This window comes from Arachis hypogaea, chromosome 8, assembly GCF_003086295.3.
Source record: "Arachis hypogaea cultivar Tifrunner chromosome 8, arahy.Tifrunner.gnm2.J5K5, whole genome shotgun sequence".
Classification (NCBI taxonomy): Eukaryota; Viridiplantae; Streptophyta; class Magnoliopsida; order Fabales; family Fabaceae; genus Arachis; species Arachis hypogaea.
This window is the reverse complement of record NC_092043.1, coordinates 47,165,981-47,230,545: the sequence shown is the minus strand read 5'-3', so window position 1 is coordinate 47,230,545 and position 64,565 is coordinate 47,165,981. Positions and strand designations below refer to the sequence as shown.

The 64,565-nt window shown below is 29.5% G+C and overlaps 5 protein-coding genes and 1 non-coding gene across 6 annotated transcripts; 2 read left to right on the top strand and 4 right to left on the bottom strand.

Annotated features, from left to right (window-relative positions):
• Positions 1 to 1,520: 1,520 nt before the first annotated feature.
• On the bottom strand, positions 1,521 to 1,593 carry TRNAR-CCG (transfer RNA arginine (anticodon CCG)). The gene has a single exon. It is a non-coding gene; the product is annotated as a tRNA-Arg (tRNA).
• Positions 1,594 to 10,463: 8,870 nt separating this feature from the next.
• On the top strand, positions 10,464 to 13,711 carry LOC112707904 (probable clathrin assembly protein At4g32285). The gene has a single exon (XM_072201538.1). It carries the CDS (start codon positions 11,326 to 11,328, stop codon positions 13,321 to 13,323), a length of 1,998 nt encoding a protein of 665 aa, XP_072057639.1. The 5' UTR covers positions 10,464 to 11,325; the 3' UTR covers positions 13,324 to 13,711.
• A 14,795-nt stretch (positions 13,712 to 28,506) lies between these two features.
• Positions 28,507 to 29,880, bottom strand: LOC112707903 (glycosyltransferase BC10-like). Its single transcript, XM_025759932.3, has one exon. It carries the CDS (start codon positions 29,858 to 29,860, stop codon positions 28,712 to 28,714), a length of 1,149 nt encoding a protein of 382 aa, XP_025615717.1. The 5' UTR covers positions 29,861 to 29,880; the 3' UTR covers positions 28,507 to 28,711.
• Positions 29,881 to 38,198: 8,318 nt separating this feature from the next.
• Positions 38,199 to 39,885, bottom strand: LOC112707902 (glycosyltransferase BC10). The gene has a single exon (XM_025759931.3). The coding sequence runs from the start codon at positions 39,580 to 39,582 to the stop codon at positions 38,377 to 38,379; it is 1,206 nt and encodes a 401-aa protein (XP_025615716.1). The 5' UTR covers positions 39,583 to 39,885; the 3' UTR covers positions 38,199 to 38,376.
• A 9,191-nt stretch (positions 39,886 to 49,076) lies between these two features.
• On the top strand, positions 49,077 to 50,736 carry LOC112707901 (uncharacterized). Its single transcript, XM_025759930.3, has 4 exons — positions 49,077 to 49,445; positions 49,527 to 49,641; positions 49,765 to 49,885; positions 50,041 to 50,736. The coding sequence occupies exons 1-4, from the start codon at positions 49,345 to 49,347 to the stop codon at positions 50,517 to 50,519; spliced, it is 816 nt and encodes a 271-aa protein (XP_025615715.1). The 5' UTR covers positions 49,077 to 49,344; the 3' UTR covers positions 50,520 to 50,736.
• Positions 50,728 to 59,152, bottom strand: LOC112707900 (uncharacterized). Its single transcript, XM_025759928.3, has 5 exons — positions 58,574 to 59,152; positions 58,259 to 58,444; positions 55,139 to 55,648; positions 51,941 to 52,199; positions 50,728 to 51,672 (listed from the first exon to the last, which is right to left on the bottom strand). The coding sequence occupies exons 1-5, from the start codon at positions 58,997 to 58,999 to the stop codon at positions 51,044 to 51,046; spliced, it is 2,010 nt and encodes a 669-aa protein (XP_025615713.1). The 5' UTR covers positions 59,000 to 59,152; the 3' UTR covers positions 50,728 to 51,043.
• Positions 59,153 to 64,565: the final 5,413 nt, after the last annotated feature.

Genomic DNA, 64,565 nt, shown 5'->3' with positions numbered 1-64,565 from the left:
GCCTTAGGCAGGATTCGAACTCCCGACAGGCCGACACTTGCTTAAACAAATTAATGAGCTAACCACTAGATCAATTCAATTTGGTTTTTTTTGTTTCCTTTTTGTTTCTTTTTGGTTTTTTATATGAATTAAAAAGTATAGTGGGCCAACCCATTACCTTATACAAGATCAAATACAATAATACAATGCCCAGTTGCCTACATGAATTCAAAAATCAACCCAAGTATGTTCAGATACATTCTTTTTTTTCTCATGCTAAAAAAACCACTCCTCTTCCCCTAATTTTCTTCCTTTTTTTTTCTTTTTATAATTTCTTAAAGTTTTTCTTTTGGACTTGAAAGATCGGTGAGTTTAAGCTGATCGTGGTCTAAAATAATAAGTGAGAGAGAATAATGGTATTTTAATGTCTGTTTGAGAAGTGACTTGTATAATTATTTATGAGTGAATATTGGAAAAAAATATCATTTTAAGTGGTAAAAATAACAACTCTACGAATTTAATTAAAATTTGACTGTGAGCATGAAATTGAGAGAGAGAAAATATTGTAGATAGCCATTATTATTAGTAGTAACAATATTCTCACCCTACCTATAAATTAGGGTATTTAAGATGGACATGAAGAAAGCATGAAACAAAAGACACTTCCTTTGACCTTTGCCCACCTTATATCAAGTTTCTGGATACATGGTTTTATTTACATCAATCAATGTGTGATATTTACTTTGTAACTACTAGCGGTTTCACTCCTCAAATCATGAAAGACACTAACATGTCATCTACCCTGTTGGTTTTGCCTCACAATTTCAAATTCTTTTTTTTTTGGGGGGGGGGGGGGAATGAAATTCAAAAGATAAGGTTGTTGATTAGTAATATTTTAAAATAATAAATTTATTTCTTTTTGTTTAAAAATGACAAATCAATCTTTTTTATATATATAAAATTTCATACATATATTAGACAGACTTTTTTTTGGGTAATAATAAAGAATGAACGTGTTCAATACAACATCATTAGAAAATGATAAACTTGTTACTTTTAAATATTGAGCAACTGTTTTATCCCATATATTTTATCATGTACATGAAACCCAGAATTTGCATGACTAAAAAATCCTACCTTAAGCATCATTTGCCTCCAAAAACATATTATATATGAAGCTGTTATTTGATCGTAGCTGTTTCTTGTTGTTCCCTTTTATTCTCAAAATTTAGTTGATTAATGATTATTGCAGAAGAGAGTTAACAAATGTGATAAAAACTTGAATTGTATCTCATAAAAATATATTTAAGTTCTTTCAGATACATCACATATAATATTTCTATAAATACTATTGAATTTAGAGACATGCACTATTGATGCTAAACTCACTCAATTATTTATTTATTTAAAAAGTTCTTGGTTGGTGGCAAGAGGGCCAATGCTTCTGATTTTACGACACTAGTTTTAAAAAGTTCTTTGATTTTTTAACCACAACGACCTTTTTAGGTTTTCTATTATGTATAGCAGCAAAATGAAAATAGCGATCACGGTGGGACTCGAACCCACAATCTCCCGCTCCGGAGGCGAGCGCCTTATCCATTAGGCCACGCGACCTTTGTTGTCTGTTTCCTCTAAGTTATTATTATACCCATATTTTCATCATAAAACATTTATTCATAGATGGATAGATGAGGTAAGAATCAACATGGTCTAACAATTTTAATTCGATGACAAAAATAATATCCAAGTTTTAAATTTGATCAAAGTGATCCCCTGATTTTGTGTTATCATAAATTCAGTCTTTCTTTCGTCAAATAGTCGGTTAACATTTAATATGGACTGTTAATGCTGACATGATAGAATATTTTTAATTGAATATGAAAATAATTTACTAAAATTTAATAATTAAAATAGGTAATAATTATTGTAAAACTGAGGCAATCGAATATCTTCCATTTTTCTTCTTGGACCAGATAACTAAAATTTTACTATAATAAATAGTTGTATTTAAAATTATTTAAAAAATATTTTGTCACCTTCAAAATAAGCCACGTTTAATGCTAAGAGATCATGTCCTTTAGTTGGCTAATAAATTAAAATTTAAATTAAAAAATATTTTTAATAAATTTATAAATATTAAGATGAATAAAAAGATATAAATGAAATAAATACATTTATTTATGACATATAAAGCATATAATATTTGAAAACAACCAAAAAAAAAAGAACACTTATATGCATACCATTATCTTTGAAAAATAAAGGCCTACATATTTAAGCATATGTTCCTAATAAAATTTAAAAAAATAAAATAAAATAAATTTTACAATTCAGTAACTTGACAATATATTTTATAATTCACATAAAACTATATAAATAATATTATTAAAATATATTTTATTTAAAAAATAATTTATACAAATAAATAAATTTATAAAAGAGTTTCTAAAATCAAATCAAATAATTTATATTTTGATGTCTTTATTTTTAAGAGTAATTTTTTTTTTGTATATCCATATAAAATAACAGATCAAATGTGTAACTTATACATTAAACTAGTAATATTATTATTAGCTAAAGTATGAAACAGATGTATTTAAATTAATATTATCACCACTGCTGTTAACTATGTTCTCATTAATTTTTTAAATTAATTTAAAACATATAATTAAAAATATAATTATTTAGTCTTTCAAATATAAAAAATCTCAAATCAAATCAAATAACATTTTTTTGTATAAATCATTTTCAATCATACTTTCTAAATTATAAAGGATTATTCTAACATATTTCACAATTTTATGATGGCAAATATTAATAATTAGTTTTAACAAATAGTCTCATATCATGTTTTAGAAAAATAATTAAATATTTGATTTTAATAAATTAATTATTATGTCAAATAAAAATTAAAATAATTATAGATATAAAGTCAAACAATTATAAAAAAATGGACAAATAACATTAATAAATCAAGTAGGATTCAATATTATATAAAAGTCCCAAATTAAAAAACTTTACGTGCATGTCTTCAGGCATAAATCTATATAAATCAAATTAAGCAAATTCGATTTAACTTTTCTAACACTAAATCGAATCAATATGATTCAAATTGATAGGAATAAAGACAAATCGAAATGGATAGCTTCAATTCACGAATGAATGAAATTCGATAGAATGTAAATCGAATTAGATTGTTTCGATTTAGCTTGGTCACGTAGTAGATCGAATTAATCTGATTCGATTTAGGACTATACAACATACACATAGTAAATTGAATCAGCTTGATAATGCAACATACATCTTCTATTGTCGTGTTCCGCCTCTCCTTCATTTTTCTCCTTTCTTTTTCTGTCTCTCTATCAAGTTTTCTTTCTCTTCCTTTCTAGTTCAACAATGGTGATAATGTATTTTTCTATCAACATCATGGTTATTATTGTCTTCTTTTTTCTTTTATTTTTTTTAGTTTTTTCTTCTATTTTTTTCTTGTTTTCTCTCGTTTTCTTTTTTTTTTTGTTTTATATCATATTATATTATTTAATTTAGATTTGATTGAATTAATTTAAAAAAAATAATTCTAAAAAGTAATTTAATCCAACTTATATTATTCATAAAAAATAAAATCTAATTCAATTTAAATTATTATAATTTTAATTGATTTTTTGTTTAAAATTAAGTTAAATAAATGATTTTATTTGAATCAATTATTAGATTTAAACACCGCCGCCCTGATTGCAGCTGCTTTTCTTATTATCGTCGTTATTGTTGTTTTTTTCTGTGGCAGTCTTCTTTGTCGTCGTTCTCTTACGGTTGAACACTAATTCAAACCAATCAGTACATTGGTTGAAGTGTTGAACTGTTAAAAGGTCAATAAAGCTTTTAAAGCTTGCGCTGTATTGGTGATCCAACACTTCATAATAAGTTAATAACTCATGGTCAACTATTCTAGAAGCATTTGCTGATTTGAGATTTCCCTTACCCATGAGCTGTTCATCATTGTTCATTGCTATTCCTGCTAGAGCATTAAATTAGGCTGCATATCATTTACCAAAAAAAAAATTAGGCTGCATATCAAACACATTTAGGTATGATATTCGTCTATATTCTTTTTACATGTATATTTTTTTATTTAATTATATTTTAATAAAAAAAATTTCAAAAATATTTAAACATTTTAAAATATTATCATGTATCAATGTGTTCAATTTTATTCGTAATATTTATTTTAAAAATAAATTTTAAAATAATATATATTAAAATAATGTCATTTTTTACCCCTAACCATTTAATTGATAAATATTATGCTCCTAATAATTATAAAAACATAAATCGATCTCTACCCATCTTTGTATTTATTCAATTCCATTCCTGCAAAATGATTGATAACAAATCACATGACACACGCTGACGTGTCAGGTAACCTGTTCTCATAGCTTTGTCTCCTTTCTAAGGACAATTCGCTCGCTAAGTAACCCCAAAAAAATGTTTTCTCCTTCACCTCTTATTTCTTCCTCTTCCTCTTCCCCTGCCTTCAAAATCCAACAAGAAAGAAAAATCGGACAACTCCATCTTTTGACTCTACTGCGCCACCAAGTCCTTCTCCACCACCCTCGGCCATACAGGCTTCAGCCCTGTCTTCTCTGCCTCCCTCGTCGTCAAGCTCATGGACTTTCTGCATCCCTCTACACATTGGCAAAATTCCTCAATTCCTCCTCCAATTTCTCAATCCTCCCAACAAATAAAGTTCACTTTTTCGTTCTGCCACAAACTCGATTCCATTACCGTTTTTGAATTCACGCTCTATTCGCTACCAAGAATTTCTGCTTCGCTGAACTTGCAATCACAGCAAAGCCAACTCAAGCAACCGTCGATGAGAGAAGTCATACAAACTTTTTCTTTAGCCATGAGAGAAGAACCGAATCAGCATTTGTTTTTTTTTTTCGGCTTAGAAATTTTTTAGATGTTTGGGGGTGACGGTGGTGTCCTTAAAGCTCTTGGAAAACAAGGAGGACTTAAAAGAATGATAGAGAAAGGACCAGAGCCGTGATTCATTTTCTTGAGTGAAAGTGTGGATAAGTCAGTCATCAGAGTCGAGGAGAGAGCGTGATCTTCTTTGTGTGGTGGTGGACTTACTGCACTTGAGAATGACAGCGTTAAAGGGTGCAGCAAAGGAGCTGGGAGAGGGCTTTTTCTTCTTTTTGAACAAGGAAGAAGTAGAATAGAGAGAGGTGAAAACAAAGAGGAGGGAGGAAGTACGGCAGAGGCATAAGTGGAGCTGGAGGGAGGAATGTTGTCAGAAGGGGATGAGGTAGAGGAAGAGAAAGAAAAGCAGATGACGTTTAGTTAAAAATTCAGGAGTTGATTTGTCCTATTAGGAAGAAGACAAAATCACATGGACATATTATCTAATACGTTAGCGCGTGTGACCTGTTGCCAGCTTGTTATAGGGACTAGATTAAATAAATACATAAGTGGATGAGGACCAATTTATATTTCTATAATTATTAGAGGGTGCAATGTCTATCGAATCAATGGTTAAGGATTGAAAAAGACATTTACTTTATATATAATTATTAATTAGAACAAAAATATTTTTAAATATTTTTATATAGTAAAAAAATATTTAAAATAATAAAAAAATTAATTTATATTTTTAATATTAATAAAAGATCAAAATATCATTATAATTTATCTAAAACTCAACTTCTTTTGTTGCGATAAAAATATCTAAATTATCTGTTTCACAAATAATCCGATCCATTGACATAGCAATGGGCCTGCCACTCAAAATCAATTATCTTAGTTTTTTTTTTTTGCTCATTCTTAAATGCTCCTATCCTTATTATGTCGAGAGTGTTATATTTCTTATCTATTAAATAAATCTTAACACTTTCTATTTGTTATATTTTATATGAATAACTCGTATTTAAAATTTAGAATTTATGATTGAGAATTTAAGATTCAAAGTTTATATAGAATTTAGAGTTTAGAATTTAAAATGTACAATTATGAATTTAAGATTTGAAGTTTAAAATTTAGTTTTAGAGATTAACGAGCGTTGTACTTCTTACTTCCTTTAAAATGTATTAGTATTCGCTATTTTTTATATATTCATTTTCTTTCTTTAGAGAACCAACATCCAATTTAAATTTCATCTTATTTTTAAAATTTCTCATTTATCAAATATCCTAAATGATATAAGTTTTAGAATTCAAATTTTAGTGTCAAAGATTTTGAATTCGGAGTTTAGAGTTATGATTTAGGATTTAAGATTAGAGGGTAAATATTAGAATTTTTTATTTAAGATTTATGATTTGGATTTTGAATAATTTAAAATTTAATATCTAGGATTTAGCTAGGTTCATTATTTTTGTTTTGGTTGTGTTTTATTTTAAATTTAAATGTATTGATTTTTAAGAAAATTAATTTTGTATTTTAAATATATAAGAGAGAGAAAATTTAAGACATTAAATATAACACATGTTATGTTTATTTTAAAATTAAGAGTAAAGTATTATTTTTGTCCTCAATATTTGGGGTAAATTCTAAAGTTGTCATTGACGTTTCAATCATCCTATTTAAGTCTTTAATATTTTAAAATTGACTCAATGTTGTCCTTCCGTTAGGGATCCGTTAACAGAATTGACGACGGGACAAAATTGAAACGATTTTGAAACGTTAGGGACTTAAATAGGACAAAAACATTGGGGACAAAAATGATACATAGAAATAAATTTTAATTTCATCCTTCAATAATATCATTTTTTTACTGTACATAGTATTCAATTATTTTTTAATCACATATAAGTAAATTACACTTAATCACATTTTTTTATTTTAAATAAATTAATTTTTTTATAATTTTACTCTTAAATATTTTTAGCTATCATAAAATATTTTTAGAATGACTAGTATATAAACTTGCGGAAAAAAATAATATATATACAATAAAATATAAATTATACCTTTTGTCTCTAATGTATCAAAATTCTTTAAAATTATAAGAAATAAATTTATTTAAAATGAAAGTAATGTGATTAAGTGTAATTTACTTATATGTGAGTAAAAAATAATTGAATACTATGTACAGTAAAAAATTATTATTAATTGAAAGATAAAATTAAAGTAAAATTTATTTTTATATATCATTTTTGTCCCAAACGTTTCCGTCCTATTTAAGTCCCTAACGTTTCTAAAATCGTCTCAATTTTGTCCCGCTATCAATTATGTTAACAGATCCCTAACGGCAGGACAATATTGAATCAATTTTGAAACACTAAGAACTTAAATAGGACGACTAAAATGTTAGGGATAACTTTAAGACTTACCCCAAATGTTGGGAATAAAAATAATACTTTACTCTAAAATTAATAACTAAAATTAATTATTAATATAAAATATATATTAAAAATAAATTAAATTACGTATATATTTATACATAAATATATATTGACTATTTTTTTATATACACATAACATTTTTATAACACATAATGATGTATTTCTTGTATTTATTTAAAGTCGTTTTAACGGTAATGACTGGATTTTATTCCTTATATTGCCTAGTCTTATTGCGGGGGCAAACACATTTGTCTAGGGGTGACAAAGCGGGCCGGCCCGCCTCAATCTGTCCCGTCTCGCTTAGATTCGCCTCATAAACGGAGGCGGATTGGCCCGACCTGTCAACTAAGATGGGTTCAAAAAGCTAACCTGCTCCGCTTTATGGCGGATTGGCGGGTCGGCGGACTAGTCCACTTGACTCTTTTCTTTTATTTTAAAAAATAAAATTCATTAAAATTAACTAAAAAATAATAATTAAAAAATTAAATACAAATAAAAAATAGTCAAATTATAATATATTTTTTCACTATTTTTTTTTAATTTTTAACTTCAATAAAATTATTTAAAATAATATTTGTTAATAGAACTATCTTTATTTTAAAAAATAAGTCACATAATTTGAGCAAATATACGAAATTGTAAAATAAAATAAATAAAGTTAATAACTAAAATAAGAATAAAAACAAAAAAACATGTTTGAAAATCCTATAATTAGTAATTTTATAATAATAATAACTCTTTTATTTAATAAAAAAATAAAAATCTTCGGTCCAGCAGACCGGCCCGTCCTGTCCCGCCAAAATCTGACAATTTGGCGGTGCGGATTTTGCGGATTTTTTTAATTTGACGGGCTCTAAATCTTAGTCCGATTCGTCTTTTTTAGCGGGTTTAGCGGGTCGGCCCGACGAATTTGTGGAAGAATTTTTAATAATGATGGTATTTTGAGATTTAAATATTTATTTATTTACTATATATAATAAGTTCATTTAAATAGATATTAGGAGGTTGAAATTTTGTGCATTTAATAATTCATTAACTAACGACAAATTCTTCAATGAAATTCAGATTATACTGCGAATTTTCTTAAAAAAGAATGGTGCCTTCGAGAACACAAACACACGTGATACATGACTGTGGTCAGCTCGTGCTCTAAAGTGTTGGGTTAAATTCTGTAACGAGTACAATTTTTGTGCTTAATTGTCACCATAAAATTTGAAATTTTGAGCGATTGGTGAAAAACCGAAGAAAGATGAGGATGATTTTGCGATAAATTAATTTTTGATTTGTCGAGATGAGAGAAATTATGGACAACAAATATATAATAAAAATTTTATTAAAAACAATAAAAAATAGTAAATTATCTGATAAGAATAATTATGATTCCTAGATTTATTAAAATTTATTTATTTAAAATTAAAATATATAATCTAAGCTCGTTAGAGGTCAATTTGAATATTTATTTATATAATATGATACTTAGATGGTTAAGTAAATTTAAATAAAAGAGTTATGTCTTCGCAAAGAAATAAAAAAAAAAACACATAGTTGAACATTATATTTATTATAATGAAATTAAAATGGTCGTTAATGTTCTCCAAATTTTGTATACAATGCTTAAATTTATTCAATTCAATGTATGAAAGGTCAAATTAAATATGACAAAAAATTTTATTCAATCTACACTATTAAAAATATTAAATTAGATTTTTATATTTTTAGATTCGAATCGGATATCAAATTTTACTGATAGAAAAATATATTTTTAAAAGAATTAAAAAATTTGAAAAAATCTCTTTTTCCTTTCTACTATTTTACACTTATTTATTTCCAAAATACTACTAAATAATATTTTATTAAGTAATAGAAATAAAACATCCACACATATGAATAATAATAATAATAATAAAAAACAAAAAAAAAATCTAATTATTTGACATTCTAACAACAACAAATAAATAATAATCCAAATTTTAATATCCTAAAATTCCAAAATTTTTTAGAATTAAAAAGAATATATATTTTTATTTTTATAAATTTACGAATACATATTTAAAATCTATGATTCGATCCGATTCTATTTACCTACCAATCAAAATCGATTAGATCATATTCACAAATTTTTTATTGGATACGAATAATTACTATAAATCTTACCATTTTGATATGAGTTTGTACACCCGTAAAGACCTATAACTATTTTTTATTTTGGATACCAAAACCTGAATAAAATTGAGAAAACAATAAAAATTAGTTCATAAGCAATTAACATAAAAGTTTAGCAAAACATTTTTAAAATAAATAAAAAACAAAACAAATAATTTTATCTTTAATTTACAGAATATATTTTTTTGTGGAGTTTGAAAAAAGTTCGCCCATTATAACGACGAACTTGCTAATTTTTATATAATTTGTTCGCTACAAGGGCGAACTTCAATATTTTTAGAGTTTCCTGTTTGAATAATAATAGAAACCCAAAAAAAAAGTAAAAAAATCTAATTATCCGACATTCTAACAACAACAAATAAATAATAATGCAAACTTTAATATGCTAAAATTTTTTAGGATTAAGGAGAGTATCTATATATATATCTTTAATTTTTATAAATCTACATATGTACATTTAAAATCTGCGAGTCGATCCTATTTATTTACAAACCAAAGTCGATTCGATCTGATATAATGAATTTGTAAATCAGATCATATCTATAAATTTTCTGATTGGATACAAATAATTATTACCCAAATAACATTCAAGGAATTAATCAAAATCTTAAAAAAAAAAAGGATTGAACATGTTTTTACACTTTTTTTCAATATCTGCCTCCTCTAAAACCACTATCTCCTCTGCTTTTTCATCAGTCCAATCTGTTTTGGTTATTTCCTCCTTCCAACAACTTCTTATCTTAATCCATACTAAGTGTTACATACAAGTTCTCATCAGAATTTAGATTCAATTTGTTTGCAGCTCAATGAACACTAATTTGCCTTCGCGGAGCACTTGGAGACCCTTAGATCGCGCGGTAACAGTATAGGTTAAAACAATATTTAAGTAGCATTAGGTATAACACATTATTACCTATCAATATAAAATCCTTTTGTGATGCATATATAGGTATAACAAATCCATGTGCAACAAGATTAATTAAATATGGAACAACTATATATTTTTCTTTTAAAAAATGTCAAAGTAATTCACAATTTAATATGGAACGATTACAGTCAGTCCAGCTTATAATAATTTTTTAGAGCCAATAATATCAAGTAAAAAAAAGAAAGAAAGTGATAATAAAAAAGAATAAATATGGAGGGAAAGGACAAATCACCCCCACATTCGTTGCTTTCCAAAAATACAAAGCATTTCGCACTAAACCACCCACCGACGCCATACATTTTACACACTGGATTTCAAATCCTCACCATACGATTCATTTCTCCACTGGGACCCACATTAATCACCGATCCACCATTCTCCACGTGGCACCATCCCAAATGAACGCGACTGAGAAAGGAAAATCACAATCACGGAAGAGAAACAGAGTCCACATCACCGTAAACCGTACGCGACCGTATTGTAATAAACTAACCCCGCACCGCACCTTATCGCGCTCCCTTCTTTGTTCTTCAAACACAGTCACGGTAGCTCCACCTTCCACCTCTCTTTCTTACACACATTCTCTCTTTCTCTCTCTCCGCCGTAGATCTGAACTAAGCCACAGATATTACAGCTTTCGCGCCTTTTTTGACACGTTGACCGCCGTTCACCGCCGCAATAACTTAACCAGATCGACCGAACCCGAATTTCTCGGGTCCTAAAACGTGGATCTAGGAGAACGAGGTAAAACCCTGGAATCGAGCTCCAACGGCTATTACGGTTAGAAAAATCTGTTAATTCAAAATCCAATCCGGAACGCGATCCGTTACAAATCTTTCGCATCCCGCCAGGTGGCAGCAGCTCCGAGTCGGTGACTGACTCACTGAGTCAAAGCAGATCCGAACGAGAAAAGCGATGGCTCCCAGCACGATTCGGAAGGCAATTGGTGCGGTGAAGGACCAAACGAGCATAGGGATTGCGAAGGTTGCGAGCAACATGGCGCCGGACTTGGAGGTTGCGATCGTGAAAGCGACGAGCCACGACGACGATCCCGCCGGCGAGAAGTACATACGCGAGATCTTGAACCTCATGTCTTACTCCCGTGGATACGTCCACGCGTGTGTCACCGCCGTGTCGAAGCGATTGGGGAAGACGCGCGACTGGATCGTTGCTCTGAAAGCTCTCATGCTGGTTCACCGACTCATGAACGAGGGTCCACCGATGTTCCAAGAAGAGATACTCTACGCGACTAGGAGAGGAACCAGGCTCCTCAACATGTCTGATTTCAGGGACGAGGCTCACTCTAGCTCATGGGATCACTCTGCTTTTGTAAGAACTTATGCTATGTATCTTGATCAACGTCTTGAGTTGATGCTTTTTGATAGGAAGAGCAGTGGCGCTGCTGGTGGAGCTGGAAGCGCTGGCGCTGGCGGAAGCGGCAGTGGTGGCGGTTTTGATGATAGGTTTGGGGGTAGGGACAATTTCCGGTCCCCTCCGCCGCGGCCTTACGAGTATGAGTACGGCGGAGGTGAATTCAGGGGAGAAGGGTATGGTTATGGGAACGGAGGGATGAGGAGGACGAGGTCGTTTGGTGATGTGACTGAGAGGGAAAATGTTGGAAGGGTTGATAAGAGTATTGTTGCTGTGACTCCGTTGAGGGACATGAAGCCGGAGAGGATTTTCGGTAAGATGGGACATTTGCAGAGGTTGCTGGATCGGTTCTTGGCTTGTAGGCCTACCGGTTTGGCCAAGAACAGCAGGATGATCTTGATTGCGTTGTACCCTGTTGTGAAGGAGAGTTTTCAGCTCTATGCTGATATCTGTGAGGTTCTTGCTGTGCTTCTTGATAAGTTCTTTGATATGGAATACCCTGATTGTGTTAAGGCCTTTGATGCTTATGCCAGCGCGGCGAAGCAGATCGACGAGCTTATTGCGTTCTTCAACTGGTGTAAGGATACAGGTGTGGCGAGATCTTCTGAGTACCCAGAGGTTCAGAGGATTACTAGCAAGCTGTTGGAGACCCTGGAGGAGTTTGTTAGGGATAGGGCCAAGAGGCCTAAGAGTCCTGAGAGGAAAGAGGAATTGCCCCCACCACCTGCAAAAGAGGAGGAACCGGAGCCGGATATGAATGAGATCAAGGCACTGCCTCCACCGGAGGATTACACCCCGCCTCCGCAGCCTGAGCCAGAGCCTAAGCCACAGCCACCACCGGTTACAGAGGACTTGGTGAATCTGAGAGATGATGCAGTCAGTGCTGATGATCAAGGTAACAGATTGGCTTTGGCACTCTTTGCCGGTGCTCCTGGTAGCAATGCTAATGGTTCTTGGCAAGCCTTCCCATCAAATGGACAGCCCGAAGTTACTTCGGCTTGGCAGACTCCAGCAGCTGAGGCCGGGAAGGCCGATTGGGAATTGGCGCTGGTAGAAACTGCTAGTAATTTATCAAGGCAGAAGCAGAATTTGGGTGGTGGTCTTGATCCCTTATTGTTGAATGGTATGTATGATCAAGGAATGGTGAGGCAGCATGTGAGCACATCACAATTGAGTGGAGGAAGTGCAAGCAGTGTGGCATTGCCCGGACCCGGAAAAACCACCACACCTGTTTTGGCTCTCCCTGCCCCAGATGGGTCAGTGCAGCCGGTGAATCAGGATCCCTTCGCGGCATCATTGACTATTCCACCACCTTCTTATGTGCAAATGGCGGATATGGAGAAGAAGCAGCATTTGCTTGTGCAGGAACAGGTTGTGTGGCAGCAGTATGCAAGGGATGGAATGCAAGGCCAATCTAGCTTGGCCAGACTAAACGGCAATGGTTACTATCCCGGAACTCCAATGCCTGCAGCAATGCCTTATGGAATGCCCCCAGTCAATGGAATGGGACCTCCCGCTGGGTATTATCACACTCCTTACTGATCAATACCCTCTTTTGTTCTTTTCATTGCATATCTATAGGTTGCTTCGTTTATTTTTTGTATTATGACATAGTGTTTTTTTTTTTTTTTAAGTTTCTGTTAAATGTTGATGTTTCCATATTCTTGAGATATATAAGCTCTTTTAGTATGGTGGGGAACTGGGGATGTTGAGGGAGAGACTGAGTTGGAATTGAATATACAAAATTTCTTGTTAGGGGATTTTGTTGGTGGGAGAGATGTGTTTATGAGACTCAGTTATGATATCTCTGTGTCTTCTTTGTAATATTAGCAGTTTCTTCCTCCATTTTTGTACTTCCAAGTGATTCTTGCTGATCAGAGACAAACGCTTTTAACTACTGTAAATTTAATTAAACCCTTGTTCTGATTGATGATCTTGATTGGCTTTTTGTCAAATGATACTTCAATCTTGTTGGAACAGCCATGGCCACTTGTTCTTTAACTGTACTAATACTAGTGTAGGGTATTCAGGATATGGTTGCTTGTAATATTATCCACATGTTGTTTGGGTTAAGAGGTAAGTATCCAATTTGGTCATTTTTCGCTTTCCCATTACTTTTGGTTACCTAATATGACTAAATCATCATTAATCTTTCTACGGACTATAAGTAGATGTCTAGTTACATCTCTCTCTCTCTCTCTCTCTCTCTCTCTTGGCATTCAAGTTACTTGTGTCTTTTGGTGTTAACATCTATATATACGGTTGTACCATACCCTTCAGTTCTTATTGCTAACACCTGTTGGATTTGAATTTTGAAACTACTGTTATGGATATTTTTGGTAAAAATTCTCAGTGGGGGAGTAAAATCAGGTAACCAACTACTGTTATGGATATTTTTGGTAAAAATTCTCAGTGGGGGAGTAAAATCAGGTAACCAAAGTGCAACATGATAAATTAAGATAATCTAATTTTCTGCGCTGGTGTAGATCTAGTAAAGGAGAGGATGAACTCTATTGGACTATCATTGCATGTTGTACCTAATGTAAAATATAGATGTTATTTTTGCTTTTTTGGACTTTGGAGACAAATGAAATTTTTCTGCTAGCCTGTAATCCGTGTAGGATGTGGTGGCATTTCTGTATTCATGGTGATTCAACATATTGGGTATAGTCCAACCTTTAGTTTCTGGAGACTAGTCAGACTTCTTATCTTATGTTATCTAATTCATGATTCAATAATAAGTAAGGGTTACATGTGATCTATTAATATTCAAAAATGTTATTCGTGTATATTAATTATTAATATATTTGTGTATAAATATATGTGTAGTTTAATTTATTTTTAATATATATTTATATTTTAATGTGTATTTTATATTGATATTTAATTTCAGTCACTGATTTTGATGTATATGGAATAATGTAATATGTAGATTAATATTTTACCTCTGAAAAAAACTATGGGCTCGAGAGAAATAGCTTTGAAAGCCTTGAAGGTATAAATATGGATTTACGAGCTAGGCTTATCGTGATTAACGAAAATATTTGGGGTCAATTATAAATCAAACTTTTAATTAGTATTAGCATTACCGGCAATTATCATTTGAGAGTCAACATGGTGAGTTTGTTTTTATAGAAGACGCTGGAATACGTCACAAAATCCTTTCGATAATTGATAAAACATTCATATCAATCTTTTAAATTGGCAGCTAAGGCATAGGTGTACTGCCAAATGTGGAATTGAAGGCTTATCCATCGACCATTTGAGAAAACGATTGACAGCTTCATTGTTCTAGTTGTAGTAAACAAAGTTATGGATTTGTCCCCCTCTCTGTTTTCTACTGACTTCAAATTCCCAATTAGATATCTCTTTGGTCACCTGCACAAGACTCTCATTGGATGAAACCAATCAAAATTATTTGGTCCACCCATAACCTAAATAGAATTATAATCTAATCACTTATAGAATATTATAATATAATTCACTGATGCACCTTACGTAGTAATTAATAAATTTTTTATTTCACTATATAAAGTTGACATGGCATTCTATGAAAGGTTTTGTTCCAAACAAGATTTTACATCAGCTTATAGCGAAAGATGTACAACTTATTTTATGAAAGTTTTACATTCATTTATTAGTGGAAGAATATATCTTATTTTATTGAAACACTTCTATTATGGTCTGAGTAACTAACTATTTTTCAATCACAAACTACATTGGATTCCTCTATATCTTTATTGAAACACCTTTATTATGGTCTGAGTAACTAACTATTTTTAAATGCATTGTTGTGATTGGCGTTGTTGCCAGTTGCCTAACACTATTGGATTAATATATTCACGCCCCCACTAGTGAAGGAACCAAGACGAATTTCTGCATAGAGAGTAAGATTTTATAAATTGAATGACATTACTTGTCACATTTTTGTGGGGTTGAGGCACAATTTTAAGAAGCAGTACTTCAACATGTTTCCCGAAAATTCATTCATAGCTTTCTTCATCCATGACCCCACCATTATTTTTCCATTCTTTACTTTACAGTTTACATTGATGACCCCAAAAATTAAATTCCAACGAGAATCTGCCACAATATACCCGATGGTCCATGCTTTCATGCTCATCGTGGTGTCTTTTCTATGTATTTCTCTTTTGCGGAAAGAATAATGTGTACCTTTGTAAAATTTAGGATAAATTAGTTCCTTTTCTTAAGTTTTAAGTATATCTCTTGATTGTTATATCTCAAATGACATAGTTTTTCATACAAAAAAATTAGATTTGCCACACTTTATTTAATTTGCACCTAAATCTGGCATGCCGGAATTTTTTTTCACGCTTTTTATGTGGCCAATATTGATGAATTAATTAACAATAGTTTTTTCGTGACAAATAAAAACATGTAAAAATAAAATAAAATGGCAAATTAATTATTAACATTTTTCAAGAGACGATAACTTAGTCTTAATTTTTTCGAAACATACTATTGTTGAGGGATAATTGCCTAAATTTAAAAAACATAAAAGAATAATTTATCATTTATTTTTTTCCAATACTAATTAATTTAATATTTTAAAATATGAAGAATTAAGTTATCACAAAAAGTTGTATCAGTGACTAATTTATCTTTACAAAATTATCAGGACCAATTTGTTGGAACATTGATTTATTTAAAGTATTTATACCCCTGATGTAATGTAACAATATGGCATTAAATTCTATTTGAATAATTTTTGGCTTAATTTGGTAAAATTTTAATATTCTAAAATTAATTTATTAAAATTAACCTTTTAGAGATAAATTTTCAAAATTTGTAATAGCAAAAATATTTTATGTATACTAAAAAGCAGTCACTAAATCAATAATTATGTATTTATATTTATTAATTCATATATTTTTTTAATTAAATAATTAGTTACCAGCCAAAACAATCGAATCTACTATAGTAACAGAATAATCATGTATGTAATAGAGCGCATACGTTCCTTACTCATAAAACACTTGGTTGAATTTGATTATTGAAAATACTTGATCAGATAACACTTCTAAATACCGATTCAATTTCTATTGTTTATCCATTTAAATATGAATTTGATTTTAGAATAAAATCAAACAGAATTTCATTATATTCCAAACACATACACCTTTAATTTCTATTCTCTCCTTCACCAAAATATTGAATTTAATTTTAACATATTGATAATGTATAAACATTTTATAGTGTTATTTAATCAAATTTATTTTGAATGTGATTGTTTTTATATAGTATATTTAAAGATGTATACTCCTGATCTAACAATGTAGCCTTAAATTCTGTTTGAATAATTTTTGGCTTAATTTGGTAAAATTTTAATGTTTTAAAAATATTAAAATTAATCTTTTAGAGATAAATTTTCAAAAGTTGTAATAACAAAAATATTCCATATACACTAAAAATAATCACTATATATTTATATATATTAATTCACAAATTTTTCTAACTAAATAATTAGTTACCAAAATAATTAAATATGCTATACTAGAATAATCATTAATCAAGTACGTAATAGAGCGCATACGTTTCTTACTCATAACCGGTTTTGATTGAATATGATTATTAAAAGATGGAAACTCAAGTACAGTCGACTTTAGATAAAGTTGATAACTGAGAGTCGTCAAATAATTTGACTAAATTTTTATCTAATGATTCTCAATTATCAACGTCAAATGAAGTCGGCTGCACTTAAATTTTCATCTTATTAAAAATACTCAGTCACCCAACATTTTTAAAGGCCGATTCAATTTTTATTATTTATCCATTTAACCATGAATTTGATTTTAAAATAAAGTCAAATATAATTCATTCTATTCCAAACACACCTTTGATTTCTATTCTCTCCTTCATAAAAAATTTGAATTTAATTTTAACAATTTCGTAATGTTTAAGCATTTTATATTGTTATTTAATCAAATTTATTTATTTATATGTGATTGCTATATGTAATATATTTAAAGTATTTATACTCCTGATATAACAATATAGCCTTGAATTCCATTTGAATATTTTTAATATTTTAAAAATAATTTAATAAAGTTAAATTTTTAGAGATAAATTTTCAAAATTGTAATAACAAAATACTTCGTGTATACTAAAAATCGATCAATATGTATTTGTGTATATTTATTGTTGAGTTTAAAAAAATTATAACAATTATTAGATAATAACTAGGGGTGGCAATGGAATAACCAAACATTATTATTTTGAAATTAAAAGTCTAATAATGTGTTTGATTAATTTGTTTATAATACAGGAGATTATTTAAATCAAAACTGGCCTATAACAAGCAAACAAAATCCTAAAATGGCTCAGGCCCATAGACACTCATTCTAATCTATCATAGTACACGAAAATAATTACTAATCAGTTCACCAACCATAACCATACATTTTCATCAGAACCACAAACAAGCATTAGGCCCTATAGTAAACAAGTTCAATTTCATAAGGCCCATCGTAGTATCGTTACTGTCAAAGGAAGAAAATTTCATATTCTCTCTAAACCAAACGAAAAGCAACCGAATTTATTTTCTCTTTTATTTTTTTTCTTACACAGGTAAAATAGTCAAAACTCAAAAAAAAAAAAACAAGAAAAAAAAAATTAGAGTTCAAATACAAAAAAAAAAGTAAATTATCAAAATTAAGCAAGTCAAAAACTATAATTCAGTAGTTAAGATCAAATAAAAAAATGAATCAGAATATATATTTTTTTAATCTATGTGCTTTATTGGTAACTTGTCAAGAATGCTCTCCTCCTATAAGTATCGAACTGAAAATTTGAAAAAATTGAAACTTATATAGCTCTACTACAAATCAAGGGTCAAGATTAAAACTTGGAGTCAAAACATTGATGAATGGCTCAAATTCTTGAAAAAGATTGAAAAAGGATGAAAGAGAAGTAGTTAAATATGGATGTATCTAAACTTTAATTACTGTCAGTCTCATATCTCTTCTGTACCACTGCTGCTGTATTTGGAGATGAAGAAGTCAACCTTTCAAGCAAAGTTTCAAGTTTTTAAAGTTTTATTCCTCTACTAAAGGGGTAAACGGTCAAAAATTTATTTAAGGAGTGAGCACACAAGTTTGAGTTTTTATAACTTACAAGCTAACCATTCTTTTTCTTCAGAATTTTACATAGATTTTCTGTTTTTCAGTGTTCATTTTTCTTTGTTTTTTTTTTCAATAAAAAAAGGCATTAAGCGAGGTTTTAGTAAAAGCCATTAAGAGAAAAGGTAAAGAGAGTTATCAAGAAAAAGTCAGAAAATTATGTCAAACTCTTTTGTATGTTTTTCTATTTTGTATACATGATATTGAGGGGATTCTCTTACTAAGTTGGACGAGCACTTAGTGGTTACAAGTTTAGGAAGTGAACCTCGTCAAATCAGCTGGGCTTGTCCCAAATAGAATTGTATTGAATCCTAGAAAATTGGTGTTGTAATTTTTGTGAAATATAGTGAAAATTTCTCCATTGTTGTGAGGGGACTGGATGTAGGTCGTATTGCACGTGGTGACTGAACCAGGATATATGGTTGTGTGATTTTTTCTTCTCTACTCCTTCTGTTTTACTTCGTTAAGAGACAAAATAAAAGTGTCTCCTACATTATATATTTTTTAAAAGTTATAGCTATCCAAAAATAAAAAGTTGCTCTACTCTTGAACGCATCGTAAAGAGATCAAATAAAGTTGTCTTTCTTAAATTTTAATTTAAGGGATAAGTATGATTTTGGTCCCCAATGTAGGGGCTGAAAATTTATTTCATCCCTCGCCTTTTTTTCACTCTAAAATGGTCCCCAAGGTTTCAGTTTATTGTAAAATGGTCCTTCGGACAAAAATACCCCTCCCTCCCTCCCTCCCCTCTTCTTCCTCAACCAGAAACAGAAGCAGAATCGCAAATGCAGGCAAAGGATGAGCAGCGGCGTGGAGCGGCGGCGGCGTGGAGCTACTGCGATGGCGACCTTCCCCTTCCCCCTTTCCCCTCTTCCCGAAACAACACCCACCTCCCGCTTCTCTTTCTCCTCCCTCCCCCCGTCTCGGCAGCGCTGTGTTTTCTCCCACCACCACCAGAACCCACCACTACCACCACATTATCATCATGGTCATCATCATCATCAACATCATCAGAAGAACAGCACCTAAACCACCATAACAGAACCACCACCACCACCACCACATTATCATCATGGTTATTATCATCATCATCATCATCATCATCATCATCATCATCATCAAAAATCCACAACAATATTCCACAACAAATTTTAACAACAACAATATTCCACAACAAATTTTTAAAAAAATCCTAAAATTTCACAAACAAATCAAGTTCACAGAAGAAGAAGAATTGGTGGTGTGGTGGTGCGGCGGAAGAAGAAGAAGAGGTGGTGCGGCAGGGGCGATGGTGCGGTGGATGGCGGCGCGGTGCGGTGCGGCGGTGGGAAGAAGAAGAAGTGGCGGACGGCGGTGCGGCGACGGGAAGAAGAAGAAGAAGAAGCGGCGGGCGGGGTCGGCGATGCGGCGGCATGAGTCCCCTTTCTCTCCCCCCTCCACCTTCCCCCTCCCCCCTTTTCTCGCCTCCCTTTTCTCCCCACCCACCCCCTTCTGTATCCCCCTTCTTTCTTTTTTTTCTTTTTTTATTTATTTATTTTATATTTATTTTATTTTATAATTTTTTTAATAAAGGATAATTTGGTAATAAAAAAATATAATTGGTAAAAAAGACGATTTTAAAACAAACTGAAACTTTAGGGACCATTTTAGAACGAAAAAAAGGCGAGGGACGAAATAAATTTTCAGCCCCTACGTTGGGACCAAAATCATACTTAACCCTTAATTTAACAGACACATCAACAACTAAAATTTTATTTTAGTCGGAAAAAACAAATAAAATTTAAAAAATAGACCATAAATTTAAGCTCCTCTTCTCTAGTTTATTCTCAAACTTTTATTTTTATATATTAGTTTATATATTTTCTAACTAAATAATTAACTACCAAAAATAATAAAGTATATGCTATATAGTAAAATAATCAAGTATGTAATAGATAAATAATAAAATTTGTTTTTAGTAATGTAATAAAAGTTTTTCATAAGATACTAAATATATATTTTTTTATACGCAATAAATAAAAATTGACGTTCAACAAGTATAAATTACAAAAACTGTGTTTGATAACATTACTTTTAATATTTAAAAATAATTTTAGTAAAGCATAAAAATAAATATAAATATTCAATATATAAAATACTATATTAACTTTTTAATTTTAAAAAGTATAAATTAATTTTAGAAATATCTTTACAAATACCTTTAAAAATATTTTTATCTTTTTAAAACTAAAAACAAAAACACATCATTTTTTTTTACTAAATATAAGTTAAAATATTTTGTATTTTCTAAAATCCCAAGCACTTTCCTTTTAAAAGTCTTCATGAAAGTGGGACTTCATCTGACATCATTACGAGTAAAAATAATAAGGTGAGTTTTATGGTGTTTTTTACTTTGGTGTTTAAATTGTCTAACTTGTTTTTAAAAATAAAAAATAAAATATTTAAAATAAAAAGTAAAATATTTAAAATTTATTAAATATATCTATTTACTTTTTTTAGTAAGTTAGGCACAATCTCAAAGGCACCATTGCATTCACCAAATAATAAATCCTTTTATGTCGAATGACTATTATATTGTCAGATTCGGGACAATTTACATAAATAAAATAGATAGGAGAAAGTGTTACGCAAATACAATAATCTAAAAAATCAAACGCAAATGCAACAAACTTATTTATATGTAATCCGCGACATCTTAACGCGATTTCTAAGGAAAAGTATATGGAACCAACTCCAAATCAGCAAAAAATAGAACAACTTAATTAATTATAAATATAGTAATTAATTTTATTTATTTATGATTTAAAATATTGGTTATTAAATGTTTCACTACATTCAAATTAGGAGGAGATACGTTCAGTATCATTGCAACGTGAATCACGGAAACTGATTCAATTAGCTTCCGTCTCTTCACCTTCCTTCTCTCTCCAAATGCCTAAAATATAATAAATCAGAAAACAGATTCAGAATCATCTAATTTACAAAGAAAAGAAACATCCTAATGCCTAGTATAAGCACCATCCACGTAGAAGTTTTGAATTCACGCAAAGACATTTGGCTGGTTTTTGGATGGAACCATCTTTGGTTCCCTAGCATTATTGGATTTCCAATTACACGTAATCCATTACACTCTGTCGCAGATTACGATCAAATGCTGAAACACATAAATCGCTACATCCTGTAGCGGTTTATGAAAAGATAGGCCCAAAGTGTATTCCGCGAGACCTACACGTAAAACTAAAATTTGTTGATTCTGCTTTTATGTTCATAAAATTGGTGCATAGACCCAAGTAAAAAAAAAAAGTATAGAGACCTAATTAAAAAAATTAGTACAAAGACTCAATTAAAAGAAAAAAATATAAAGACCTAATTAAAAATTCCACAAAACTATAAAAACTAACAGAATAATTAAATATAATTTATATCTCTAATATTTGAAGTTAATTTTATATAACAATAGTATAGAAAAATTTATAAATACATTCAATGAGATTAATAAAAGTAACTATTTTTCTTATTTAAAAGATCAAATGTGATATGCTATTAATGAATAAAATTAAATTCATAACTATTAAAAGTTTTATATTTAAAGTTTGAAAGTTTATCTTCAACGTTTGAAAAATTTTAATATTACAATTAATGTCTACAAATTTTTAATTCTACTTCTAATGTTAATGAAACATCATAGAATTATAAATTTTTGAAGATATTAGATATAAAATAAGAACTTTTCAAATGTAATAGATAATGTAAAAAAAAATTATAAATATTAGATGAAAAAAATAAAATGATAAAAAAAGGTGTGTTTCACCCTTTGTAATCTTAATTCTTAACTAATCCTTAAAGATAATGCGATCTGCTATAGCCATCAGAGTTTGTAACGCGTCTGGAGAAAATTTTCTGGCAAACAAAAATGGATCCTGACGCGTGCCATCATCTTGGTCACCATACTTGGGCCTATCCTTCCTCAAGGCCCAAACCAACTGAGGCCCAACCTCATCTTTTTGATATACTCGAGGGTGTCCATCCATACTCCTAGTCCAATCCACGTGGGTGAGCGTGGCATGCACGCACCCCTCTCTGTCCACCATATTCATAAGGGTAGGAAAGTAATTCTCTTCTGGGAAACACATCAACAAATGCAAGCATGGGAGTTTGAATTTTGACCAAATCTTCGTATCCGCCACGACCAGCATTGCATGCTTACGTGTCAATGACCAAAATTGGGACCCAGCTCGAAAGTCCTCGTACCTTACCTCCGGGAGCATCACATGTGGCCTATGCGTCGACCATCGGTAAAACGAGGCTAAACCTTGTGGAGCTATCTCGATGAAGCTTTTGTTTGAGTTTGCAAGCGCGTGGTATGTGAAGTGAAAAGAGTGTAGAGGAATGCATGAACCTGAGAGAAGTATGAACATGTAGTTGTCACGATCATCGACTAGGGCACTCGATAGTAACCTACGCGCTGCTGCGGCGAGTGCAGGAGAGTGTCTAGCAGTATGTTTGGAAAAGATCAGGCGATCATGAAAAACACTCGAGTAGGGTGGTTTCCACTTGAACATGGTGGGATCCACGTGGACGTAAATGGTGAAGTGTGTTTTTGGGGCGTTGTTAAAGAATGATTCCCATAAAGGTGCAAATGGAAGGGTTGATGTTGTGAGGAACATGAAAGCTAATTTTTTCGAATTAGTAGATGATGGTTGGCGCGTGAAGCCACTCGAAGCATCTCTTTTTCCATTTCATCGTTTTCGTCGTCTTTGTACTCTGTTAATTGAAGTGTGTTCGTGTTTGGTAAGCTATGAATGACACAGTTCTTGCTGAAGTTTTTGGTGGTGATAGTGAATACAATGACTGAAAGTAAACACAGAAGCAGTGCACATGAAAGACATCTCAGTGTGTTTGATGATAGCATTTTTAGGATTTTAAGTTTTAATACTCGTGAATTACTTTTGCTTTTGGTAATTGAGGGAGACATTTGAAGTTGGGAGTATTAAGCCCATGACACCGAGAGAGGGATAAAATGGAATATATATGTGGTTGGAAAGTGTAGATGGTCAAATTAAGCTTCATAAGTGTAAATGTAAAGCTATTTAAAAAAAAAACACACACACACATAAATGCAAAGCTACTTAATTAATATAAGTCAAATTTTCCCATTGATATTATTGATGTCGTGAGAATACATCTTTGACCTTTATTTTTATTTCGACCATTTTATTACATTTGGATATTTTCCTATAGTATTATAGAGAAAAGTTTAGTAACAACAAATTTTCGGTCAAAATTTTTTATAACTTATTTTATTTATATTATTTAATAACAGTTTTATTTTTTATTTTACTCTTTTATTATTTTACTTATCATATTCTTATTAACTTCACTTATTAATAATATTAATTATAATATCTTATCTCTTGCTATTAGACATTCTTATAATCAATATTTAATATATATTTTTATAATTTAATTTTTATATTTAAGAATACATTAAATAATAATAATAATAATAATAATAATAATAATAATAATAAGAAGAAGAAGAAGAAGAAGAAAAATGAACAATATATATTAATTGAGTTAACTGCACTTGATTCTTATTATTTTCTTTAAGCCAAATGGGTAGAGTTGAATTTTTAAGTTTTGATTAGGGGTATTTTAGGTACAAAATATTATTAAAGTTTTAGTTCTCGTCCTCAAAATTTTTAATGTTAAGTGTTCCTACTTTTTGGAGGTACTGAAATACTGAAATTTTGAAGATGAAGACAGAAATTTAAGTACCAGTCTCTAGCTCAACAAACATAATACTGAGTCTCTATCTCCTAATCTCAGTTCCAGTCTCTGCTAAAAAACACTACCTTAGAGGCCAAAAATCACAACTCTAATTCACTTACAAGCACAATTGGAATAGGCCAAGAAAATTTATAAAAAGTCGGGTTTATCATTGCAAATAATATGACATTTGAATTCGACCTTAACACGATACTTATATCAGAAGGAGTTAAAAAATAATTTGAACAGATGGACTCACCCGATGAGATTGTTGCCAATCAATCAATTTTTGAGAATATGGAGAAGCACACTAGTTTTGACGATGTATGGTAATAAACTGATTTAATTTTTGTATGTGTGTTTTTATGCGCATTTATAATTATAATGTACTAAGTTCATACACATAACAATATAACATTCATAAGTTCATATACATAACATACATAATTACATACAACTAACATCTAAAAATTAAATTCATGTTTATTTAATACTATATCCATACACATATCATTTTTTAGTTATTGCATAAGTAACTATCAAGTTAACGGATATATTTTTAAATTTTATTATAATTAAATTTAAAAAAACATCAAATTCTTAAATTAATTTATTTAATTGATAAATTTATTCATCACATTCATAAATTTATAGACATAACATCTATAATTTCATATTAATAACATCCATAATTTTATACTCATAATATCATAATTTTATATATATGATGTTTATCATTGTTAAATTTTTATAATTAATATTACCAAATTTTAAATTATGTATCTTATTGTATTTTTTAAATTATCTCATATGTACATTAATAGGCCATGTTTTAATTATTTTAATACTTTTATTTAATATTCATATGTATACTTTTTATTGATTTTAATATGACGAGTTAATAATTATTTTAAAAAAATTATTTTTTAATTTTTGTTTATATTTTATTTTTATTATTTATTTTCTAATAGTCTATGTGTAAAATATGAGTTGTATAATAAAAGTTGTTAAATACTTTTTAATTTAACCTCCATAATTTTTATAGAGAAATTATATTTTGATGAGTAATAACTAATAATGTGATTGCGGAATGTTAGAAATTTGATTTGGGAGAAACTGAAATTAATTTTGGAAAAAACATAATGACTCTAAATACGCAGAAATAAGGTGGATAATAAGTAGGGGGTGACAAAGCGGGTCGGCCCGTCCCAACTCGCGCCTAGGCCCGGACCATAAACGGGGCAGGCCGCCCCCCTCCTCCCTCCCCCCGCGCGTGCGCGCTCGCTCTTTAACTAAGGTGGGTTCAAAATGCTTGATCACCTTGCTTTATGGTGGATTAGCAGGCCGGCGGGCTAGCTCGCTTGACTCTTTTCTTTTTTAAAAAAAAAATTATTAAAATTAACTAAATAATAATAATTAAAAAATTAAATACAAATAAAAAATAGTCAAATTATAATATAATTTTTTCACTATCTTTCTTTTAATTTTTAACTTTAATAAATTGTTCAAAATAATATTTGCCAATAAAATCATCTTCATTTTAAAAAATAAGTCACATAATTTGAGTATATATACGAAATTGTAAAATAAAATAAATAAAGTTAATAACTAAAAGAAGAATAAAAACAAAAATTGAAAAAAAGTGTTTGAAATTTATATAATTATTAATTATGTAGTAGTAATCAATCTTTTATTTAATAAAAAAAGAAAAATAAAAATCTTAGGCCTGCCGGACCGGCCCGTTCTGCCCCGCCAAAATTCGTAAATTTAGCGATACGAATTTGACAGATTTTTTTAATTTGGCAGATTCTAAATCTTAGTCTGGCCCATTTTTTTTGTGAGTTTGACAGATCAGCCCAATAAATTTGATTCATTTTGCCCATTCTAATAATAAAAAAAGTGAATAATAAAAAAATAGATGTCATTTATTTATAAAAAAAAAAAATTTACATAATATTTTTATATTATAATTATCTTTTGACTATTTAACATTATAAATTTTAAATAGTCTGTCATATCTTTCAAATAGAGTAGATGATCAATTTATAGTTTTTTACTCTTTCTAACATTCAAAATTTTAGCCGGTGCAACCCAATAATAATGTCATATCCAAACGAGCAATTAATATAAGTCAATCTTTTCCCTTTGATATTATTAATATCAGGTCGTAAGTATACATAATCTTTGACCTCTATTTAATTTTTATTTTGACCATTTGCCATTTTTTTCGGCAAACCTTGTAATATGTCAAATAGCCTTACTACAACATCTTTTATCTATAGTCACATGTTTTTGGTTATGGTTACAGTTTTTATTGTAAAAAAAAAATTTGGTCACAGTTTTTTAAATAAAAATGACTATAAAATACTTATAATTATGATTTTTTTTTAAATATGGTCTAAAAAAATCTATAATTCTAGTTTTGGAGAGAGAATTTAAAAGAGTCTTATGGTTACAATTTTGAGGAACGACCTAAAATAGTCTATAATCATGATTTTTTTTAAAAGAATTACCTAAAAGGGTCTATAATTACAATTTTAAAGAGTAACCTAAAAGAGTTTATGGCTACAATTTTGATAAGTAACTTAAAGAGGGTTTATGTTTACGGTTTTGAAGAGTAACGTAAAAGGGTCTATGATCACAGTTTTAAAAAATAACTTAAAAGTATCTATGGTCACGGTTGTAGAGATGACCTAAAAAAGATCTATGGTCATAGTTTTTTGAAAAAAAATGATCTAAAAGGAATTCAGTTTTTGGATGGCCTAAAGGAATTTATGACCACAGTTTTTAGATGACTATAATCTTATTTTTTATTATAAGGGAAGGTTATGCTGGCAAGCTATTTATATTTGCTTTGTATGTTGGAAGCTGTAGTTCTACATTTAATTAATTAAGTATTTTTTATTTAAAAAAATGGCTCTTAAAAAATTTTTACAATTGAAATCTACACTCTTGTCAAATAATGCCACTTATAATAGTCAGTTTTTTTTTTTTGAAATTTGGATAAAAAATTGTGGCGGTTCAAAATCGTCGCATTTTTTTAAACAAAAATCCCACATAAATTTGTGGCTGCCGCATTTTTTTTGAAAATCCACTTGTCAAAATAGCGGTAGTTTTGCAATTGATGCAAATTTAATTATTTGATTTGCAATAGTTATACCAGCAGTTTTTGTAAATTGCTGCAAAATCACATACCCGCACGGGGTGGCAAATGGGTCTAAACCCGTCGGACTGACTCGCGTAACCCGCCAAAAAAGACGGGATGAGTTGAAAAATTAGGACCGCCAAATAGTAAAAGCCCACTTGACCTGCACCGCTTAAACCGTGGGCTTTGGCGGGACTGGGCAGGCTTCCCCGCCGGGCTTAGTATTTTTTAGCAAGGGGGTATTTTTATAATTTTTTTTTTACCAAAATCTAACTTCTCCCAACCCAACTTACAAGAGAATGAAGATGAAAATTGAATATTTTGGATTATTTTTATTTTGTTTTAGAGACAATATTTATAATTATGTTTATTTTGCTTTAAAAACAATATTTATAATTATGTTTTGGATAAAAACTTGGTTTATAATTATGTTTATTAGATATTTATAATTATAAATATTTTAATGTCTGTGAATATAAAAATTCTAATTTGTTTATACTTTTAATAATCATAATAGTTAAAAATAAAAAATAAAAAATATTTTTTTATACCTTTATATATATTATTTAATAATTAAAAATAAAAAAAATATTTGAATATAAAAATGGTCACTATTCGCCGTGTGTCTTGTAGTGATTGCATATAGGATCACATTGTAAACTTTTATAAATATTATGAGGTAAAAAGAAAAAGAAATGCATTTTACCCATTGTATACTTTTTTTTTGGTCATACATACAAATCCACTCACAACGACACTACAAAGTTCTTTAATCACAACTCAACTATCGCTAAAATTGGTGCGACATCTTAGAAGACAAATAACTTTGCCACTAGTATCCAAGCCATAATCACCCTTTGCAACCTTAAGTTCTTAACTAATCCTTAAAGATTACGTGATCTGCTATGGCCATCAAAGCTTGTAATGAGTCCGAAGAAAACTTTCTGGCAAACAAAAACGGATCATGTCGTTTGCCATCATCGTCCTCACCATATTTGGGCCTAGCCGTCCTCAATGCCGAAATCAACTGAGGCCCGATTTCGTCCTTCTCAAACATTCGAGGGTGCCCGCCATCGCTTCCAGTCCAATCCACGTAGGTGAGCGTGGCATGCACGCACCCTTTGGTGTCCAACATATTCATAAGGGTAGGAAAGTAACTCTCCTCCGGATAACAAATCTCCAAAAAGTAAAACAAGCACGGCAATTTGAATTTTGACCAAACCCTTGTGTCCGACACAATCAACATTGCATGCTTACGTGTCAACGACCAAAATTGAGACCCAGTTCGAAACTCCTCGTACCTTACCTCCGGGAGCATCACGTGTGCCCCACGCACAACCCATCGATAAAACGACCCTAAATCCTGTGGAGTCATCTCGATAAAGCTTTTGTTTGAGTTTGCAAGCGTGTGGTACGTGAAGCGAAAAGAGTGTAGTGGAATGCACGAAGCAGAGAGAAGTATGAAGATATAGTTGTCTGGATCGTCCACAAGAGCGCATGCGAGTAACCTGCGCGCTGCTGCAGCAAGTGTGGGAGAGTTTCTAGCAGTGGGCTTGGAGGGAATGATGCGGTTATGGAAGACACTGAAGGGGTGTGGCTTCCAAATGGAGCTAGTCTCATCCACGTGGACGTAGATGGTGAAGTGTGTTTTTGGGGCTTGCTTAAAGAACGATTCCCATAAAGGGGCGAATGGGAGAGTCGATGTTGTGAGGAACATAAACGCTAGTTTCTTAGGGTTAGTGGATGAGGGGTTTGGGTTGGTATTTGAAGCCACTCGAAGCAACTCTTTTTCTATTTCATCTTCCTTGTACTCCGTTAATTGAAGTGTGTTGTTGTTGGGTAAGTTATGAATGAAACGATTGGTAACATTTTTGGTGGAGGTGGTGGCGGTGAATACAATGACTAAAGGTAAACACAGAAGAACCGCACATAGAAGAAATCTAAGTGGGTTTGATAATAGCAATTTCTGGATTTTAAATCTTAATAATGGTGAACTGCTTTTGCACTTGTTAATTGAAGGAGACATTTGAAATTGGGAGGGTTGAGTCTATGGGAGCGCAGAGCGATGAAATGGAATATATATGGTTGGTAATAAGTTGATGGTCAAAAGAGATTATAATAACTAGAGACGAATAATATGGATAACATTAAATTGGTAAGTTGATGGTCAAATCAAGTTTTAAAGGTATTAATGCATATTAAATGCGTGTAATGATAAGAAATTTAGAGAGATTTAATATAATAAGTATATTATATTTTAATTAAAAAATTTTTAATTAAATGATCAGATGAGAGGGATATTGGAAGAACAGGGGAAGAGAAAGAATAAGGTAAGTTTGTTGTTTGTTTTGTTTTGTTAACGGATGTATATGGTTTTGGAATTGCTAGAACCAACATTTAAAGTGAAAAAAAATTAACTAGTATTAATTCAAATATAAGAAAAAGAAATACTAGTCACTTGACCTTTTTTTTATATTTTTTAGTTTTTCAAGTAAATTTGTAGAATAAAAAGCGGCCACATACACATTAACAAAGAAAATAAAATTATAATACTTCTGTAAATTAGGGATGTCAATGGGATGGAGACGGGAGCGAAAGATGTCTCCCTGTTTCTTGTCTCCGCCCTGGAACTAATTCCCATTTCTGTCTCGTTTTTTTTTCATGGAAGAATAATTATTCACATCTTCGTTTTTTGCGTTTTTCACGTTTTTTACGAGATCTCATTCCTCATCTCCCTATATTTAACATTTATATGGAAATTATAATAAAAAATATCAAAAAAATAAAAAAATAAACTACAAAATATTATTACAAACACACAAACATATTTTATCGAAATTTATAAGTCTAGAAATATAACATAGCAAATCATAGTCCATAAAATAAAATCTTGAACAATATGGTTAGAGTTTTTCAATGAGTGAAATTACTAAAAAAAATCATATATTATAAATAAAGTAAGGGTTATTAAGTAAGTTCAAAAATTTAGAAAATTATTGAAAATGAGATGGAGATTTCCGCTCGGGTCTTCGCGCCTGTCTCAGGGAAATGTCGCTTCCTATCCCCATCTCTACAGAAAAAATTCTCCACCATTAGAATCCTATTCGAAACGATTTTCGCAAAAATCCCCGCCTCCCAGAGATTTTTGACACCTCTATTGTAGATTATGTGTTACATTTGATAACTTGTAATACTTTCTATCTTTTAATAGATAAATTTTTAAAAATTGACAATTATTTGGAAACCGAGAATACGATTATTTACCGTTGAATTGATTTAATCTAATTTGAATGGATTATTTGGTGCTTTTATTTAGTTTGACCTATCACCGATGATTGTAAGTAAAGAAGGAAGACATTAATATCTTTAGATTGCATGCTTTAAATAAACAATACATTATTCTATTGTGTCAACGTATCCATATAGTTTTAAAATTTTAGTACATTAAAAATTTGATGTACCTTAAATATAAATTATATTCAAATATATTTAGATTTTAATATAAAAATTAAAATTCAAAAACTGAAAAGTGACAAATGTGTTAAAATAAAAAGGATATTGTATTTAAATAAAATAAAATAAAACATTTATTAACCAATTTAAATCCTAATACACAATTTTGCTATTTTAAACATTTAGTTTGTATTTAACAAAAAAAAGTCAAGACAAAAACTACAATATTTACGGTGGTGTTGACAGCGAAAATAACAGTGAATTTTTTGTTGTTGTATCTTTGTGGTAACTACTAACGAAAATGGAGTCTCCCACATTTTTCAATCACTGCCAACGAAAATACAAAAAAGAGATGAGAGAAAAAATTATTGTCACCTCTCACTTTCAGTTTGCACGTAATTTTTTTTCTCATCTTGTTTTTTATTTGATTGAGAAAATAAAAGAGAAAAAATTGTTCCATTAGAAATACAAAAAAAATTTAATACTATTTTTACTGTCAGTACTAATGTAAACGACGTAATTTTTGTTTTTGTTTTTTCTTTCGTCAACAAAAATATAACTAAATGTTTAAAATAATAAAATGTGTATTACAATTTATTTGAATAAATAAGTAATTTATTTTATTTAAATAAAAAAAGCCTAAAATAAAAGGAGTAAATGTTAATGATAAAATCCAATCTGAATCTTGGTTGACTACGTGCTTTCAATTAAATAGGAAAGATATTAATTTATAATGATCCATTCTCAATCTTAGCATATTGGTAGTTGGTGTAACTTCTTCTTTCCTATCTGAATATGTGAGATAAAAATAAATAAAAAATATCTTTAATGTTTATCATTTTATTTAAATATTTTAACGGAGAGGGACTATGTGAGTTATGTCGCACATTGGAAATAAAATTATAAAAGATTATGAGTGATCGTATGTAGTGTGAATATATTTATGTGTTAATCTTAATTTTTAAAATTTTAAAATTTATTAATAATTATTTAATTAATTAAAAATTTTAATTTTAATTTTAATTTTATTTTTTTTAACCGTTGTTCACATTATTTACAATATGTATTATTTACTTATACTTTTTCTTTTTTAAATGATATAAAAACGATTTGTATTATTTTTTTCTCCTATGAAATGATAAACATGATACAATATTGGAGTTAAACCTCATAATGGTCTTTGAGATTGGTGTCGTGCACGAAAATCGTCTTTGAGATTCTAATTGCACTAATTATGTTCCTGAGATTGAAAAAAGTACCATGTTAGACCTTATTTATTTTCCGTTAACAACGTGATGACATGGCTTGATGATGTGGGTTGTTAGTGATACATGTCACTCTATGGATTGGCCACGTGTAATGGGATGATGATATGATGATTAGTGACACGTGACATGCTGATGTGGATGGTTGTGCCACGTATCACAGTGCTATTTGGTCACGTGTTCGTTTGTGCCATGTGTCGCAACAGTGTTCGTCCACGTGTCGTCTATTGTGTCATCATTGTAAATACACAAAATTAATCTTTCACTTTACATTAAGTGACTCATTTTAGTTCCTTAAATTGAATAACGTACACTAAACTAGTCCCTTCACTAGTTTTTTCTCATTTTTTTAATTTAAAATTTTCAATGTCTTGAATGCACTAATTTTAATTTTATTTTGTCCTATATTGTTTGAATACGAGAGCTTTCTAAAAAATTTTACGATTTTAGTTTTAATTATATAATTTTTTTATAATAATTTAACATTGATAAATTTTGTAATATATAAGTATGTTATTATAAAAAAAAATATATGATTGATTAGACACATTTTTTATTAAAAAAATGTGTTTTTAAACAAGAAATCAATAATTAACATAATTTTTTTGTTCTTATGAAATACACGTTTTTGTTGTGTGTAAATGGACTAGACTAAAGACACTTCAAACACCTTCACTACCATCTCCGACCTTTTCAGTCTAGACAAAAGAGGTCGGAGATGGTAGTGAAAGCGCTAGAAATGCCTTCACGTCAACTTCAAGATGACAGTTAGGAGTATCTACAAGAGAAAAAATATTTTATAAAAGCATTGAAAGAGGTCGGAGATGATAGTGAAAGTGCTTGAAATGCCTTCACGTCAACTTCAAGACGGCCGTTAGGAGTATCCACAAGAGAAAAATATTTTATAAAAGCACTTGTATTTAAATAAAATCATATTAAAATGTGAAAAAATAGAATTGAAATTAATGCATTTAAAGATATTGAAAATTTTGAATTTATAGAAAAAAAGGAGAAATAACTGGTGAATGGACTAGTTTGGTGTACGACATTCAATTGCAAAGACTAAAATGAGTCACTTGATGTAAAGTAAGGGACTAATTTAGTGCATCTACAATGATGACACAATGGACAACACGTGGACGAATATTGTTGCGACATATAACACAAACGGACACGTGGCTAAATAACATTGTGACACGTGACACAACCATCCACATCAGCATGCCACATGTCACTGGTCACCACATAATCATACCATTACACGTGGTAAAACCATGAAGTGACACGTGTCACTAACAGCCCACGTTATCAAACCATATCATCACATCGTTAATGAATCAGGGATTAACATAGTGCACTTTTGTCAATTTCAGGGACGTAATTAGTACAATTGAAATCTCAAGAACGTTTTTAGTACACAGCGCGCGCCAATCGCAGTTATTTTCCCATCAGAGAAGTTACAATTTAATCCTACTTGGGATACATAAGGATTTGATTGAGAAAAATCAAAGAGTCAAACTCCTTTGGATTATACACACAAATTCAGGGACGCTTCTGCGTTCTTAGCTCTCTTTCTTAATTAATTTAATATGGGTGGTATTGGAATTTAGAAAACCAATAATTTTCAAGCTTTTTGTCTCCAATATTTGGGTTAAATTCTAATGCAGTCCCTAACGTTTTAAATTTTTTGTTTTAGTCCCAAAAAATTTCAAATGGGTTTAATATTATTCTGCTATTAAATTTGATTTGAACAATTAACATATTAAAGATGTAATAACTTCTAATTTCAGTATGTGAATAAAATCAACCCTTCACCTATCAGCAATATATATAAATTTTCTTATATTTTGAAACGTTGACGATTGATTATTAAGTTTGAGATTTTATAAAAAAAATAAAAAGAAAAAATATTATCACAAAAAAAATTTTGGTTATGTCTTCTTAACATATAAAAATAAAAAATATGACTTAACTAAAAATATTGTTAATGTTCATGTTACTCACTCTATTAATTATTCATATCAAATTTAGAAGTGGGACAACATTAAATCTATTTAAAATTTTTTAGGATTAAAATAAAAAATTTAAAATATTTAGTTCAAATGTTGGTAGGAGATATACTTGGTATAGAATAGTTCATGTTAGTAGGAATTTGGCTAAAAAATTGGATAAAGTACTAATTAATGAGGCGTGGATGATAATTTTTTTTAGGGTTATTCTGAAATTCTTAACATGCTTCATTCTGATCATTGTCCTATTTTAGTTCGTTGTCATGGTGGTCGCATAGTGAAAGGTTCTCGTCCTTTTAGGTTCTAGACTGCGTGGGCAACACACCCTTCTTATAAACATGTTATTATTAATGTTTGGAAACATTACTGAAAAATTTAAGATAGTTCAACAGGTTTATTTGGACTCTAACTCAAAGGTTTTTGGTAATATTTTTGTTCGAAAAAGTAAGTTAAAATATCATATTGATCAAATTCAACGGCATTTGGAAGTTATTGATGTGTTGTCTTTGAGAATTAAAGAAGGTGAAATGAGGAAATATTACAATAGGCTTTCATTGCAAGAGGAACTTTTTTGGTACTAGAAATCTAGAGAGCAGTGGATCAGGTATGGAGGTAGAAATACTAAATTCTTTCATCTTCAGACTTTGGTACATAAAAACCATAATAGAGTACATGGATTATATGTTAGAGATGAGTCTTGGTCTACTAATCCAGATATTCTCCAAGAAGAATCCCTCTCTTTTTACAAGAATCTCTTTGGTACAACGGAAGAGGTTGAGGTGGATTGTTTAGGGGATGTTCCGATGCCCACTCTAAGCACCGAGGCTTGTGCTAAGTTAATTGACCTTGTCTCTTTTGCAGAAGTTAAGTCAACAGTATTCAATATGGGTCGTTTTAAGACTCGTGGTCCATATGGCTTTCAAACTTATTTTTTTAAAGAATATTGGGAGATAGTAGGCACTGAGATTTGGAATATTATCCGGAGTGCTTTTTTGGGAGAGTACTTAAATCCTAGCATCATGGAAAATCTGATTGTGCTTATTCCTAAAATTGATAACCCTATCTTTATAAAGAATTTCAGGCCTATTAGCTTGTGTAATGTTGTTTATAAAATTATCACCAAACTATTGACTAATCGACTTCGACCCTTTCTTTCAGATATTGTTAGTCCTTTCTAAGGAGATTTTATTCCGAGTCGTGGTGCTTCTGATAATATTATTGTGGTCCAAAAAATTCTGAATTTCATGAAGCACACAAAATCGAAGAAATATACTCTTACTTTTAAAATTAATATTGAAAAAGCTTATGATAGGGTGGATTAGAGGTTTTTAAAGAGTACTTTTATTACTTTTGATTTTTCTATCATCATTGTTAATTTGATGAATTGTGTCTGTGCATCATCTCTTTCTATTATGTGAAATAGGAATAGATTTCATAGTTTTGCTCCTAGAAGGGGGCTTCGATTGGGTGATCCAATATCTCCTTACTTATTTGTGCTTTGTATGGAAAGACTTGCTTGCTATATATCTCATAAGGTGGTCGATAGTGTTTGGAAACTAGTTTCTGTCACTAGGGGTGACCCGAAATTTTCTCATTTGATGTTTACAGATGATCTCTTACTTTTATGTCAGACTACAAAGACTCAAGTCCAAATGGTCATGCATTCTCTTAACATTTTTTGCAAGGCTTCTACCATGAAAGTAAATATTGAAAAGTCTAAAACTTTTTGTTCTAAAAATGTGATTGCTTGTAGAAGAGATATTTTTACTAGTGTTTCTTCAATACGTTTTGCTTTGAACTTAGGAAGATATCTTGGAGTTAATCTTAATCATTCCCGTACCAATAGGGCTTCTCTTCATCCGGTGATTGAAAAGGTGAAGGGAAGATTAGCTAATTGGAAAGAAAGGCTTCTAAATAAAGTAGGGAGACTTTACCTAATCAATTCTGTTGCAGCATCCATTCTTATCTATCATATGCAGGTGTCTTTTTTTTAAATTGGGTTTGCGATAAATTGTCTTCTATGATGAGACAGTTCCTTTAGAAGGGTTAAGTTGATGGCAGAGGTCTTTCTCTTGTTAATTGGAGGACCGTGGTCACTCCAAAGAAATTTGGTGGCCTGGGTGTTAGAGATCCTGCGTGTGTTAATATATCTTTAGTTGGTAAATTGGTTTGACAACTTTTTTATTTTTAGGACAATCCTTAGGTTGCTCTATTGAGGGTGAAGTATCTGAGCAATGAGGGAGTTTTAGATGGCATGTCCCTTGCAACGCTTCTCATGTTTGGAAGAGTATCTCAAAAGTTTTTCGTGCTCTTAACGATGCCTTCTCTTGGTGCGTTGGGCACTTGATCAATCTTTTTGGTTTGACAATTGGAGTATTGAGGACTCAATTGCTCAAGATGTCCCTTTTGTACATATATCTGACTCTTATTTAACTATTAGAGACATTTGGAAAGATGGTCAATAGAATTTCCATGATGTTTTCTCTAACATTACAGAAGATGTCAAACAGTGTTTGAATGCTTATAATCCGGATTTGAATGCTGGAGAGAGTTCAAGTTGGTCATGAGGTGTGGCATCTTTTAGACTATACTCAACTAGAAGTGGATACTGCTGGCTAGCCAAGAGAAAGTTTAACTGGAATGAGCGTGATAATTGGTTGTGGATATGGCGGCTACATATTCCTGAGAAGTAGAAGTTCTTGATTTGGCTCAATCTTCATAACGTTATTCCTATAGTAGAGTTTCGTTTGGGTCGTGGCTTAACTCTATCTAGCACTTGTCATCGGTGTCAGAATGGTTCTGAATCCATTCTTCATTGTTTTCAGGAGTGCCCTAGTGCCAAGGAGGTCTGGAACCTTTTAAGCATGTATTCAGATAACTCGAATTTACGTGATTGCCTCTATAGAAGTGCAAGGATTGGAGATATTTTTCTTTTCTTTTCGACCATCTGGTGGATTTGGAGAAGCATGAATCATGACTTATTTAATACAGATGACTCTTGGAGTGCTAGTAAAGTGGTGAGTTTGATTCGTAGTTAGAGTTCCACACTATTATTGCTATGCATCAATATTTGTCTCCTCCTTCGCTTTGTTTGTATTGGGTTATACCTCCAGTTCATACTATTAAATTGAATTGTGATGCTAGTTGTTTTCCCTCTTTTGACTATGCTGATTTTGGTTGTATCATTCGCAATTTTGATGGATGTTGGTTGAAAATTTGCACTAGAAAAGTCGAAGTATGCAGTGTTCTTTTTGTTAAATTATATGCGATTTAGAGAAGTTTACTTCTAGTTTGAGATAGTAAATTTTGTGAGGTTATTTGTAAAACAGACTATTTAGAAGCTCTTTTCTTAGTAAACCGAAAAATGATGGGAAAGAATATTTCGAAATGAAATTTGGCAAAATATATATAAAAAGTTATGAATTAAAATTGAAAAGTCTCTATTCTTTTAATTCAAAAAAATACAAATAATGTTGCGAATTGTATGGCTAAAACGGCTGCTTCTAGCGCAGACATCCACTCAAATTGAAATCAACAATAAAATAAACTTCAATATCTAATAGATTTAGATTTTAACATAACTAATTAATTTAATTTTGTCTATGTGTTTTCTTTTTCTTTCTTTTCTATTTAGTGAAAAAAAACGTTGATATTAAATTAATACTCTATTCAAAAATTATAACCAACTTAAATCTGTCAAATAAAATTCTATCTTGTCAAATCAAATTTTAACCAATTCAGTTACACAATATCGAATATTTAAGAGCAAATCCCTATTATATATATGCATGTACATTTACTTTTATATAATAGGACTAATCTCTAAAAATAAAGTCATCTGCAATTTGCATCAATGCCTGAAGTGAGTCAGGGGCGAACTTCCTTGCAAAGAGAAAGGGGTCACGGCGCCTACGTATTTCTCTACCACCATCACCGTATCTGGGCCTACCCTTTCTCAAGGCCCAAAACAATTCAGGCCCAACATTTTCCTTCTGGTACATTCGAGGGTGCCCATCCTCACTCCCACTCCAATCGACATGCGTGAGCGTAGCGTGCACGCATCCTCTCGAGTCCCACATGGCCAAAAGGGTAGGAAAGTAATTCTCCTCCGGGTAGCACGTGTCCCAACGCACACATGGCAACTTGAACTTTGACCAAAGTCTCGTTTCCGAGACTACTAATCTCGCATGCTTACGTGTCAAGGCCCAAAACTGAGACCCAATCCGAAAATCGTCGAGTGTCACCTCTGGAAGCATCACGTGATCTCCACGCGCCGCCCATCGATCATAGGAACCAGTTTCGTTGGTGAGGATCTCGATGAAGCTCTTGCGCGAGTGAGCGAGCGTGGAGTATGTGAAGTTGAAGGAGTGAAGTGGGATGCAAGAAGGGGAGAGAAGGAGGAACATGTGGTTGTTGCGGTCGTGGATGAGGGCGCGTGCGAGCAATCTACGCGCCGCCGCTGCGAGTGTGGGAGTGTATCTAGCGGTGGGTTTTGAAGGGATTGTCCGGTTGCGGAAAACACCGGAAAACGGTGGGTCATAGGTGAATGTGGGGTCCGCGTGGACGTAAATGTTGTAGAGATTTCTCGGTGATTTGTTGAAAAACGATTCCCATAAAGGTGCGAATGGAAGTGGCGTTGTTGTGAGGAACATGAACGCTAGTTTTTTAGTGTTAGTGGGTTTTCGTTTTGCACGTGAAGCCATACGGAAGAGTTCTTTCTCTTCTTCATCGTCGTTATACTCCGCCACTGCTTCAGATGGTGGCGGTGGGGGTGGCGGTGGTGGTGGTTGGCGTGATGTGTTGTTGGGATGTTTGATGTAGAAGGTGGTTGTGAGATTTGGGATTGGTGGGTTTGGGTCATGAAAGAGTTTGGCGGTGGTGATAGTGGTGTTCTTTGTAATTGTGATTGTAGTAGTGGAGGTGGTTATGGTGGTGGTTGTGGTGGTGGTGGTGAACACAATGGCCAAAGGTAAGCATAGAAGAATAGCAAAAAGAAGAGAGAAAGAGTTTGGTGATAGCATTTTCAGGGTTTAAAAATTTTACCAATAAAAATGCAGATTTTTTTTGCCCCGTTTTATATTGGGAAACAACCTTGAAAATCGAGTATTGAGTACCATAAAGAGGGGATGAACATGAAATGAAAGGGATACGATTTTGCTAAATTGATGGCGGAATTAGCCTGGGAAGGCACTATTATGCGAAATGGTCATAATTTACGAATTTTATACAACTCAGATTGAATTTTATTGGACTGGTTGAGCGATACTTATTTCTTTCTGTTTTTGTTCTGGTCACTCACTTATTGCATGCTATAAATAACTAATATTTGGAGTGCTCTTTCGACTTTCTAGGTGTCCTTTTTTTGTTTCCCCTTTTCTGAGCCTCCCTTGGCAAACAAGGGAAAGTAATTATTTAATTCGAGGTTAGCTAGGACCAGTGTCCATTGACATTATGTATGTCCTCATATAAAACAGATAACTAATAGTCTAATACTGCTTACTTCTAAGGAAGAAAAGGATAACTAATACTGCTATAATAAGTAATGGGTAAATCTCAGCCGTCTGATGTGTTGAATGAGGTCTCGCTTCCCACGCAAGCAAAGAATTTGGAGTTATTTTTAGGTGCAAAAATATTAATAAAATAAAATTTAATATCAAACGCAATAAATAACAAAGAATAAGAGTATAATGGAATATTTGTATAATATGTACAATAGGCTATACACTATACGAATTATAAAATGAGCATCATTTATAATATCCAAAATAACTATTTGGATATTAGTTATAAAATAAACATCATCTATAATATTTAAAATAATCATCCGGGTACTAAGATAATAAACATGTTATAAAATCATTCATCCAAAAAATTTAAACTAATTTTAAGGTTCACCAAGGTTTGAACTTTTAACCTTTTGAATCTAAAATTTTAATATCATGTTATGATACCACTCATTTCAAAAATTTACACTAATATAAAAGATAATACTAATAATTATATCTCTAATATTCTCTAAATATCCATTGTACATATTAATACATTATACAAATATTCTGTTGACTCCATATATTTTTTTTTAGATATTAAAATTTTAGCGTAACATTCGGTTATTAAATTTTATAACGTTTTTCAAAATTTTAAAAACGAGACAATAGTACAAGACATTCCTACGGATTGACAATACACAGGAAATACATCCTCTACATATTGTATACTTTAATTTCATCAATATCTAAAGATATTAACCCCAAAAAAATTTCAAGAATTTGTGTGATATGTAGTACTTGAGTTGAGTTAGAAGCACGTGGCGGCCATGCCAGACTCAACTTTGCATGTCCCTCACAGGCTGTCACGTCACGTGCTTGGTGTCAACCTAAAATAATCCTCATGCTCTCTGAAATGCTGACTTCAACCCAAAGCCCAAATGAACTGAAGATGCAGTTTTATCGGTGAGTTGTTTTTTGGTTTTGTTTTAAGTTTTGGTGTTTAAAATTTTTGGTTGTAAATTTTAGGTGTTTTATAAAGGGTGAAATATGAGTGAGGCCCAATCTTGACTGCCTACATTAATGTGGCCCATTAGACAGCACCATCAGAAAACAAGAGCAGAACTGAGATAACATGTTTAATAATGAATTTATACAGAAAAAACAAGGACATAAATATATTGTCATGTGAACATTTTATATAATCTGATCGTATATTAATTTTCATAATTTTAACATGTTATACATCATTTTCATTATTGATCAACTACATATTGTTATAAATTACCAACATCGGGGCAAGTTAATAGTAGTTAAACTTATTCTTTCTTTAATGGTTTAGATTGAGTTTTCCATAAAAAAATATTGGGTCTAAAAATTTTTTCTAGTAGTAAATTTTCATTAACAATTTCGGAAAAAAATTTTATAAACATCATGCTAAAATGCTTGGCCCTCTCTCCTTAATTAATTACTAAAATCATTATATTAACGTTATGGAATAAATTATTATTTATATTTATAAATATATAAAATACTGATAAATTTATCCATAAAATATAAATTTTAATTGATAAAATTATTCAAATTTTTAAAAAAAATTCAAAGATATTAAATTTATTCATTAAAAAATGATTAAATATTTGTCCAAGTTATAGGACAATAAAAAAAAGAAGATGGGATTCTCCCAGTAGACACTAAATTACCTTCATACATTAACAATACTATTGAAAGAAAAAAGCAATAAAGAAAAGAGAGAGAATAGGAAAGATAAAGTAAAAAGTGGATCAAAGAGGATGGATAGATGGACTTAGTTCTTCACCAATTAATCTCAACGAAGTAATATAAATTTTACTGGATTTGAACTCTGATTTTCGAAGATTAGTTTATTTCTTGCCTTCCAAATATTTCAACAAAAACATGCTAAAAAATCTACCTTTCTCCCACCTCTATGTTTATTTTACAATGCTGACAGTGACACTTCCCACCATTAACAGAAGCTTGTGAAGTTGTGGTTGATGATGTTTGTGTTGAATGGACTCTGCTCCCAAAAGATCCTCGATCCAAAGCGTTGGGTAAGGCAGTGATTAATGGTTTCTTCCTCCATTTGACAACTCAGACAGTTGGGGCTTGTGGAAGGGAATCGCCAGTGAAGAAGAGATAAGACCTGTATCCGTTCATGAAGGCATTTTCAAATAAAAATTTGGACTTTGTGAGGAAGTCTTCTCTTCCAGAGATCTTTCCAAACTAAGGTAATTGGATTCTCTCAAACTTCTATTTCTAGCTCTACATAAAAAAATTGGTTTGCTATCTGATAGCCCGAAACCACATCATACGATATGGATTTGTTGAAGGACCATTACAGAACATCTTTTTCTTCTACTAGCTTAATTGATTGGATTCTGCTTCTAACTTCAGGTGGAAAGATTTCATTTAATATATCCTGTTTTCATTCTCTATTTTCTGTCAATAAGTTCCTAACCCATATGCGTTAACCAAGATTAGAATGTGAGATCGTTTCAGGAGCAATGCTCATTGGATATGGAAGAGGTAGCCAAGAGTCAACAATTATTCGAATTGTAGAGTCAGAACCTACTTTTCAATTGAGGTCTTTTTCAACAACTTTTCTGCCTTCTAACATACTCTGCCATTCCCACAAAGGTGGATTTTTTGATTTAGCATTCATATCTATAGTACTTTTTTCTGTATATCTGAGCTATAATAGATTGAGATTTTGTTGTGATTCGTCAAAATTGCTTGCTTAGTAAAGATAGGTTTTGGGCTATATGATCTTTAAAACCAAGACCTCCTCCCTCCCTTTTTGGTCGTGTCATTTGGTTCCAGCTGATTTAGGCCATACACATTTTATTACCTCTCTAATCCCACCAGAAATTTGTCAAAATACTGTGGATTTTGGACAGTAAAGTGTCCGATAATTTAAAAAAAGAGAGTGTATAAACTGACACTGCCTCACCAACTGCTCTAAATAAAAAAACTATCTATTTATATTTAGGTCTATTAAATATAAGTCCAGTCCACACTCTCATTATAGAACGAGTCTCACATGAAATTGAGCCGTACAAAATTGATCCAATAATAACGAAATCAATCTGCCTGGCCTCATTCGCTTGGGTCAGACCAACTTAGATACAAGCTCCTATAATCTATATCAGACCCGACTTGGGAGACAAACTAGATATTCATCCCACTATTTCGATTATCACCACTAAAGTGATAACCAATTTAAATATGGGGTAACTTTCTATTCTATAAGAAAATAAATTGTTTATGATCATTTGAAGTCATTCCAAAAAAATGACTAAATCTCATCCACCATCTTATAAATACTTGAATAGATAGAAATTTTTATTTCAATTTAATTCATCTAGTTACTAAAATTCTTGCTAATTTAAACATCAAAGTCTTTTGTAAGTACTCCATTACCGTCCAAGTAAAGATGTAAAAAAAAACTATCAACCTAGCAAACAAATCAAAATCCTTAAATTCAAACATTTGAATCTTACATCTAGACCCAAATTCAAGTAACACCTCGAAACACTATCCAAAATTCTTAAACTATTTTTTTAACCTAACATAACTTAACCTGAATCTCTAATCCTACCTCACCCAATTTTGGACTCTTTGCTCGTACCAACCTACTCCGCTTCTAGCTACTACCACGTGACTCCATTCCACTTCACTTCGTTCCACTTGAATTGCAAACATAATGTTGTTGTCGCAGTCAGGGACAGATAATTGGGGAAAACGGAGGCCTCCCCTTAGCTTTTTTTTTTTAAATAGTACTAAGAACTAAGAAGCTCAATCCAAATAAAATATAATGATTTTTATTTTTTTTAAATTCCTAAACAGTAAACACTACATTCTGTTTCTTCATATTCTTATTTTTTTATGCTCGGTCTTCTTTTGGAATCATAGTCATGCCCTCACTTCACTGTCAAGTGTCACACAGGAACAGATACATGGAGGTGAGTAGAGGCCTCCCCTCCCCCACCCCAGTTTTTTTTTTTTTTTAAAAAAATAATAGTAAGAACTAAGAAGCTCAATCCAAATAAAATATAATAATTTTTAAAAAAATTTTAAATTTCTAAACAATAAATACTACATTCTCTTTCTTCATGTTCTTGTTTCTTCTGACGTTCGGTCTTCTTTTGGAGGCATAGCCACCCCTCACTTCCCCTATCAAGTGTCACAAGTCTTCAATCATATTATTATATCAATTAAAGCAAAGGTACTCACTACTTACTTTACTTTTTATTTTTTATATATAATTGTATACAATTATTAATTAATAAATTATATTTTTTACTATAAAATAATATAATTATTTAAATTTTTTTCAGGTAAAATGAAACTAGAATATTTTATGATGAGAAAGCAAAGTAAATTGATACAATTTTTAAAAGAAAAGTTACTGATAATGTTGGTGTTTAAACAAGCCAACCTCTAATCTTATTTCACAAGAAGTTCAAGTAAGTAAGCTCTCTAATCTTACTCAAAATACACATCAACATAAAGGCTAAGTTCCAAGATTAGAAAGAGATGTTGATATCTCTTTACTAGAAAGGAATCCAGAAAAGTGATGTCTAATTTGGAAGTATAAAACCAATAAACATGATAAGATTCTTAGAGCATACATAATAGTTGGGCCATACCAACCAACAAATATTAGCTATCCAGTTTTTGGTAATAACAATCACCCTCGATATTTTTAATCTTTTTTATTTAAGAAATTTTCAAGTTGGTTAGAATATTAACCAGAAAAAGATGCTACTTATTGTTTACCTTGCTACTTGTTTGGTAAATACTATGGTGCTCGCAATGATGGAAAAAATGCATTTTCAAAATTAGGATTTAGTAATTGGAAGAAAGTAAATAATGGAGTGAATTGTACATTTGTATGTCACGAGAGTTCTATTCCTAATTTTCTCCATAATTTATGTATGAAATCTTATGATGATTTAATGGCTCAATCTAAGTATATAGACAAAGTTCTTGATAGGTATAGTGATGAAACTGTTGCAAATAACCGCTTAAAGTTGAAGACATCTATTAATGCTATTTGATGGCTTGCATTTCAAGCATGTGCATTTAAAGGTGACGATGAAAGTTCTGGATCTTTGAATAGAAAAAATTTTATTGAGTTAATTAAGCTTTTAGCTTCCTATAATTAGAATGTTAATAATGTTGTCCTTGAAAATGCTCCTGAAAATACTCAATATATATCTCCCGATGTTCAAAAAGATATATTGCATATCTTTGCTAGAAAAGTGCGTGCAACAATTCGAGAAGAAATTAGTAATTCTAAATTTTATATAATTATTGATGAAGCAAGAGATAAGTCAAAGCAAGAACAAATATCTGTGGTTTTGATATTTGTAGACAAGCACGATTGTGTTCAAAACATATTTTTTGATCTTAACATGTTTCTGATACGTGTTCTTTGATATTGAAAACAGAAATTTTATCAGTTCTTTCTCATCATAATCTTGATGTTCAAAATTTTAGAGGACAAGGGTATGATAGATCTAGTAATATGCATGGTAAATAGAATGGATTGTAAGTTTTATTTTTGAAAAATTGCCCTTTTGCTTATTATATCCATTGTCTTACTTATCGATTACAATTAGCGCTTGTTTCTGAAATAAAAAAATTTGCTATATTCATCAATTCTTTTTAAAACTTACACTAATTGTGAATGTTGTGACTATTTCTACAAAATGTCATGATCAGTTAAGGTTACTCAAGTAAATAATATTGCAAACTTAATTGCCAATAATCAAATTGTGATAAGTTGTGGACTTAATCAAATTGGTACTTTATAAAGAGTTGGAAATATTAGATGGGGTCTCATTTGAATTCTATAAGTAGCTTGCTATGCATGTTTGATGCTACTTGTGAAGTTCTTGAAAAAATGACTGAAAAAGGTAATTTCTCCACTCATGGTAATGCTAGTGTTGTTTACGATGCTATCACATCTTTTGAATTTGTCTTTGTTTTGTATTTGATGAGAAATATTTTAGAAGTTAATCATGATCTTTGTTAAGTTTTGCAACAAAAAAATCAAGACATATTGAATGCTTTAACTCTGGTTTTTACTACCAAGACTTTAATCCAAAGAATGAGAGAATCAAGTTGAGAGGTTTTCATAATAGAAGTTATATTATTTTGTGAGAAACATGAAGTTGAAGTTCCTGATATGAATGTATTGCATATTTTATGGTTGTAATTGATATACAATTGCAAGAGTTTAATGGAAGATTCAACGATAGTACGGTAAAATTGCTTGTTTTAAGTTTTTCAGTGTCAACAAAGTATGTGAATTAGTAGAACAGTTTTATTCAGGTGATTTTAGTGACCAAGAGAAATTTCATATTAGAATGCAAGCTCAACATTATAAATTTGATATTCCTAATCATCATGTTGAGTTAATTAATTGTGCACAATTTTAGAGTTATGTCAAGGATTAACGAATACAGAAAAGTCTTTAACATATTATTTGATTGATCGTTTGATTCGCTTGTTATTAACTTTTTCTGTTTTAACTGCTACAACTGAGAGATCTTTTTTAACTATGGATATTGTGAAGAATAGATTCAAAAACAAAATAGAAGAATTTTTTGTTAATGATCTTTTCATTTACATTGAGAAGAAAATTGTTAAAAGATTTGACACAAATTCTATTATTGATAGATTTTATGATACACAAAATCAACGTGTATCACTTCATTAGTAAAAAATACACATATTTTTTTATATTTTAAATATATATTCTTTATTAGTATATTTTTATAATGCATCTTATATTATAATTTATTTATATATTTTTCTTAATATTATATGATATTTCTGGATCCGTCCCAATCGCAGTCGAACTGATTGTCATACTAATAACAACTGCAAAGCCCCAAACAACTTCGAACTAGAATCCCAAGAAAGGAGAGCACAGCAACAAAGACAAACACATAACTAAACATAAAAGAAAACTTGTAATCCTAAAAGAAAGGTCGACGAGATTCAGTCTCAAAACGTAGTTGAACCACACAAGAATTGATTTTGAAAAAATAAAGTTCATGTGTTTGTTGTTTATGAAGTTGGGTAAAAGCATCCAATATATCCATTTTGTTAGGCATGGTTATATAATTTCAACGGATAAGAATTACCACTACGGGAGTGAATTGAGTCTCCGAAGCATTGACAACTAGAATGATGCTCTCTATGAGTTGTATATATGTAGGGTTGATTAGACAACACCAATTTCATAATGAAGTGAAATAGATGAGGAGATGAGATTACAATTACATACCTAGTTGTATCTCTGCTTCGGACTTGTGGCTGCAGCCAGAAATAAAAATACTTGTGTTAGTATTCAGTATAAGTAAATGATGGTTGTTAGTGGGTTAAAGTTGTGGTGGTGACTGATTAAAAATCGTAGAGCATATGGAATTAGAGTTTGGAGTAAGATTAGGTTATTAGAAATAATTTAAAAAATTTGGTAATTTTTCAGAATTTGAATAACTTTGTTAAGTATAATTTTAGTTATATTTTTTTTATGGATAAATTTATTTATATTATAAATATTTGTAGATATAAATGATAATGTATTCTAATTTTGTGTTTAAAGTGCGTAATCTAATAGTACTTTTTTTTTTCTAAAAAAGATATATTTAAAATAAAAAAATTATAGAAAAAAAGACAAATACGTCATTGACTTTTTATTCTACGGATATTTTAAGTCTTTGAGAATTTGAAAATATATTTAAGTTTTTTACTTTCTCAAAACTTAGATACATCAATTTCTCTGTTCATTTGGGTCTATTAAACTCAACAAAATAATCAAACGTGACTTCTATTATATTGACTTGGCCGATATACAAATTTACACGTGGAAGAATTTTTTAAAAGGAGACAAATTAGATCTAAAAATTGATAAATCTAATTTTTAAAAAAGTTAAAAATTTAAATATCTATAGACCAAAAAATTAAGAACCTATTTATCATTCTCCTAAATATAATATATATAAATAGTTTTCTGACTTATTTCCTTTGAGAAAAAAATAAATGAAAAACGCATGTTCTTTAAAGTTTAACCTCTCTCATCCCATTCCCCGGAAAAGGAAACAGCAAGGACCCTTTACCTTTGCACTTGTCGAAGTTTGAGTGGATGTTGGGGTCACCCACTCCCCCACTCTTGTTGTTATGATGAGAGGTCAAAGCCAAAGCCAAAGCCAATGAAGGTTGTGACTTGGTGAGGATAGATGAAAGACAAAAGAGGGCAACACTCCTAAAAAAGAGAAAAAGACTCTTAAGGCTAGGGGATTAAGGCATGTGGATCAGTAGGGGACACATCCAACCCAACTCTTTCTTCATCAAAACTCCATCCATCCAATTTATTATTATATCATTTTCACTCAATTTTTTAAAATCATATTCACCCAATTTTACGTATGATAAATTACTTTATAATACCCTCTTATAAAATGATAGGTTAGTTCTTAACTTTTCCTAAAAATAATTTTATACAAAAAAGTATTTAAAATTTTACAAGACTAAAAAATCAATTATCTTTTTAGTATTTAAAAAAGGATTTAACATTCATATATAATCAATATCAAATATTTAATATCTAATTATGTATTATTATATAAGTAAAAAAATTATTATTTTAAAATTATCTAAATATATAAATCTAATTAAATAATAAATAAATAAATAATACAGTACAACTTTTGCTTTTTATGTTAATACATTAAAATTAAATTTTATAAAAAAAAAACTAAAACAAAAAATAATCCCCACTTCTTTTAGTATTAGACCAAATTAATGTCGTAAAAAAATTAAAATTTAACGTAAAATAAATTAAATATATAAAAAATAATTTTTAAAAAAATTAAATTGTAAAATTAATTGATTTATTTAAAATTATAACATCAAAAAATTTTAAAAGATAAATAAAAATTTTAGCTACTATTTTCCTGGCGATTTGACTCAAGTTGAAAGTTGATAGGGCTGATTACGAGGAGAACAGAAGCTCATCTCTTCTTTATCATCTAAAAATAAAAAGTACAAAAAAAAAACTCATTTTCAATTATTTTAAAAAAGAATTTACTCTTTCCCCTATTTTTGTCATTTAATAGAAGATAGATGTGATGGTACAACAACACACACTTGTGCACAAAGAGTGACGCACAGGGTTTGTGTGTTGAGGCATTTTGTTTTTGTTTCTCTTGATGAAACAAAGGAAGGTGTTTGTGTTTGTTTCTCTCCAATAACAAGCATAAGATGAGAAGACCAAGCCCCAGGCAGTTTGATTGTGTGAGAAGAGGTTGGCACAGTGAAAGACACCAACCTCTTAGAGGAACTCTCATTCAAGAAATTTTCAGGTTCACCCTTTTTTCTCCTCTTTCTCTTTCTTCTTTTATGCCTTGTATAATGCATAGATTTTATTTTATTATTTAAATTAGGGTAGTTGATGAGATACATGGCTCTGCCACTAAGAACAACAAAGAGTACCAAGAAAAGCTCCCTATTGTTGTTCTCAAAGCTGAAGAGATTTTGTACTCTAAAGCCAACTCTCAGGTAAATAAATTAAAACCCTCTTCTTCCTTTTCCCATTTTTTTCAGCAATTTGTGAATCCTGTTTTAATTTATTATATTATACTATTATTTATTTTTTTTATTTAATGTTTGCCATTGTTTTAGCACGAATACATGGACTTCAGAACAGTTTTGGCTAGAACTAATGAAGCCATTGACACAATAATCCGACGAGATGAGATTACAGAAACTGGAAATGGAAAGTATTTGCATCCTTGCATTGAAGGTATATCTTATTATTATTATTATTATTATTATTATTATTTAGCTGTGAGAGTCGTTAAATAATTTGACAGGTTTGTCGTCTAATGGCTCCCAGCTATTAAAGTTAATTGTACTGTATGGATGATTTTACATTGTGTTATTTTGGTTATGGTTCAGCTGCTTTAAATTTGGGATGCTCCCTAACTAGAACTCCAAGGAGTCAAAGAAACAAGCCAAGGTGTTATCTTAGTCATAGCAAAGAACAAGCTCCCAATGTTATTCATCACACACCACAAAACTTTAATACAAGGGATAATGCAACAAAACCATATCATGTGTCTAAGAATGCTGGTCCAACAAACACAACAGCAACTAGTAGCAGCAATAAGAAACAGTGTTTGTCGCCGCAGCCGCCAAGGTTGTCTTCAGTTTACCCCCTTTACTACCATGGAAACAACAACATTCGTTTGGAAGAGTCCCAACATGGTTCCAAAGCCTCACATAAATCAAATGCTAAGGATTTCGGACCTCCAGTTACGGGTGTTGCTCAGAAACTTGTGGCAAATGGCGATCCTGTTCAAACCACGCCGTGCGCAAACAAGTGTGATCTTTCATTGAGGTTAGGCTTAGGCCCCATCAATAGTACTAGCTTTTAGTTTTGAAAATTAGTTGAAGGTTAAGGAAATGAGAGATTGGAGTTTCAATTGGATGAATCTATGGATGTAGTTTGAGAAATTGAGGCTTCTAGACTGATGTTTTCCTGTTATATGCTTACTTTGTATGTCCATATTATTAGGAATATAATGTTACAGTAGTAATGAGTTATGTAAATAGCAACTTCAATCTGAATTTTAGTGGAGGATGAATTGGCAAGTCTTTTTTTTTTTCTCTCTTTCTATATTTTCTGTTTATCCAAAATACAAAGACAGCAAAAGCGCGAGTTAAGTCCAAATTTGGTCTCCGGGATATCAATTGTATTACTTTAGTCTCTCAAGTTCGGAAAATAGGACTAATTTGATGCATTTTCCAGAATACAAGGGACTATTGGGATCTCAGGTACCAAATTGGTACAAATCACCAATTTTAGGGACCACTTTTGGACTTAACTCGGAAAAGCAAACCTTTTGTGTTTACTATCCCAGTTCTTGTTTTGTATCCTAAAACAACTACAGAACAGGTTTTAATGCCTAATAGCAGAGGAAGTTGATGAAATGGTGCTATAATGGAAGTCGATCTGCAATTGCCTATGAAGAAATGGATTTGAAACATTCCCTTTCTTCTCTTCCTTCTCTAGTTGCCTAACTTGTATAGCAGCAAGAAACCTCTTGATGAACCCTTTACAACACTCTTTTCCGTGGCAAACCGCCTCGAATCTTCTGCCACTACCATTGCCACCGACAATGTTTCTGCTTGAAGCACCATACATAACACTAGATTCATCAAACTTCAATATGAATGCTTGTTGGCACCCTTCATAGAGCCTTTCCCCCAATGAATCAATGACATAGTAAGCATCCTTTTCTACCTTTAGAACAAAGAAATGGTCATTCCAACTCACTATGTATATTCTTGGCTTGTTATGATTTTCATCCACCTTGGTTCTTATCTCATCCCAAATTTGGTCAAAGGACATAGCACCTTTCAAGCATTGGAACTTCTCTGGGGAGAAAAAACCTGTATATGATTCTTGTGGTACAACAATTATGGGTCTCAAATTGGCCTCTAGGACTGTCTCAAGGTCAAAATGCTTGTCAGGGAATAGAGTCAAGTAGTAATCACTCCTGCATAGTTTTCTCCATTCAGAGGAACCTATGTTAACACAAATACAAGTAAGATTATCAGTACTCAATACCATATATACAATATGTAAATAAGACAATTCTATAAATTTAACAAGTTTAGATCTTGTCTGCAAAAGTCTTGGGATAATTATACTGAATGATTAAGAAACACAAATAAATTGGGAGACAGTAGAGACAGATACTATACATAGCGTTTTTGTCTTGTTTCTAATGTCTTAACATGTTAATAAATAGGCAAAAGTAAAGTATTTATGCATAGTAGATATAAAGTTGACCTTGTGTGATGAGGTGGTCAAATTGGGACATTGTTGGCATGTTGTGGTTGGAGTGGAGCCAGTGTGCTATGAGGGCAACTAACACTGTGCAAGCACTGTCGCCAGAGGCTTGTTCACTCATTTGGTCAAAGGAAGCCAAGAACACGTTTGTTTTCAGCTTTAATTTCCCATCCCTGCTTGAAATCTCTTTGCTTTTCCATCTGCTTGAACTGCAATTCTTGTCTTCATAGCGTGAATGTGAAGAAACTTCATGTGATTTCTGCAGAGTTCAACATCCACATTAAATTTTTAGGTAACACAAAACTCTGTAGTTCTTAGATTTTTGTCTATATTCTATTATATAGTCATGAAAAACGTTGTTTGATGCGTGTATAGTAGTGTTCAATAAATACTTCTTAATTCTTGCTGTAGAGTTTCTTGTAAAAAAAAATCTTAAAGGGTTTCTCACAATTATCTAAAAAGACTAAAAAATATATCTTTTTCGGCTTTAATCTTTATTTTTATGAGACTGGTTAATTTTTCTATTGATATTTTTCTTTTAATATTAATGGAATAAGTCTATGTGACATATTAAACTGTTGATTTTTAAATTTTTTTTGTTAAAAATTTCGTTGTCTTTTAGGATAATTGTTAGGGTCATTTCGTTTTCTTTTTATTACATTTTTTAAATATATTAATTAAATTTATTGTATAAAACTGAGAAAAATTAGTAATTTTTAAATTGATTTTACTTATAAAAATTAAATGGAGGATATAAATTAAATATTAAAAATCAAAAAAGGTATTTTTTTAAAAGAGCCTTATGATCTTTTAAAAGAATTATTAGAGACTGGGACGAGTATTAAAAGAAAAAAGTGCATATAAGTGAGGTTTAATTTTATTATATAATTGAATATGTGAGTAAAGACGACAAGTTAAATTTTACGCTTATGTAAAATGTTTTACCGGCATCTCGTGTTAATGTAAGATTTGAAAAAAAATATATACCTAAATGGTATAATGTGAACAGAGATAACTCATCTTTTATTTTATGACTCTCCTTCGTTTAATATTAATTTTAATATAAATATAATTTAAATAAATTCACACTCCTTAAATAAAAGAAAGTTACAACTTCTCTTTGTATTTCTACATTCTTACTCTATATTAAAATCTTTCACCTTATTAAATAACATCTCTCCTCTAGAAAAGTAACATTCGTTGCTCAATGTAATTGCATTCTGTAACAGGGATTGAAGCCTATGAAGGGGACCGCTCAAAAAAGAATAAGGAGGACAAAAGTAAACTACTAATTTAATTTAAAAGAATGATAGTGTTGATAATTTAGTGTTTAGAAAATAAAAAATATATATGCATAATGCTTAAAATATAAATAACGTTTGATAAAATATTTAAGATATATTTTTTACCATTTAAATTTTGCCATATTTTATCACAGTTCATTCTTAAATATTTCTTACCAAATAAAAAATATTGTACTTTTTATTAATCAAACACATGTTAGCTTTTTATTCATTATATCTTATATTAATATTTTAGATTTATATTTTTAGAATTTAAATTTTATAATTTAAAATTTAAAATTTAAAATTTAAAAATTTTAATTTAAAATTAGAATTTAAGCATTAAAATTTAAAAAATGTTGCACTTTTACTTTTTACGGAACGCATTAACATTTATTATAATTTATTTTTAAATATTTTTACTCTAAATATTGCGTGTTGCACTTTATCGCACACTATTTACTTTTAAAGAGACAAAACATATCTTATTTGTTATCTATAGAGCTTAACGTGTGTTTGGTTTAGCTTTTGTAAACTGTAGTCGAGTTCAATTTAATTATACTAAAATTAATTTTGATTAAAATTGAGTTTATTTTGACGTGATTTATATTTGGATGCTTTAATTAAAAAGTAATTATAATTAATAAAATATTGTTTAAATAACAATGCCAAAATTACTTTTACATGTGAAATTAGCAAAAGAATAAAAGTTATATTAAATTTTTAATATTATTATTTTAACAATTTTATATTATAGAATTTTAAATTATAATATATTATAATATAAAATATTATCTTAAATATTATATACATATTATATTTAAGATGTTTAATAATTATAAATTATAATAATAAAAAATAAATAAATTTATAAAATTAAACAAAAGTAATAATAAGGTGCATAAAAGAAAATGAATATGGAAGATGAAAAAAATAAAAAAAGATAATTTAAAAATAAAATGAAAATAATCTTGCACGTAGAAAAAATGAAAAAAAAAAGTAAAAAAAAGGAAAGATGAGAAAAGTAAATAAGGAGAATTGAGAAATAAAATGAAGATGACCGTATAAAAAGAAGAAGGTGAAAAAAGATAATTAAAAAAATAAATTTTATAATTAATTTTTAACAGTAAGCAAATATTGTAAAATATTGCTTCAAGTAAAAGGTCGTTTGAGGGTAAAAATCATGTTAAAAAAATTATCCAACAAGTTTGGTCTAGAATTCAAAAATTTTTAAGGTGTGTTCATGAATGTTAGACCAAACATACACTTAACACGAATACTAAACCAAACATACACGTAAAGTTCAATTTGAATAAACAATTTAATTAAATTCCTTTTAAAAAAAAACTTAAATAATAAAAAATTATATTAAAAATAATTTATAAATAAATTATTTTGTATTTGATTTTTTAATCTTAAAAGTGTTTATTTTAAACAAAGAGTAATAAAAAATTTAAGTCAAATTTTAAAGTAATTACTAAGATTCACAAATTGCATTGATTTAGTCATTAACTTATCAATTACACCATTTATATTTTCGATATTGTAAAAAATGTATTTAGTTGATCCCTCACCTTATTTTTTGACTAACTTGATGCATCTTTTACAATCTTAGAGATACAAATAGTATAATTAGTAAGTCAGAAATTAAATTAATGTATTTTGTGAATTTCAGAGATCACGTTAAAAATTTAATTTTAAAAATTATATTAAATATTAGTGTTATAATTTTTCAAAAATTTAAAATTAAAAAAATATATTTATGGGCGTATTTAAATTGGCCCTTAATTTCATGTCATAATCCTTATGAAATAAATTGACTATTTACCAAATGGTGACTACTTAGATGACGAGATTTGTATATAAAAATATAATTAAAACTTATTTGATACTTTAATATAGACAAATTACATACCGTGAGAGCACTTGAACGAGTCGTGAGTTGGAATTGTTGTTTGGTTGTGATTGTATTGGATCCAAATTCAGTGAAGCTTCTAGTCCGTGACAACTGCAACCGGCTCCTATTCGCTGTTCCATCCAAACACGTCCTTGGCGCCGATGACCCCATAAACCTCTCACTGTCGCAACACCCATTTTTATTACTACTTTTACCGAGTCTTGACCCCGAGTTATGATCATTCTCAATTATAATACTACTATTATTACTACCACTACTCCCACTGCTTGATGTGGACTCGGACGAGTCATCTGAGTCAAACACGGGAGATCCATCTGACTCGTATGGACTCGTTTGTTCCGTTCCAATCCCTGTGTGAAGTAGTTTTCCGTTTTTGCCCCTGTTGGTCAAGCTTGTTAGATACTTCACTCTTTCTATGATGGCGTGTCTCTTTGGCTCAACCGAGTTTTTAATTGGTCTTGCCGAGTCATCCTCAGAATTCTTCATCTTCATTAACTTCATTGACACCTACCAAAAGTCATGCATTAATTACTATAAAATATTAGAAAAATTTTAAGTGTATCCATATATTAGTATTTCAGTAATTTTTAATTATTTATTATAATTATAAAAAAATATATAATATATAATTAATAATTAATAATTAAAATTTATTAAAATATTAATATATTGATATATTTAATTTTTTTAAATATATCCTTTTTTTCACCTTATCTTTATGTACTAATTTGTCAAGCATAAGAACTTGGACAAAAATACGAAAAGATAGAAATATAAAGGTTATAAAAATTTAATTTATTTTCTTTTTTTATAATAAAATAATTAAAAAATATATAATTATAAAAATTTGATAAAAATAATAAAAAATAAAAAATAAATTATATCTTTTGTTAGTATTTACATATTTTTTTATTAAAAAATATAAAATATATATTAATTCTGGATATAATATTTCTATTCATATTTTATCTGTTAAATATAATTTTATATTTTTGTATTTTTGTCTCAGTGTCTCATATATATAAACGAACACAATCTTATATATAAGGTTAAATTCGAACCCAATATTTACTTAAATTTTAAACGGACAAATACTAATCCAAATTAGTTAATATAAAATATACCTAATTCAACCAAATAACTTCTTAACGAAAGATTACTAAATATGCATGGCTCTTAAAAATCATTAAAGTTTGATAAACTTCTTAGCGAAGTTTTTATTTTCTCAAATTTTATTGGATCAAAACATACATATAAACATCAACTTGTCTTTTTACTCCCTCAATTCATCAATCACCATCAATATACATGTGAAAGTTAAAATTTTATTATATTGTCCACAGTGAAACGGCAAGAAATAATACTAAATTGAGAATCAATATTAAAAAATTATTTTGCTTACTACGTTTTTGATGGGATCAAAAGTCATAATTATTGCTCATAGTCGTCGTGAAATTTAAGTTCATGCCAATAGATTTGCACCTTCCTTTGTTGACACGCGCGTTTATTGCAAGGAAAAGATATAATTTACCAAACATGGATTACCAAATATAAATAATTATAATATGTGTAAAAAAAATTAGTTCATAAATTAGTTATTTGTATGCATTGAAATATAAAATGTACATTAATAACAAATACGGAACAATACATTTATATATGCAAATATATAGTAACAAATTTTGTCCCTGATATTTTGTATACATATATAATATTTTTGAAAAATAAAAAGGAATCCTAATAAAACTAGTTAAAGATATATAAATACAAAATTTTAGATTTATTATGCATTAATTAAGTTCATTAAATATATAAAAACTTTCCTTTTTCATTAAGCCCATGAACTAATGTCTCCTAAAAAATATATATTAAATTTATTATTAATAAAAAATTTTAAATTTTTAAATTTTTTATAAAAAAAATTTCAATCGTTATTAATATGTATCTTAGAATACATATTTGCTAAATAATAATAATAATAATACAAGTTTTTCTAGAATCAGGGTCAAGTAAACTTGATTTGGAAGAATATTTGGACTTTGGAGAGAAATGATTTACTAGCGATGAACTCTATGCAATTAATGACTTGATGCAACAACATAGGGCATAAACTCATTTGTTTTTACGAGGTTGTACTAATTTATTTTCTTGGAGGACTTGAGGTTATAAGTTGTAACCTTGTGTAAAGAGGGGCAAAATTATTACTTGATTTTTAAGACAATCTTTATTTATAAAAATTGATTTTTTGTGTCAACTTTAAAAACATTAATCTTTTAAATTCATTTTATATTTAGTTAGAGAATGTTTTAAAAAAAATTAAGATTATCTTTCTCAAAAAATTGAAACAAATTTGCTTGGCTTTCATTTTTGTGAGTGTGCTTATTTAATTGGATTGCCCAATAAATGCAATTAAGGTATAAATATAATTTTATATAATGTATCTTATTAGTATGTGTCCTAACAACATATTTTAATAGTATTACAGAAGAAAAATATTTGATAAAAAATTAAATATTAACTTAAATATATATATATATATATTTTAATATATTAAAAAATTAAAAAAATATTATCATACTTTTAACAAGTTTGATATATTTTCACTAAATATATATAATCAATCTATTGTAAAAAAATTATTAAAAAAATTATTATACTCTTAATACGCATTTTTGGTATCTAACTGTATTTTAATAAAAAATAAAAATTTTTTTGAACACGTTTAGACATACTTAGATATCATTATCACGCCATCACGTATCACCGTGTTCAATCTTATTCTTAACATATATTATTAAAATAAATTTAAAAATAATATATATTATTAATTATTAAAATAAAAATTATTTTAAATATTTTATATAATTAAAAAATATTAAAAATTAATTTATATTTTAATATTAATAAATACTATAATATCACTACAATTTATTTATAAAAATATTTTATATTATATATGTCATATTTTTGTGTCTTATAATAATTTTAAATATATATGTACAAATATTTTATATCCATATCAATATGTGTATATCATAAATTACTGTATACTTTAGAAAAATAAATAATTCGTAGAACTAGAAAGTAAAAATTGAGGAGAATGAACATGGAACGTACCGAAAGGGAGGCTTCGATGGATAAGCCATTGACCCGCAATTTGATTGGAAGCTTTCTTTGAAGATTCCGATGAGAAGAAGAATTGGACTCCGTCTTCTTCATCATCTCCTCCTCCACGGCAACGATCGTCGAAGCTTTTCCGACCACCGTCATTTCGCCGTCGGATTCTCCCACTACACCCTCTCCCTGCATTTCATAATTAAATATCAATTAAGATAATCACATAATTAACACACACATCTTAAATTATAATTAAATTTCAGACCAATTGTACGACATAGATATACTAATCGTGACTAGGATTGGAGTTGTTACATATAAGACATGAAAATCAAATGCGATGTCTAAGGCATGTGAAGAGCCACTTTGTTTGAGGAGAAAATGGAAATTGGAGAGGTCACGTGCGTCCCACGTGAAAGAAGTTGCTTTGGTGGAGCTGAGGAATCTTGTAGCGGGAGTGGTGTGAGTGCATCGTGATTTTGGATTCCGATGAAACGGAATCATGAGAAGTGATGAGAGAGGTTGTTTAGAAGAAGAAGAAGAAGGAGGAGGAGGGTTTGGTTTCTTCTTCGTAGAAGACGATGTTGATGTCCCTGAAACAATCTGAATGGCAACCTTGTCATTTGCGGCGGTTAGAACCCTGCCTCCGAACAGTCCTGTGTCAAGCTTCAATTGATTCAGTTTCACTGCGTAGTTCTTCTTCTTCTCGCTGTTCGTGTGGTTCTTACCCAACAACTTCATCTTCTTTTTTTTTTTTTTTAATTAATCACTCTTGTTCGGCTTATGTTGGATCAGATGAAGAAACAATGACCCATGGGTGTTTAGTAGAGAGAGAGAGAGAGAGAACAGAGGAATAGACAAAACATTCCAATGAGTGTTAATTTGGCCACTGATAGCTACTTTCCATAATAGTTATGTTTAATAAAAAAACAAAATAGTTTTTTTTTTTTCCTTTTTCCTATTTTTTTTTAAAAGTTGGGGTCAGAGAGAATGAGTAAATTTCCGTGTGAGGGTTCTTCTTCGGTCTACACGTTGTGTTTCATACATTATTTTGCCTCCATTTATTTCTTTATTTATACATGTATTTAATCTAATGGCATTTATTTAAAGTCATTTTCTAAAAACATGTACTTCCTATTTTATTCTAAACGCTGTAGTACTTGCCATTTAAAAATTGTGAACACATCTCTTTTCACCAAAACTAACGGTAGTGGCGGAATTTGAATAAAACTTTTGAAAAGACTGAAAATTTTAACAAAAAAATTATACAATAATATTTATATTAAAATAAAATTTATAAATATAATTATTTTTTAAATTTGTTATTAATATATAAGACTGCATATAGTTACAGTTAACTAAAAAATTAAATTTGATTTTCATTAACAAAAAATTTAGTTTAGGTTAATAAACCAAACAAATTTTAAATAATAAAATTAACTATTAAATGATTATAAAATTAATAAATTGATTTTAAAAATAAAAATTAATTTTTAGAAATAACTGATTTTGTATGAAAAAAAATTGGTTTTTCACATAACCATTTTTTAATCTAAAAACTAATTCTTTTTTCTTTTTAAAAAACAGATCTTTTTAAATTATACAAATCAATTATAATTTATAAGTTAATTTTTGACATTTTGAACAATTAATTTAATCTTCGACCATATTTATCTCTCAAAAATCTCAAAATTATTTATCTTTATTATTATTTTTATTACAATTAAATAATATATTACAACAAATAAAATCTTAACTTTTTAACAAATAAAATATCCAAATTCATTAATGTAAACAATGCTAATATTTTAATGATTTTTGACTAGCAATGTTGATTTAAAAATAAAACAATATTTTTTATTAGCAATTGATATTTCTACTAGTTATATTACTATTGGTTTAAAATTAAAATAATACATGAAAATGTTTGAGAGAATAGAATAAATAGAGATAATAGTCTTTTTCATTTTAATTTTAACACACAAAAACAAATAAATGGTAAAAATTGAACACAGGTAAAAAAGATGAAAAAACATTAGTTTAGTCAAATGAGCTAATTTTTGTTTTCTTTAGATAAGAATTACTAATTATTTTAAAAATTTTGGAGTCATGCCTCTATTGTTTATACAAAATTTTGCCTCTGTTTAATGAAAGAGTTTTACATGATAGTTTACGATGTTGAAATAAATAATTTGATCAAAGTTAAGTGTCATGTTGACTTAGAAAGAAGGAATTGATTTATCCTCTTCTTCTAAAATGATATTATTTTTCATTATCCACTGAACCAAAACTTAACTTAAGTGATTTATTTCAGTCCCAATCTTTTCATACTCACTCGTCTTTAAAATTATAGACAAACTCTAAAACACTATGATTGAGAATAGAGAACGTAGGTCATCATTGAACTTGCGAGTTGAAGGCGAAAATTCGACTTGTAGCATAAGACCTGTAATAGTACTTTAAAGAGATCCATCTCTTATTCCTTCAATCTCAAACAGTTTCACTATAGTTCATGCTACAAGTTGAATTTTTGCCTCTAATTCGCAGGTTCGATAATAACTAATATTCTCCACTCTTAATCATGGTGTCCTAAGATTTGTCTATAATTTAAAAGACGAGTGAGTATGAAAAAGTTGGGATTGCAATGAATCATTTAAATTAGATTTTGGTTCAATGAATAATGAGAAACGATGTCGTTTTTGAAGAATATAAAAGACAAATCGACTCTTATCATTTTTTTTAAGTTAATATGACACTTAAATTTGACTAAATATCCATCTCAACATTATTAACTACCACGTAAGATTTTTGAGTTAATTTTAATAAAAAAAAGATGACAGAAAAACCACAATAACTCACGTTAATCATAAATAAAGGACCAAAACAAATGTATTAACTCGCACTAAAATTAAAACTCGCAGTTGATATTTAGAATCTGTGACACAAATAAATTGTTAGTGCTAATTTCTTTAATGGATATTTTTTTTAATTTCAACTGTGATCACTAATTAGACTATTTTTGACTTTTCTTTCGCTCTTTTTCTATTCCATAGAATCATTAATTAAGATTTCATTTAAATTATGTATAACTATTTTAATATAAATCATTATTAGTCCCATATTTATGCGTAACACACTTAAATAATCACATCCTCATTTTTCTATATTATACATATCTAATGATTATATAAAAAATAAAAAACGACACAAGTGAGTATCTATGGTTCTCTTATTTAAAAAAAAAATAGTAGAAAGTCAGTAAATTTTGTTACTTATAGTTATTAATTAGTTATTATTGATGATTTTAATGGTATGAGATTTTATCTAAAAATGTGAAATTACTCATTTTATTTTTGTTGATTAGATGCTGGCCAAATTTCAATAAAACTACTCGTGCTCTAAATTTTTCCTTAAAAAAATTAAACATTTAAATTTTATTTGTGTTAAAAAAGTTACTTAATCAAAAGTCTTTTCTTGGTTAATTCTATTTTTATTTTTTCTTTTCTATAAAAGCTAAGGAACATTATGTATATTTACTATTTAGTCAATTAATTTTTTTTGTTTTATATTTTATTATAAAATTGTTATTATCTCATATAATATTTTATGTAAAAAACATTTCATAATCAATCATTTAACTTTAAAAAACTTATATTTAATAAAGAAATTAATCCTTGTATTTTGCAGTGAATATTTTTTTTAGTTTAATTATAATACATTAATAATATAAAATAATTTATACAGTTATATAATTATAATTATTTTTTTAAATTATTATTCATACAGTAAATATAAAAAATAATTATTTTTATTAATGCGACATTGTGTAATTAAATACACGTATAAAATCATTTTATATTAACAATACATTCAAATGAATTTTTTTAAAGTAATTTAGAGTATTGTATGATGTTGATGTGGCAGGTGCATCTAGATAAATGGCCGAACAGACGACACGCAACGATTGTGACACAAAGGCCACACCATATGAAGGAATTACGCGCCCACACTACCAACTTCTTTTGTCCCCTTCTTTATTTTCCAAAATCTTGGAGTAAATACTAAATAGTAATATATATACTAATAGTAGTATTTTTTATTTTTGATAATTCAATAGTGCATTATATCTTTTAATGAAGAGTAAAAATTATTCATTTTAAAATAGAGAAATTTAAAAAATTATTATATGAAATATACATGTTCTTGTATGGATACTTTGAGGAAAATTCGGATTCTATGAGTTATCGCCGAGTTGTTTTTCTTCAACGTCGAACTGTGAACTTTGACGAATCCGAGCTTACGCTTGTAAAGAAAATGATCTAAAATGGAGAAATGTACTTGCAAAGGCACTCCAAAACTTAAGTTAGTATTGAGAATTCAATGTGTTCTCCTCTTTTAAATAGAATATTATATTCATACCTTTATAGGTGAAGCGAGATAGATCGATTACATTTTTGTTGGTCTCTTGAATTGAAAAACAATGATTAGATTTTGATGAGTGATGACGTTATATTGGATGTTTTGATTTCAGGATATAATCCGTTGAGCTTGGTGACTGTAATATAAGATACCAAACTATAACGTAACTTGCCGAATTATAACATAACTTGTTGAGATATGATTGGTAATGTCAAATTATGATGTTGGGTTTGTAACGGCCTGGATCAATACATATTTTTATGAATTTAGTGAAAATTTTTATTCTTTACAAATAGAATTTCATTTTTTATCTCCAAAATGCTTAATCCTTGGTCATATATATAACATATAAAAGTAAAAATATATATAAAAGAGAAGATAATAACAACTATTTATGTAAAGATGTTTTTATATGTAAATAATAATTAGAATTTAATTATAATGCACTGTCAGTATAAAATTATTTTATACGTGTATTTAATTACATAACATCATATTAATAAAAAATAATTATTTTTTATATTAATTATCTAAACAATCATAAAAAAAAACAGTTATAATTATACGACTATGTATAATTGTATATACAGAATTTTTTATTATAAAAAGATTTTATTATGTAAGTAGTTATCATAATAGAACTTTTTGTACTTTTTATTGGAGTAGTAGAAATAATTTATCATTACAAATCACTCTTTTAGGGGTTTAATAAATAAAAAAATAGTAAAAAGGTCGAAAATTTTATTGTGGATTGAAAATTTAAAAATAATTTTAATATACTCGTCTACAAAATTTTTACTATTATAATAATTTTGAATAAAATGTATAATATTGAGCAGTGTTTTTCTTTACATTTTTAAAGTATCATAATTAAGATCTCTAATTAAATCATAGCCGTTAAGTTTATTGATATTTCATATAAAAATATGCGGGATTTTTTTTTATAAATAAATTGAAAAATTATATTCCAAAAAATAATTTATAACAATATTATTATCCAATTTTTTTCTCTTTTTTCTTAATAGAAAACATTAAGTGAGATCCATCTGATTTTGAATGAGCTCATCTTCATTGTAGCCAAAATAGGGTGAATCCCACCCGTTTTGTTTTTCTAAAAATATATGTATTATTTTTACTAGTCAAAGTTTTGTAGTTAGTAGAATTGAATTTTCATAATATTTTAATTATTTACGGTACATTAAATCATAATCTAAATTTAATGTTATTTAATTTAACCTAATGAATACAATTCTAGATATAAATGTTAAAATTTAAAATTTTGAAAAATATTTTTGTTTACTTATTTATTTCTTCTTTTTTTTAATTAAATAAATTGATGAATTATTCAAATCATAATATATATTTAAAAATATTTTTTATTAAATATAAAAGTTTATTTTATATTGATAAACTATGTTTAAATTGAAAAAAAATCTTTTTTATTGAATATAAAAGTCTATTTTATATTGATAAGCTATGTTTAAATTGAATATAATTTTAAAACTTTACCTTTTCTAAATATATAAAATCAAATGCATCTAAACCAAATCATCAAATTTTAAATTTTATATTTATATTTACAGTTGAATTTATAAGTGTAACTTAAATAGTATTTAATTTAAAATTATAATTTAGTATATCTTAATATTTAGAGTAAAAATCATTTATTCGATGGATATTGTGCTCTCTAACAATTATAAAAATATAAATCGATTCCCATCCACTTTTATATTTGTTCAACCTCGTCTGTACAACCAGTTGGCAATAGGTCATACGCTGATGTGTTAGGTAAAGTGTTTACATGGCTATCTCTTTTGTATAAGGATAAATTGCTCTTGAGCTCCTCAATTTCATTCTTAACATCTTTCCACCACTTCTCTTGTTCCCT

What these genes read in the sequence shown, in the direction of transcription:
- LOC112707903 (XM_025759932.3), bottom strand. Translation starts at nt 29,860, where the DNA reads ATGTCTCCTTCAATTAACAAGTGCAAAAGCAGTTCACCATTATTAAGA.
- LOC112707901 (XM_025759930.3), top strand. Translation starts at nt 49,345, where the DNA reads ATGAGAAGACCAAGCCCCAGGCAGTTTGATTGTGTGAGAAGAGGTTGG. An exon ending in CTCATTCAAGAAATTTTCAG is followed by an intron (nt 49,446 to 49,526) that starts GTTCACCCTTTT and finishes TATTTAAATTAG; the next exon opens with GGTAGTTGATGAGATACATG. An exon ending in TTTGCATCCTTGCATTGAAG is followed by an intron (nt 49,886 to 50,040) that starts GTATATCTTATT and finishes GTTATGGTTCAG; the next exon opens with CTGCTTTAAATTTGGGATGC.
- LOC112707904 (XM_072201538.1), top strand. Translation starts at nt 11,326, where the DNA reads ATGGCTCCCAGCACGATTCGGAAGGCAATTGGTGCGGTGAAGGACCAA.
- LOC112707902 (XM_025759931.3), bottom strand. Translation starts at nt 39,582, where the DNA reads ATGCTATCACCAAACTCTTTCTCTCTTCTTTTTGCTATTCTTCTATGC.
- LOC112707900 (XM_025759928.3), bottom strand. Translation starts at nt 58,999, where the DNA reads ATGAAGTTGTTGGGTAAGAACCACACGAACAGCGAGAAGAAGAAGAAC. An exon ending in TTGATTTTCATGTCTTATAT is followed by an intron (nt 58,445 to 58,573) that starts GTAACAACTCCA and finishes TATGAAATGCAG; the next exon opens with GGAGAGGGTGTAGTGGGAGA. An exon ending in CTCGTTCAAGTGCTCTCACG is followed by an intron (nt 52,200 to 55,138) that starts GTATGTAATTTG and finishes TGAACTCTGCAG; the next exon opens with AAATCACATGAAGTTTCTTC.